Here is a 72,089-nt window from a genome sequence, read left to right as displayed (position 1 = left end):
AAGAGTAACAAACGCAGTTTTCCCAATAAGCAGCCATCTTGGTTTTTTCATTCGAGGATGTGGACTTATAGCTGAGTCTCAAACATTTTGCCAATGCTTGTGGGTTCTCTGTCTCTCTTCCACAGCATGTCTTTATCCTGTCTTCCTTCTCTCACCCCAACCAATCACAGCAGATGGCCCCGCCCCTCCCTGAGCCTGGTTCTGCCGGAGGTTTCTTCCTGTTAAAAGGGAGTTTTTCCTTCCCACTGTCACCAAAGTGCTGCTCATAGGGGGTCATATGATTGTTGGGTTTTTCTCTGTATCTATAAAGCGCCTTGAGGCGACTTTTGTGATTTGGCGCTATATAAATAAAATTGAATTGAATTGAATTGTAAACCCGACTGTGATTTTTTGTAGATGAACCAATGGTACACCCCCCCCACTCACTCAACCCACTTTTCGATTAACACCTGGACACTACAGCTTCCTGTAACATCCACTTCATTGTTGTTGGAGTGGAAAGTTCTTGGATCATTTTGACCCTCAAAGTTGTGTTTGTGAAGAAATGACAACTGTCATGAATACAAACAGGGACCGATCCCTGCGATCACAGGGCATACCTTCTTGTATTGATGGGGCGTGCAGCATTTGTTTATAGTAGGAGTAGTATAGTCCACACTCTGTCCGAAAGGAGATCTCCCTCTCCACTTCCTGAAAATAAAAAGAAGGATTTTAGTTTCATGAAAGCAAACGCTTCTGTTCTCTGTAATATGGAAAACAGATATCCTGGCAAGACATGACAGAAACATGGAGGATAAAGGCAAAGCAGCTAATACACTCATAATCCTCTCCAGTAATAATCAGACAGGTAACACCGTGTGTGAGTGCGTGCTTGGAGGATGTCTTCCCAAGAGACTTCCTGCTCGTCATGCGTGATTACTGCTCCTCGGGGGGTTAAGAGGAGAGAGCAAACAGCGAACAACCAGCTGTGGAATATTAAGCCAATCATTAATCTATCATATTTAGTCTGCAAATTGTTTTTGCAACTGTGCTTGACAAAAAGGAAACGCTTTGATTTTAGCTACTCGCTTCTTCTAAAACTCACTGAAAGTCTGTCAAATTGTTTCTCCAGATTTACTGCAGCCAAATCCGGTCCAAGCAATCTCCAAATCCTCCGCGTGTTAAAAACCAAAGCATGTTTCCCAGTATTGCTGCAAAGCATTTTATCTGATATTTTTCCAGTAATAACTAAAACCTCACAAAAAGACTATAAAATTAGAAATGCATATAACATCTGTCCATTAAAACCAATTGATCAATAGAAATGATTTTCCAATAACAACGTTCAATTTCTAACATTCATACAAACTTGTACATAAAACGTTCTGTATTCTGAACAGATTTCATGCATTTCAGAGGAGAATGATCCTAATTTAAACAGCCTAGCTCATTCTGCAGTTCTTATATCTGACAAATCATCATAACCAGTCTGTGGAAACCTGAGAGCAGTTATTTGTTCTGTAGCCGTCAGGGAGCGACAGGACAGGGGATCCCAATCAGATCGCCCACCGAGGCAGGGTTTCCCACCAGTTAATTAATGTCATTTACTTGGTTGAAACCATTAGCTGATTAACAGAGTGTAAATCAGCATGGGTCTGCCTCCTGAGGAGAACAGCAGAAAACCACTGGTTCATAACGCAGATATGATCAGCTGCAAAAAATTAAATACGCATTTGGACGAGCCTCTGGAAGAAAAGACGAGACCGATTCTACGAGCACAGGGACGGCCCGGAGCGCAAGAACGATGAGGAGGGCAGCGAGCGTTTTTAACCTCGGGCAGCCACAAGCGCTCGGTTATTGTGATCTTGTTGCTCCGTCAGAAAAACAAGACCACATCTGGAAAAACTATCAAAGTTACTGACATCATACAAAAACATGGCAGATTAAAATAAATATTTTGATCATGGTAAGAGCATTTTGATTAACAACGGGAAACCACGTTAGCTGCTCCACGTGTGAACTGATCCCGATCAGTCACAGACGTATCAGCTACGAGCCTCAAAAGGAGGTCATGTATATTACTGGCACCATCTATGAAGAAGCTGTTTCAACACACTCTGCAAATGAGTTCACCGCATCATCTTTGTATGATTTAGAAGCAAATAAACACCCGAAAATTGAAAGAATGAGTTCACAGCTCAAGAAATGGGACCATCCAGGAAGCACTTGGAGTCACAGATTTGACCTTTTGCAGGAAGATTAATGGCATCGACATCCTGTGTTTAAATGAAAGCTAACAGACTGTCTGAGAAGTTGATGGAGTGGCAGCCAGACGAGAGTGCGAGCCTCCCAGGACTCATCCATACACTGAATGGATGCACGGCATTTCCACAAATACATGTGGATTAATAGACATATATATAGAAACTGTGTTGTTTACCTGCAGTGGCAACAAACATAATGTTAAAAGTTGACAAATAGACACCTTCATAAAAACTTCCTACACATGAAGAGAAAAATTAGCAACATTTTCGTACCAGGGTCTAAATGTGACCGTCTGTGAAGTCAGACGTTTTAACATTGGAGTCTACAGAGGCTGACTCGCGTTTGGAGACGACCTCTAGTGGCCATTCCAGGAACTGCACTGATTTGGCATTGAGTTGCATCTTGGTTGAAGAGATATTTCTTGGTGTTTAAGATCATTTCTAACATTTCTAAATTATGCAACACTTTTCCAACTGAGCAGGCAAAACTTTATCTCTAACTTCAGAAAAGAAAAAAAAAACAACAGACAGAAAAAAATAAATCTATGCCACTTTAACTATAAAGGAGATAATAACAGCATCAGATGCCTGTTGCTTGCTGGATCTTTGTACCGTGATCTCACTGTTATTGGGGCCACTCTGTAACGACCTAAAACCACAGAAGGGGCGGGAGCTCTGACTGTGGTTGCAGATTGGACGACGGTGTGCTGTGATGGTTTTCATTAGCACCGTGCTGCAGACTGAACCCAGGAAGCAGACTGAACCTGCCCCCCGAGGCGGTCGAAGCAGAGCTCGTTTGTAATGTGTTTGGTTTATCAATCGCTCAAATTGAAACACTTTCTATAAACACGTAATAACTCCTACCGTGAGCTGTGAGAACCACAGCAGATTCTCATGTAAGCCGTTCACACACCAGGCCTGAGTCAGTGCCAGCAGCACAGCCGCTAACAGCCCTGCTGCCATGAAAACGCACTGTTGCCAAGGCCGCTGGAGTGAAACGCCTGAACCGGAACGGGAACCGGATCGCCCAAGCAGAGAAACCCCTCCTTCACCCCCCTCCTGCGTTCCCGACAGAGCGTTATGGTTACATCTGCCTTCAGACGGCGCATCTTGTGAAAGGCCATGTTTTGGCTTCACCCTCTTACGGAGCTCCATTGCCTGGGAACGCAGAGATTATCAATAAATTCTTGGATCCTTTGATGAGCTGAATCCAGGTAGATAAACAGGACGCTCCCGGGTTAAGGTACAGAACTGATCCAAATCCATTACGGAAAAAAATGTAAATGTGGTGTGTTTTTCTCTTCTTGAAGTCAATCCAAATAAATTCGCTTTTTAATCGCTTCAAGTTCCCTGCCAAAGGAAATATGCAAAAGCTTCCTCTGAGGGATGAGCAGCTACTTTCCTTCCCAATCCTCCTTTTGAGTTTTGCCCAAGGCAAAACAAGCCTTGGCTTTCCACCAAGAACTCTGATGAGATGGCTAATCCTCAATTTAAATTAAGGTCAAAGAGAATAGGCCTAGTTAACAAGTTCACACATTGCTCATTACGCTGGAAGCCAGTAGCACCGATCCTCTTCTCTCTGTGTGTCTGTGTTACCATTTCCTCCTTATGGGTCTCTGAATAACTCCCATCTCTGTTATGTGATGCACGAAAAATCCAAGCCAGGGTCCATCCAGCATTTCCTCTGCTCTATGTCTGCCAAAGCCTAAATACGAAGTGGCCTCTGCCTCCATCGAACGCAGCCGGCAACTTCAGAACAAAAAGCGAACAGAAAGACTAAACCCTGCGAACAACAGGACAGGCTGTGGATAACTGCAGCAGCCAGAGGGAGGGAGGGAGAAGCGAGTTGACTACTGGTGACCCCTCGTCTATAAAAGCACACGTGCTTACAGGAAAAGAATAAGAAGAGTAAGTGGGGGTGGGGAAACATGGGAACATTATTCGGAAAATGCAGGGAACAGTTGTCGGAAGGTTTGCGGATCTGTGCGCTCGTCTGAAATAAACCGAGGCGCTGCAGCCGGCACGGATGTGACCTCACACCTGATGAATTCAAGAGGCCAGATTAAGCCAGCTGTCTCGCTACATAAGAGGACAAGAGATAATAAGCGCTGTAAGGGTACGAGCGTGAACGAGAGAGAGAAAAAATCCTCCAGACCCTTTCACCTCAGGCTAACTCTGATAATACATTCCCTCAACAGCATGCTGGGTGAGGAAACCGCATATGAGATTATTAAAAGCAGTCCCCTTTCTGGGAAGCTTCTCCACAGGCCGCCGTGCTCCGATACCATCAGTCACGTAGGGTCAGGTCGGGTCAGGCAGCAGCACTGATCAGGCGGGACTCCCAAATCCACAAATTACTTTCCAGCACGTTTCACAGTTCTTTCCAGCCTACTTGACCTGAAGACACTTCAGACAACGTGTGTGTGTGTGTGAGTGTGTGTGTGTGTGAGTGAAACAGTAAATGGGAGAATAAAAGTGAGAGAGATGGGGGGGGGTCTGAAGGCAGGAAATTAAATATATCCATCCAGACGGCCCAGAGAGCAACAGGAAGCAGTTCAAGGTAAAACCAGGAGCCTGAATCATGCAAAGTGCACGAAACACAATTTTCTGTGCCTTGGAAACTTCTTTTGGATAATTCAGCATGTTCTTCTGTCCGCACAGCTAAATGTAAATTTTGAATTTGAAAGTCATTTCCCTCTGTTTGGGTCTCCACACAAACTGAGCTGGTAGTTTTTGTGGTTTTCTTTCATTTCACAACGACAATCAGGGTTCAACAAAACTAGTAGTAATGATTAAAAAGAACAAACGCTGGCCCGCTGATGGATCTTAGTTTTCATTTCTTTGCCATAATCTTTACATTTGGCAGATTTCTTTTAGCAGCAATACCTGCAGCGTGCACAGTGAGTTTTAGTCCACTTCACTTAAATGAAAGCCTCAGTTCCTAATTATCTTTCTGATAGAAGCAAAAATAAATCTACTAATCTTACTGGTACACATTAACATTAAAAGGCCAATCCTGCTGCATAACATGCAGTGCAATAGTGAGAAGACTACATGACTCCATGAATATGCGTGTGACTACACAGATATACAAAACACAATCAGCAAAAAGACATGTGATGCATAACGCCGTAAGGTCATAGGCTACCATCACCACCTGCAGCCTGAGACAGGTGAGTCTGAGTCTGTCAAACTTTGTCACAACATCAACCTGATCAGCCTACCGACACAGGACTATGGGAGGGACTGACTGAGGTCACAACTAAATTTCATTCCCTGAGACAGATTAAAAAATGTAAACAAAACAAAAATATATATCTGAACAAGTCACCCAACTAAAAAGCTCTGGAGATGAAAATTAAAGCCAAAGCAAAAGTTTTTAGAACAAAAAAAAAAAAAAAACAAGCTGCAGTTCCCCTGATGGCCACCTGAGGTTGGCTCCTACAGTGAGTCCATCCTCATGCACTCTCATTTTAAAATATCCAACTTTAGAGGATTGAAAGGTATATCTGCAGCATGGGACCAAAACAGTTTTGGACATAGTTGACAGCTTCCTATTTTATAACACCTCTGAATGGGGTGATTTTCAACTGGAAGAGGTAGTTAGGGGTGTGGCCACCAGAGATGGGCAGTAACGCGTTACTTGTTGTTTACCGTTACTTGTAAAAACGGTAATTAGATTACCGTTACTTTCCCGTAGGAACGCTGCGTTACTGCGTTACTAAAACCGTGATTTTTTTGCGAGAATGTCTCATGACAGTGACGTAAGCGAGTGCGATGTTCGTGACAACAGCTGTGTGCAGAGCAACAATGGATCATATATCAAGTGCAGAGAGAGTATGAGCGTGCAGCGTTTAAAGCGTGGAAGTACTGACCTTACTTTGAGTTTGATTCCATAAAAAGTGACAAAAACATTAGTGTCCGTTGTGCGTGGGAAGAAAACTTCTTTTTACAGCGAAAAAAACCCCTAAACTTCCAAGCAAGCACCGAGTAGCTACGACGTAATGGGAAACTCACAGAGAAACTCGCGGATTCTTCCACTGACCGCTGCACACCTGCACCAGGGTAAACCTCCACCTACCCCACTCCTGCTTTACAGGTGAAAATAGAGCAACAGGACCGCTAGTCTTTGACTTTATTTATTTTCTGCTGTGTTTTACTTGCATCTATTTGAAAGACTGAGTGTAAACACACAAAAAATTATTTTATGTGCTGGAATGTGCAGAAAATAGGTTTAAATGTTAAACTAATTTCTTCCAGTCAGAGAATGTTGCAGATAATTAAATTTTTGCTTGATGCATAAAGTTAAAAGATTAAAACTAATAAAACAAGTTTTAAAAAGAGACTTTTCCATTTGATTACATTTTGTATGATGGATTATGCAGAAAAAGTAGAATTGGGCTGAAAGATCTATCGCTTTATCACCTATTCAGGTTGTAAATCATGTTTTTAAAAAGTAACTAAGTAATTAATTACTTTTGAAAATAAGTAATCAGTAAAGTAACGGGATTACTTTTTTTGGGGAAGTTATCAGCAATTAGTTACTGATTACTTTTTTCAAGTAACTTGACCAACACTGGTGGCCACATTGATTTATAGGTGTCCCAGCACAGGAAGCTGTAACTGATCAGCGTCGACTAGGCCTCATTCACTAATTCTAGTGATTGAACCAGAACTCTTCACTGTGTTTCAGCTATTGGTATTTTTTAGCATGTTTGCTAATATATTTTTGATGAGATTCTAGTATTTTATTTATCAGTTAATTCATCCTTTAACTAATTCGCCAGTATGTGTGTGTACACATTCCATCAGTTTATGAACGTAGCCTGCAACAGCCCTAAACACCATAAACTGATACAGCCATCCATATTAGCAAATTAGCTGTTCTCATGAGCTCAGTGAACCGTGATAGGCCACCTGTGCAACAAGTCCAGGTATGAAATTCCTCGCCACTAAATGCTCCGCAATCAACTGTTAGTGGCCACGAAGGCAATGTAAACTCACAGCGCAGGGTCAGGGGATGCTGAGGCACATAGTGCGCAGAGGTCACCAACTTTCTGCAGTCAGTCACTGCAGACCTCCAAACGCCATGTGGCTCAAGAGCAGTGCATAGAGAGCTTCATGGAATGGGTTTCCATGGCCAAACACCTGCATACATCAGCAAGCACAATGCAAAGCATCAGGCGCAGTGGTGCACATAAACCCCTATGGAGTAAGAATGGGATGTCACTCAGCCTGATATATACGTGTGAAGGCAGATGAGCGAATCATTTTTTTAATATAGTGTATAAAGTACACCTGTTATCTTTACCGCACGTCTGTGGCGACTTTGTGAGATAGTTTTGCTGAAATAAAACGAAACACAAGCCTGTCTGTCTTCTGCGGTTCTTTGTTAAAGGTAATCACAGCATTTTCTTTCTCTAGAAATATATGCGTCATCGCAGCTCGTCTGCCTGACATCCAACTCTTTCACGGCAGTAATAAACTAATCATGCTTCACTTCACCCCTAGCATTAGATGTATAGGAGCTATTACTGTAGCTTAAAGTAAGCTACATCTAGGCACCAGTTGAGCTCGCAGGTGACCACATGCCGCAGGGCTAAATGCAGCAGCGCAGGTTCAACTCTCCATCTAATGTTCAATTTATTACATAATAAAGGCCAAAAATTAACTAATACATGGAGAAGCTTAGCATCTCCTCTATCATCTATTGATACTTTGTAGGCGTTACTTTCTCTGAGTGATTGCTGGATAACCTTTTAAGCTATATCTATAATTTTGTCAGATGTCCGTTATAAAATCTGCATCGCTCGGACTGAGTTAGAGATTTGAGATCTGTTAATGCTGGCTGTGAACACAGCCCGAGGGCATTTTTATACAAAAAAGAACACCAGAGATGAAAAGTGTTTATACCAGCGAGTCAATAGCCAGCAATCCTATTGAATGGAGATATTTAATATCATACATCATCATAAATACGAGGCCAACAGATTATCATTGATGGTCTCCTCTAAAAAAAAAAAAAAAGGCCTAAGTTGTTCAAAGTTTGTTGCAGAGACAGATGTGTAGAGTGTGAAGAGCAGAGCTTGAAAGAAAATATCCAGGGTAGGTTTTCACCTCCACACAAGCAAGAGATGATTCAGGTTTCTCACATAATGCTACGGACTAGCCGCTGTCCAAAACCATCCTGGCCAATGACCATAACCCCCGTACCTTATTTAAAATGTTTAACTCTGTGGTTAACCCTTCCCCAGACATACCTTTAATTTATTCTCAGGCTCTTTGTGAGCGATTTCAAATTCACTTTTTAGCTAAGATCCCATCTCTTAAGTCCTCCCTTCCCCCTGTTTTATATCCTCTCCCCATTCCTGAGTGCATTTCAACTTTCCACCAGTTTGAGCCTGTGTCACTTTTGACTCTTAAGCGGCTAGTTGTTCAAACGAATAACACCAATACTGTGCTCGACATTCTTCCATCTCGCTTAGCTAAGGACTGTTTTGATGTAATCGGACCTAGTATCCTATTTCTTATGAACTTTTCCTTGCTCTCAGGCTGTGTTCCTCTGGCCTTTAAGCATGCTGTAGTCCACCCGATTCTTAAAAAAAGAAACTCTGACTGTTATGACCTTTCAAACTACAGACCGATCTCTAAGCTTTCGTTCTTGTCCAACATCCTGGAGAGACTAGTTCTCTCCCAGCTCCAGGCGTACGTGGACACGAACAATATTGCTGAGAAATTTCAATCTGCCTTTAAGCCATTGCATAGCACTGAAACAGCGTTGGTTGGAGTTCTTAATGATATTCTTGTAATCACTAATACTGGACACTCTATGGTCCTAGTTTTACTGGACCTCTCTTCGGCCTTTGATATGGTGGACCCTAACATTTTATTACTAAGACTTGAGCACACTGTGGGTATTAAAGGCACTGCCCTCGACTGGTTTAAATCATATCTCGCTGATAGATCCTTATCAGTTAACTTAGGCACCTTCTCCTCTTCCTCCGCTCCGGTCTGTTGTGGTGTGCCTCAAGGATCAGTTTTAGGCCCTATTCTCTTCCCATTTTATTTGCTCCCTCTAGGCGCAATCTTTGAAAAATACAACATCGCCTTCCACTGTTACGCCGACGACATACAGATCTATTTTGAACTTGCTGACGACCTTGCTGTGTCCCTGCACTACTTTCAAGAATGCATGCGGGAGGTCAAAGAATGGTTCCTGAGTAATTCTCTTGTTTTAAACGATAAGAAGACTGAGATTGTGGTGTTCAACAGTAAAATCCCTCGTGCCCAACTCGGTGCTGCCCTGGGTTCCTTTGCTAGCTCTTCCTGTGACTATGTCAGTAACTTGGGTGTACTGCTGGATAGCTCGCTCAAACTCAAGTGTCTGCTGTAGTGAGATCTAGCTTCCACCAACTGCGCCTTATCTCTAAGGCTAGGCATTATGTTCCGCATGAGGACCTGGAGAAGCTTATTCACGCTTTTGTGACCTCCAGGTTGGATTATTGTAACTCTTTGTACTACGGTCTTCCCTCTTCTCTTCTTCTTAGACTGCAAACAGTCCAAAATGCAGCAGCCCGCCTCTTGACTGGTACCAGGAAATTTTGCCCTATTACTCCTGTTCTAGCTAGCTTGCATTGGCTAATAAGTACCGTATTCAATTTAAAATATGACTCCTTACATTCAAAACTATTAATAAATTAGCACCAAGTTATCTTAGTGAACTTCTCAAACCACATACTCCTGCTAGAACACTCAGATCTGCCACTCAACTACTTCTGACCCAACCCAGATCTCGGCTAAAGTCTCGGGGTGACCGTGCGTTTGCTCCCGCTGCCCCGGTACTGTGGAATAACCTTCCTCTCGACCTCCGCGGATCTGATTCCATTGCACTGTTCAAATCACGACTAAAAACCCACTTATTCAATCTTGCCTTTCCCTCTAGTTAATATTTCTTTTATGATTTTATATCATGCACTTTTATGCTCATTTAATTTCTTGTTTGCTCTGTACCTGTTGCTTTCCTATGTATCAGTGACAGCTACCTGCTTGCATACTTAGTACTTGCTTTGGTCCTATTTCTATTATCCTCCTCTTCTCTATGTTACTTGTTAAGCACCTTGGCATACCCTTGGTTTTTAAGTGTGCTTTATAAATAAAGTTTTTTATTATTATTATGATGATTGTGAATGTTAGACTGTTGGTTTCAGAAAGTTAGAGAAACTGTTGGACATCAGCAGCAGAGACTGCTTATGCATTTTCATGTTCCCAGACAGTCTCCCTAAAAAACACTGAATGTTTTAATGCTGAGCCACAGACACGTTTTTAATGTAACCGAGCAGATTCGCTGCTCTGTGCGAACATAGACTCAGGCGCAGGCTTTGATTGCATTAACAGAAGGAAACAGTTCACATATGCATGCAGTGTGCGATGATGTCAGCCCACTTACTTGTGGGAACATTTCAGGGAGATGTTCTCCAGGCCTGTAAAGTGACCTGCATTTATTATGAATGAACACATCTGTCTGCTCCCCTTCACACACACATAAACAGAAAAAAAGCCCACGCGGGACCGCAAACTGTGTCCACACGGATTCCGATCAATTAACTCAAAGTGCCGCTTTGTGTCCCTGTGACAGAAGCTCACAAATTACCGCGAGCACGGCGGCGCTATACGCGGGCAAGATGCATTTCACATTTGCATGAGAAACAGAATAAGCACCTGGCTGGCCGTGCAGGCAACCAACAGAGGAAGTAAACGGATGCTTTGTTTGAGTCGCAGTCTCGTCTGTTCTGCACAAAGAGATGAGTCGTCCTGTGATTGGGATAGAGCTTCAGAACCAGACGTGTCTCTGGTGTCAGGTTATGATTCAGTAGTCCCTGTGGGAAGCTCCCACTCTTAAGAGATTTACAGAAAACCAAACGGTGCTTTGCAAGCCTTCTCTTAATACCTTCCATATGCACATAACAGTCCGCTTTCATGCAAACCAACCTGCAACTTTAGTCAAAGGAAGGCAATAAATTCATGAAATAAACATTTATCTCCAATTTGTTTTCATGGGTAAGTATAAAGATATTTCTAACAATGTTTCAAAAACATTACTCTTTGCATTTTTGTCTTTAATGCTTAGTTATGAATAAAATGCATTTGGACATTTTTGCAGTTTACAAGTAGCATCATGACAGATTTTAATGTGGGAACCTTTATTATTGACAGTATTACACTGAGGGGACTCTGAACACTGAAGTCTGTCAGACACAGACAGCTGGAGGCACCGTGGACAATTACTGGTTTCCATTATACTTCTTTGAAGTCCACCTGAGAGGCACATGTGATGATACAGTGCTTAACAAATTTATTAGACCACCACCCAATGTAAGGTCTGTGCCACAGCTGCCCTAAATTACCAGTACTGGTAACTGGGTCAGCTCAAAACAACACGGGCCTTAAACCTCCAACTGTTATGGTCCAAAGACTGGACATTTATAATGACTGCTGCAAAATGTTGGCTTCATGTATCAAATAATTTACAAGATTTTTTTTAAAAGGTTTTTGACCCACTTTAAGGTCTTCAACATCTGGCAATGTATCAACATCTCAAAAACTCAAAAAAAGCCCCCCCTCCTTGAGCTTGGTTCTGTCTGAGGTTTCTTCCTGTTAAAAGGGAGTTTTTCTTTCCCACTTTCACCAAGTAATGCTCATAGGCGGCTGTTTGAATGTTGTCCCGTATTGAGCCTCTGGCTACGTCCACACGTACCCGGGTATTTTTGAAAACACAGATTTTTCTATGCGTTTGCACCTTTCGTCCACACGTAAACGGCGTTTTCGGTCACTGAAAACTGAGATTTTTTTAAAAATCCGGCCAGGGTGGATATTTTTGAAAACTCTGTTTTTGCGTTTACGTGTGGACGAGAAAAACGGAGAAAACTCAGAAAACGCAGCGTCAAAGATGTGCGCATTTTTTGACGTCACACTGTGCGCCACGTTATTGTTTCGGTGAAATGAATTTCTACAATACTGTTATTGTTAATTGTTCTCTCTGCAGTGTTTAAATGCTTACATATACACACACAGTTACTGTCCCTCCACACATACGACTCTGTTCTGCTTCTATGCCCCAGCTTTGTTTACTTTTTCCCACCGAGGCTTCTAGACTTCTGATTGGCCAACATTTCTGCACGGTTAGGAATATATCGCCACCTGCTACTTTGGCATGTTCCTAGCAGCGTTTTCCTTCATTTCTGCCTTTACGTGTGGACGGGATTATTTTTTAAAACGAAAACGGAAAATCTCCGTTTTCAAAAATACCCGTGTACGTGTGGACGTAGCCTCTGTATTAAGGTCTTTAACCTTGAGTATAAAGGACCTTGAAGGGACTGCTGTTGTCCCATCACTGTCCCGAATCTAATAGTGAAATTTAGATCACCTGGACTACAGCGAGCTCGCCCTGTGATCACTGAATAGATTCATTCTTGAGTCCAGATGCCAGATTTGCAGAGATTTCATCAGTGTGTTCAACATATTTTACCTTCATTTGTTTTTCTCCTCTGCTATGTCAAAAATGTATAATTACACACATAATGGCCTCGTTAATGTCACCAATTACTGCAATAATAGAATTTCCTACAAGTATCCTGTAGCTAACCACAAGCAGATGCTAACATCCAGTAATGAACACTCAAAGGTTACTTAGAAACAATGAGCTTGTTACAAGAACAACTTCAGAGCAATTTTCATGCAAAATATTAACCTGCAGTGTTTTAACTTCATATGTAAAAGTAGATTACAAAACCACAAAACACCAAAACAAACCACTCCAAAAAAAATATAATGTTCTTGCGTCAGTTGCTGTACAAAAACAAATGATTCATACTGCATCACTTAATGATGCAAAGACAACTTATGGCAGCAGCACTGATTCACACTTTGCCCCAGTTTTAGTACTAATGCAGACATCTTTTCTGCCATGTCACCCAGTTTGAAATCTGCTATGTATATCTCAGCCAGAACCAGAGTGCTGCTGACGCTCTAAAGGAGGGCAATTAGAAATGACATCACATTTGGCAGAGCACAATGTTCTGTTGCTGTACAACAATGAACAAACCCTGAAAGGCCTGAAACAACCGCGATGATTCAGGATCTCATGTGGTTCACATAACAGCCCTGAAAATTCATCCCATGAAGCGCGTGGAAAAGCAATCATCCCATTTTAGGATGATTGCTTTTATGACGTGTTTGAAGACCATTTTAGGAAGGAAACTGGACGAGAGGATGTCCCTGGCACTGATGTCGAAGCTACATTAGATAAGCGCAAAACGTGTGTGGAAACTTTTGGCTTAACGGTCACACCATGTGACACGTTTCCATCAGTTAATATCCACATCTGTGATGTGGTTAATGAATCGTGCACATGGATGTCAAATCCTCAGATAACTTTGTTAGACAAGTGCCAAATACATCAATCCAGGCAGCTTTACTGCTTTTTAACAAAAGCTTTATAAAATTTAAACAGCGCCACATTTTTCCAACTTTTCCAGCTCCTACTGACACAAACTCACTGGCACTACTTTAAGATAAGCTGTCACTAAGACATACAGCCACCCAGAGGCTAATTCTTATTGAGACATCTGCAATTCCCTATCTCTATAAAAAGTTCGGACATTGTATAAAACAGATGAAAACATAAAGAGGTGATCTGCAGAGCCTTTAAATTCCCACGCTCAACTTGAATCTGATTCCAGCAGCACATTTCAAAGAAGCAATGTTTACCACAGGGTTGCATCACCTCTTATTTTTAAAACTCTCGGTAAGTGTCTGGGAACTCAAACCAGAGGCTGAAAGTGAACTTCTTTCCTGCAGTTGCTAATAAACAGTATAAAAGATGGATGTAGTTTCCAGTGCAGCAAGGTCTAAACCCGTATTTTTTTTCAACGACCAGCAGGGGGCGACGATTGTAGCTGCAAAAAACAAATCTATGAGACAGGGTCCCTCAGTCCCCTCCTGCTGGGACCTCAGTAAACATTTCCCTGATTACTTTCTGCATAATGCATAAAACAGGAAGTGTATTCTGTAAATCACAGTCATTCTTTAGAAAGCATTTGCTCTTTCATTAATGGCTTGTTTCTTCTTCCCACTTCCACAGTGTCGGGTCTGTGACCGTAAACAGTCTTTACCTTTATGTTGGAAAACCACAGGTCGTTCTCATGTAGCGTCGCCACGTAGATGCAGCAAAGCAGGCCAAGACCAACAGAGACAGACCAACCAACTGAAGTCCAGATTATAGCTCCCCATGACCAATCACCTGCAAGAACATTGACATGTTAGTTTTCACTGTAGGGTAAAATGTAACGTGAAACAGTAACACTTTTCTTTTTTTACTGATGGCTGGATTTCATTTAGCTGCTTCAGCTTCAGGGTCATGTTGCTGTGCATGTTGGCCGATTCAGCTGCGTACAACCTTCTCAGAGAGCGTGTGTACCTGCTCCAGACACTTCACCGGGAAAGGCGAGAGGTTCAGTATTGTAAAATATGTTGAAAACAGCACACATTTTCAGACAGTCTCTTCTAAAAGGCACTTGTGGCGTTCTATTCAGACACCCGCGTGACAAAAATGAGTCAAGTATGAAAATAAAAAGAAGCTACAGCCCCTTTGCCACCTCTGCACAGCTGGCCAACCACTGTGTGAAGTGGGTGTGAATGCTAGATAGTTATAGAAACAGCTCTCTCTAATGTGACTTCAGAAAGGTGTGCAGGGAGTTGTTTCCTGTTTGACCCTCCAACATGCACTTCATGACTGCAGCTTACTGGGAAACTTGACTAGCACAGAGCTACTTTTAGTCTTTTAAAGGTTTTAATAACACCCACTGTGACGAGTGAAAATACGTGCTGTGTGTTCCTCATGCAGTTTCTGCAGAAACTGACTTTTTGCACAACATTGTAAATGTTTTGAATTGTCATAAAAGTGCACATCGTGATGCATGTAAGTGCGACACCTGCTAGTTTTCATTCAGTGGACACTTGTGAAATGAAGGTTACAAATATAATATGACACCAGAGTCATTTAAATGTTGAAATGAAGAAAAAAGCTTATCAAGCTTCAGTCTCCTTTAGGGATGAGACACAAGAAAACATGACTGTGCCTGCATAAATACAACAAAGGTGTACGATTGTAGGCTTGAACCAGCAGAGTGATTTATGAAGGCGTCAATAAGAAAAAACTCACACTGAGCAGACATGCAGTGGGTCAAAGTCGAGGCCAGATATTGACCACCATCTCCCAGGAGATGGCTCTGACCCAAAAAAAAGGCCTGCAGCAAAGAGCTTGGTTTCCAGCCAGTCTCCGCCCCCTTCCATCGCCACCTAATCTGCACAGGTACGGGTACTCAATCAAGAACTTGCATTTGAGAACCGGCCCACATGAGAAGCTAACATTTTGGGTGGCTTTAAAGTGTCCTTGAGCAAGACACTGAACGTCAAATTGCCTCCACTGATGTGTGAGTGTGAGACAGGTAACAAATAAATCACAATAAAGTCCTGTGTGAATGTGCACTGCAGGCTACGTGTGAGCAGAAAAGAGTGATCTAATTATCAGCCCAGGCATTCATGTGTTGTTTACGTGCATATTTGATGGCCGCAGCTGCAAATAATGATTTCAGCGTTTTTCATTTGACACAAAAGCATCGCACACATAACAATGTCTCTTCTTTGAATGCAGAAATGCACAAAAGGTGTAAGATATCAGGCTTTAACCAGCAGAGCAATTTATGAAAACATCAGTAAAGCCACACTGAGAACACCTGTAGCAGGTTAAAGTCAGGGTCAGATCCTGAACGCTATCCCTGGAGCTCGAGCTGAAAACCCCGCAGCAGGTGCTTGGCTTTTAGCCAGTCACAACCCGATGTGACTTTCTACCCAGTGCAACACCAGTGCCCGATCTGGAAATACTTCTACTCATTTCCACCACAAAAAAAAGTTTTAAACATGCCTGGATTCCACTGACGCAGTGCCAGCACTGCTGCAAAGCCAGTTCTGCTTTGGTGCCTTGAGAATCAGCTTTAAAGTCAACAGATTTGAGAACCAAACACTACAGGTGAAAACTGGGGATGCTTCATGTGGGAACAAAATAACAGCAGACTGCAAATCAAACCCACTGACAAGTCCTCAACTACTTTGGCAGAGGTAAAAAGCCTGGCTGCCAAAAAGCTGGCACCAGAACAGCACCAAGAACTTCACCGGTGATTTGGTGACCAAGTAATGATCGGCTCAAACCTGCTGAAATGTGTGGTAGAACTGGCGCTTGCAGCTTGTTGGTGGGAAACATCTATGTGTGGCTCGCAAAGCCTGAGATGGGAGTGCGGGGTGTCTCACTCACCATGCAGGATCTTCTCCGGATGGTGTTCAGAGCAACAGTTGTGCTGCTGGGACTGAAGCTCTGCAGCAGGAGAGGGCTCCTTCCCCTTGCTGCCCTTCCTCTGACGCAGGGTTGTCATGTTGAAATGCTGCCAGCAGAGCGCACACACAGGGGGAGGGGGTCTGATTATCCACACTGATACGCATGTACACACAGGCAAAGAGCAAACATGTGCCCTAACATTACTGCGCTCAGAGCCAAAGCAAACAGGTCTTTCATTCAGTTCACGATGGATGGATGGATGGATGGATGGATGGGGGGTGGACAGGCCCGCTTACAGCATTTCCTGGTCACGCTGACGCCAGAATAACGTGCAAATAAATAAATAAATAAATGAGATCAGCCTATCGACAACAGATTATCAGAGAGCTCTATTCATTCTACCGTTTTTAAACCGGACCAAATGTCGCGCCAAACATAACCGCAGATGCGCTCCAGCAGAGGATCATGAGGGATGTGGGGCGAACAGGGAGCCACATAAGACGGTAAAGTAGATGAGGCGGGTTTGAACCGCCACTGGGAAGCACGGACACGCAACCACAGCCTCGTTATGGTGAATGTGCGTTTCACAACACAGAGGCGCGCTCCCGCGGTGGACGAAGGACTTTGTTTCTGCCTTGACATCAACAAAAGACGAAATCGAGTCGAGCCAACGGAACATTTAGCGAAGCCTCACCCTCCTCCACAGCAGCGGCTGGCAGGATGCTCCGACAGCTCTCTCTCCCCCCTCTCTCTTTCTCTACGTCTCTCTACCTCCCTCGCTCTTTCATTTTTCTCTCATTCTTTTTTTCACCTGCTGTTAAAATTCAGCGGTCAGCCTCGTACCGCACGGGGTTTAACGGAGGGGACAGCACCGGAACACGAGAGGACCCGCCTTCAAAATAAAAGCGTGAGGTGAGGGGGGAGGTAGGCGTTTCGGAGATTAACTAAATAATTACAAAACTAAAAAAAAACGAAAATTAAAAAAATAAATATGGAACAAGGGCCGCCTAAGTTAGTGAATATTTTTACTAAAGAAAAACAAAAATCACTAAAATTATTCGGAGACAGTTTTTACAAACTAAGTGTAAAAGATTTGCAGACAGTCCATACACTCAAAAATGCCATCCATCCATCTTCATCCGCTTTATCCGGGGCCGGGTCGCGGGGGCAGCAGCCTAAGCAAAGAGGCCCAGACCTCCCTCTCCCCAGCCACCTCCTCCAGCTCATCCGGGGGAACACCAAGGCGTTCCCAGGCCAGCCGAGAGATATAATCTCTCCAGCGTGTCCTGGGTCTGCCCCGGGGCCTCCTCCCGGTGGGACATGCCTGGAACACCTCACCCATGCTCATTTTAATTTAATTTAATTTAATTTAATTTAATTTAATTACAAGTTTTTGGTGTAATTTTGCTACATAAGTAAAATGAAAAATGTCAACTTTAATGCAATTTTATTAAATAAAATTGGTATATATTCAGTTAATCCCAAGCACAATTTCCTTAAAAAAAATTAGCATAAATAATTATTTGATTTTATCAGTTTCATTTTACTCTGAATTACTGCTTCGTGTTCAATAAGAAGGAAAATCACTCATCTTAATGGCACCGAGTCTGTAGTTTGTTTGGCTGCCCTAATAATATAATTTCAAAGTTATTGTTGATGTTCTACTGTTTCTTATGAGATAATGATCCTAGGAGCTCAAATGAAGAACGTATTTGAATGAATGAACGCATGAATTCCTTGACTGAATTTTACTGCTGTTTTTTCTGTATTTTGTTCTGTTTCTCTCTGAATTTTCCAGTCTTTTCTTCTCACAAATTCGTGAGATATTTTTGCATTAAATTTGACAATGACAATTTGACAAATGCTCTCTTCACTATTTGTTACTTGAGTGGTTGTTCAGCCAAAAACAACCTGAACAAAGAAAAATATATCTTGAATTATTTTACAATAACTGTTTGTGTTTTACTGTATTATGCTGTTTTACTGTGTTAATGTGAGGAGGTGTGGTGAGCTTTATGTGCATGAACAACACAAATCCAGTATTACTAAGGTTTGGATAAAAAGAAACACCTTTCTCTGCCTATAGGGTGTCGTGCAAAAACAAGGTTATAGTCTTTAGCCTGAGAGGCTTTGACACTTTGACAGCACTGCTTCTGCAGGTTGATCTGTAACATCTCCACATAGCAGTAGCCCAATAGTCCAGAGGTTTCCACAGTATTTTGGACTCTATTGGTTGGATGCTTCTTTTCTCCACCAGCAGAAGCTGGAGAACCTTGTTGTTGTTTTAGTTGGAACCTATATCTACCAAACATTTAGGGTTATGCAAATGATTCTCATCCATGACAGGTGTTGACTGGTTGGCAGATTCTTCTTCATCCTGCTGGAGACTTTGACATTTTCCTGTCATATTGAAGGTTTTCCTTTGCCTTTCTCATGCACTCATGCACAGTTGCTACCGCTCTAATTATAGTGATGCTCCCAAATGCGTGCCACATTACCCAACCCGGTGGTTCTGTGGAATTATAATGAAGGCTGCTGCATCTGTTGGTCCTCAGGAGGTATTTGATTTCCTTCCTACCTCTCATATTTGAGAAGCATATTTGCCACCTGGGGATGCCTCCCTAAGGAGGGAGTCACAGGTTCCCCGGAGGGAGAAAAGTGTGAATGTGTGATGGCATTCAGGGCACTCTTCAGACTGAGGATGATAGGATTGAGAGTACCATCATATTTCTCGCACGAAGTCAGGTGTGACACTGAACAGGCTGGAGTTTCTTTCAGGAAAATGAGAAAAGTTCTGAGAGGAAGACACTTTAAGATCCCTGTTCAAATCACGCTGAGGCATGTACACTAACCAGTGCTCTGTGTAAGAGATTAGAGGAGTCTGAGATATGGGTGTACAGAGAGATACTTTAGATACCTTGTAGAGCCAAAGTTTTGTGTCATATGAGCAAAAAGACATTAATTCTCACTTCATCAAGAGAAGGAGGCTAGAATATTTTGCTTATATGATGCAAAACAACAAATACCGTCTACTGCACGTTATACCCAAAGAGACGACTGATGAGAGAAAAATGTCCTGACTCAAGAACTTTCACCAGCGGTTTAGACTAAACACACTGATATTGTTCAGAAACACTACAGATAATAAAGTTCACGGTGATTTGCTAGTTTGACAGAGATTAATGAGAAATCTGTCAGACTCAAGAGGAATGGATTTGAGATTAACATTTAAGGGCAGAAGGTTGAATCTGATGCTGAAAAATGTGTTTTTTTAAAGAATGGTCATAGTGACTTAAGTCATACACAACTGTGTGACTGAGACGTTTTCTAAACTGAAACCTTCTGCTTTAAAAGGTCAGTTCAGATGAGGCTGTGTCTATCTGCTGCTATCAGGCACATACGTTTTCTTTCCGTCCGTCATTGATATTTCTGCCCTCACCTCTGTCCACTGGAAGTGAGTGGAATCAGCTAAAGGACTTAAAACTGTGTGTTTCCATAACTATGTCCTTCTTTTCAGTTTTCTATGGTTCAAGTGGTCAAAGTGGTCAAACCAGAAGATTATTGATGTGGTAGCTCATCCAGCTCATGATCCGTCACAGTTCACAGATTATTAATAAGCTAATATGTTACTGTGGTCATGTGTGAAGTACAGAAAGAAAGATATACAGTAAGTATTGTTGTTACTTGCAACAAGCTTGCAAACAGTCACACCTCAGGCAAATGTATCTAATTTCACTCAAATCTGACTAAAAAGTACCAGTAAAACAACAAATATGACCTTGACATTGAGCAAAATTGAGTGAGGACCCATCACTGTGTGCAGGTTTCATTAAAGTTGGCGGGTTGTGGCTGGAGCCTCACTATTACATAATGAGGCCAACATGGAAATGCCATGAAGTTCAGTTTAGGGGTGCAACAATACACAAAATTCACGGTTCGGTTCGATACTTTGGTGTCACGGTTCGATCTTTTTTCGATACAAAATAATGTTCATGCCTTTTTAATTTGTCATTTATTAAAATTATAAATATATATTTTAACTCAAAAGTACAGTTTTTAAATTTAATGTTGCTGAAACAACAAAGGGATAAAATAATAAATCTATCTGATCGAGAAATCACTCATCTTTGGAAAAGAGAGTTTATTACAGAGAAATGTCTCTTTCCAAAATAAAAGCTATACTATACGCTTCTTCTGGGCTATATTCTCAGCAGCATATTAAACATATCAGGTCCCCATAAGGAGAATCATGTGCTAACGGCTGTCTAAATGACTCGGGTAAAGTTTGTAGCATGCGTGCTTGTTTTTGTCTGCTTCCACTTGTCTTTGCACTAGGATGATGTTGGAGTAAATGTGCAGTCATATTCGTTGTGTTCCCACTAGTGCTGTCAGCGTTAATCTCGTTGAAATGACGTTAACGCCACAACACGCAAATCTCCATTAACGAGCTACCGCGGATCGCCCCATGCGTGGGGCTGGACGGCCAACACGTTAACGAGCTAACTGCGCTAACACACTAGTTCCCACCAATATAATTGAGCATTGCGTGGCACATCCAACATACTGTTTTACTTTTGTCCATGACCCGCTTACCTTCAGGGTCATACGTCACATGAAAACCAAAATAGTTCCAAAGGCCAGATCTGAATGAGGGTGGGGGAGGTTCAATCTGCCATGTTGCAAGGAGAGCTTAGCTTCTGTCTGCTAGCTTGCCCTGCGCTCAGTGAATCTGCGTTCGACTACTCCGCCTAGGCTGCACTGTCGAGCGCAGATCCAGAGTGCTCAACACAGACAGCATCGTCAGAAGAAAAGTTGATCAAATAAATTAAAAATTTTGTATTGTTCATACATATGCGTACCGAACCGAAAGCACTGTATCGAACGGTTCAATATCGATATGAGTATTGTTGCACCCCTAGTTCAGTTACCTCCACTATCTTCACTTGAAACTCACTACAGAAAGGAAACACTTCTCCCAGACTCCCATTTTAATTAAACAGCATTAGAAAGCATCATGGGCGTAACTTTGGGCTGAACATTGGGGGGGTCGAGATCTCTCTCTAAATAAATAAATCTGGGTAAATTCCCAGATGATTAAACATGCAACTACTGTATTTAGCTGGTAATAACTGAAATGAGTAAAGAAAATCAACAGCCTATTTGTGCAAGATAATTCATCATTTTATTGGGGGGGTTATATTGGCTGGGTCTGATTAGCCCCCCTAACCCCCCTGGAAATTACGCCCCTGGAAAGCATGTTTGCAGCCTGGTTTGTCACTATGGATAGTTTTTTACATAATTTATCCCGGTGTTATTCTGGTAAGGGTTCGAGGTGCGGGTGTACCTGCTTGGCTACACAGGTGTGCTAACGCTGCACTTCAGCTAATATGAGTGAGTTAAATTGAACTGTTTGCCCCGCTGCGCAGAACAGGCTGTCTAAAAAGTGTGTGCTTCAGTTTTGGTGAGTGAAACTTGAGGATTTTATCTGTTTGTTAGGCCACATTAATTAGTAGGTGCATGTGTCCGTGCATAAGTACAAGTTATGAGTACAGCTCCGTAAAAAAGCTCGAGCGCTCCATTCTGTCATCAAAATATGGCCACTTTTAGCTCCATAAAAACAGCCTCCACATTGAGACTTTAAAATTGAGTTCAAAACTGATGGGTAACATCACTGGTGCCAAGGTCCGGACTCTAACTGTTTACATTGTGATGTGTGAGTTATCCTTTAAATGGCGCTTTTTATCTCCTACACAGCCATAAGAATGGAGGCTCACCTCGACACAAAGAAACCAAAAACATTCACAGACAGCGCTGCCAGGCGCTCCCTGAAGACAGCGGGCAGGTCTAGTGGGAGAGTGCTGAGGGCATTCAGATGGAAAGGAGAGTGTGTTTGTGCATGGGCTAACTTGAAAGACCTGAAGATTATCAAAGAGATTTAGGAAAATAAATTGGCTGGATTCTTATGGGTAAGGAGGATTATTGGAGAAGAAAACAGATTGTTTAATGACCACGCTCTCTGACTCTGGCCCTTTAGCTCCGGGATCATTTCCTTCCATGGGTACACATACACGAGTCCAAATTTGCCCTTTCCTCCCTCTCTGCTCCTTTCATTTCTCAAAGTCTGTCATCCAAAGCGAGGGAGTGCGACTGCAGGAAGATGGCCCATTAAAGATAACCCTCGTCTCTCTCCCACTGTGGCCAATCTGACTCTCTTTAGCCAGCTTGGGATTGAAAATCCTCTTCCTTTTTACTCACTGGAACACAAAACAAGGTTCATAGAGCAAGGAAATCTGAAAATGATCCATTAAACAAGTTGAAAAGCAGTGCGGTGCAAGAGTCTTTTCAACTGATTCCACAGTATCTCCGACTACTTGCTCCATCTTCACCCTTGTTTCTTTCTTTTGCCTCATTTCAATTCCTTTTTTTCTTTGCCTTGATCTCCACTTTCATGCTGGGCACTTAAAAGGTTTATGTAGAAAACTTGATCCAGTAAAGAAATGAATAGACTGGAAGGGTTTTTTTTCTCCATGTTTGTATGGTCAGACTTCCATGTTAAAGCCAAAGGGATTACAGAAATAGACTTTTTTTTCCCTTTAAAGTAGAAGAGGTCGATGTCTGCAATTCTGCAAAGTAATGAGAGACACTAGCAAAGCTCATCACTGCACTGTTGAACCTTGAGGTACTGTATTTCGCAGTGCATCTTGTACAGTATACATAAAAGCGAGCAAGAGTGATTTTGTTCATGGCTGGAATACGGCTCGGTCACACCGAGGTATGCAACCAGCTGCGTACCTCAGCTGACTTCTAAACTTGTTTTCGAGAAGGCTTGCAAAAGCTCTGCTTCAGCTGCTTTTGAATTTTTCTCCCATGTGTCCAACAGATTTAATTAAATGGTAACCTTTTGAACAGACTTGCATAACATTGTAATGAGGTGTCCTCTGGGTTACTTTAATACATTTTTTAAGCAAAATGCAAAACAAAAACGATGCTCATCTATAATGCTGTGCGAAGAAATGTTCATGGAAAAGACGCACACACACACCGTAGGAGAAAGTTTAAAAACACGATCCCGTGTGAGTGTTGTGCACATCTTTAACGTGTTATTCACACTTTATTAGGTACACCAGTTTGGCTGCACGTTAATGCAAGTGTCTAAACAGCCAATTACATGGCAGCAACATACATTTGGACACTGAGGTGTAGTCTAGACGACCTGCTCAAGTTCAGATGGAGCATCAAGATGGAGAAGAAAGGTGGTTTAAGTGATTTTGAGCTTGGCATGGTTGTTGGTTGAGGCTACAATTCACACAGGGTCACCAAAACTGTACAATAGAAGTTTTAGGAAATCGTTGTCATCCTGCCTTATATCAGTGGGAACCAGTGTTGGGAAGGTTATTTTTAAAATGTATTCCATTACAGAATACAGAATACATGTCCCAAAATGTATTCTGTAACGTATTCCGTTACGTTACTCAATGAGAGTAACGTATTCTGAATACTTTGGATTACTTAATATATTATCATGCTGTTTACAACTACATGAATGTACTATTGCTGTGATTTATTACTGTTACTGAAGGTCCGCGGCTCCAAACCGTAGTAAAGGGACCTCTGGCTAATACGCCGGGTTCCATGTCGGGCTCGTAGCCGAAAACTAGCTTTACTTTGTTGTCTGGGTCAACTTTGCTAGCGAGAGACAGAGAGAGGCGTTGAAAGGCTGCTCCAACAGAACTTATTGTTTTGGAGGAAAACACGAACACGGTGTACAGTCGAGTCTTAATAGCTTACTTACAACTGGGCTCGTCAGGCACTCTTCTTGGCTGCAGTGGTTATTATTATATTTACATGCTTCCAGCTCCCGTTTCTGCTCGATGACAGCTGTACTTTTCCTTTTTCTCCCTCCCTCGCTCACAGACACATAATGGGTATGGCAGTCCATTCTCCCTGCAGCACGGACTACACTGCCTATGATGCTACATTCTTTAAAGCTATACCTGTAGCATTCTGCCTATTAGCTTAGCACAACAACAACAAAAAGGCCTCTCTCACCCAGGAAACAGGCAGAGAGAGCGTCACCCTGTAACCATGGCAACCGTAACGCTGCCGCCTGGAACAACAGAACGTAGCTGTCAAACAAAACCCAAACAGTCCTGACCCGCCACAATATGAAACAGGGAAGTACCACCGTGTAATCCATTTATTTCAACAAAGTAACTGTATTCTAAATACCACCTTTTTAAACGGTAACTGTAACGGAATACAGTTACTCATATTTTGTATTTTAAATACTTAACGGCGGTACATGTATTCCGTTACTCCCCAACACTGGTGGGAACTATATGGCAATCACTGAGACCCTTAGTACCTAATCAGCATTTTTAAACCCCAAACCCCAAAGTGCTGTTGCTGACCATGTCCATCCCTTTATTACGGTGGCTGGGAAGTGCAAAGCGCAACAAATTAAAAAACGGCAACAAATTAAAAATCCACAACAAATTAAAAAACGGCAACAAATTAAAAATCCACAACAAATTAAAAAACCGCAACAAATTAAAAATCCACAACAAATTAAAAAACCGCAACAAATTAAAAATCCACAACAAATTAAAAAACCACAACAAATTAAAAAACCGCAACAAATTAAAAATCCTTGACGGAAAGGGATTGTCTGAAATACCGGAAGTGACACAACGATTAGCCTAATAGGGCTTTTGGAGACTGATGTCACGAGAGGGGCGTGGCCAGGATTTTTGGTTGAGGCGCCATGTTTCTGGGCCGAACAAAGCGCTAGCGAAAGAGGAGCGAAAGTACACGGATAGCACCAGCTATGGTTTGTACTTGCTGTGCGGTCGGTTGTAAAGTTAGATCGCACGACCGGCAAGGGAATAAGGTTGACATGGTTTATCTTTTCATTCTTTCCCCACCTGGAAGCAACATGAGGCAGCTCGTGTATCGGATGTTACCAAAGACGGCGTCTAGTCTGGATAGCAGCTGTGAGACGAGCTGATATCTCTTCTTTTCCATCTCCAAATATCTGTTGGTGCTCCAGACATTTTCATTCCGGTAAGTTATAGATATGTTCATATCACTCTTTATCCGGTCTTTTAAGTCTGACATCACTAGCCGTGTCTTGGCTCAAACTCTGCTACAGGTCCATAAATCACACGATCACTGTAGCATCACTGAGTGTTGAAAAACTAAAGTCTTTCATCTGTAATAAAATGATCAGCGTTCTGCTCTACCATGTGTAATAATTGAGTTTATCATCCAGGCATCCATGAAAACGAAATTAGCAGGTTAGCTCGCTAGATTCCATCTAAATACAATATAGTATGTCCTGACTGAGGGGTTTTGGAAACAAATTCAAACGTACATCTCTGCTATCACTTCCAACATAAATGAAGACAGAAAACTAAACAGCAGTGACGTTTGTAGGGTACTGTGAGTAAAATGCGTTTGATTTTCCCCCGAACATTCAAATTAGTGCAATCATAAATTCATTCACGAGGGACAAATTACAGGGAGAGCATGTGGAGGCTCTGGCTATGTTCACACTGCACGCGAAAGCGCATCAAATCGGACTTTTTTGACCGTATGCGACCCATATCCAATCATGGTATGACAGTGTAAAAACAGCACAAATCCGATCTGGGTCACTTTCGTATGTGGTACTGAATCCGATACATATCTGATGTTTTAGAAAGCAACTGCTGATTGAATGGTCCTGTGGCATTGAATCCGTCTTTTACGTCACTGACACGAAACATATGCCAATTATCAGCTCTGGAGAAGCGTCCGAGAAGACATTGAGAACACATGAGCGCTTCGTGTCCATCCCGTGTAGATGTTAGTGAAACTGTTGGGAAGACAACATGAACATTTTATTTATACTGTATAATCTGCAGATTCTGACAGAAATCTGCATATCCTTTGAAGCACCGCTCCTCTCTAAAATGGCAATAAGGATAATTATTGGGCCATATGTAAATAACAAAATAACTTAAAGCAAAGTCTGAAACAAGTCTTTATATTAAGGGCCATCAGTCAAACAATACTGATTGGTCTGGGTCTAAACAGAGCGTGTTGCGTGTGACATCAGCTTTTGCATATGTCACTTGCCACTTTGAGGGTTCACAAAGGAGCGCGTTTGCTGTCACATTTTATTTGTAGTGTGAACAAGCAGACAAAAAATCGGAATTGAGCATTAAGACCTGCAGTGTGAACATAGCCATAGTGAGTTCAGTGCATTGATGCACCATTGTCCTGAAGAATTTAGTTATTCTCAGTGGTTAAAGAAATTGCAATTATTTATTCATATTTATTAGAAATAATCCTAATTACATATCTTGCTTCCATGTTTGTGTCCTGTGTCACAAAAAATACATTTTTTACTATAATACATTGATTAATGACCTGCAGAATCTCCTTATCATGTTACGTGTCCATGATTGTCACCTAAAGTCAAACTTTATGCTTTCTCCATCTTGAAAGTGATTACATACTTTAGTTTCATTTTCTGAAGGCAGGTTTCTGAAAGAGAACAGGCAGATTTGGAATATAACATGCAGCGTTCTATAGATGGATACATAAAAAAAATGGAAAATTAAATGCATGTGCTAACTTTCTAAACACTTTCCAATCCATTTATCATAAATGTAACAAAGTAGATAAAAAACACATTTATGTCGGCCTTGGCTCATTAGAGTCTTTGTCTTTAAATTAACTTTGTGTGTTTCAGGTCCTGCACTCTCAAAGACTGAATGAACCAGCATTACAGCCATGGGTCATTGTGAGCATCACAGGGAAGGTTGAAGCCGCCCACTGCACCTGTATGGCCGGAGTCGTGGAGACCTGCAGCCATGTCGCTGTTCTTCTTTTTAAAGTAGAAGCAACAGTACGGATCTGTGGCACAAGGGCTGTTACAGATGAACCTGCATACTGGGTTTTGCCTGGTAATATGACCAAGATACAGCCAGAGGTTGGCCATAAGATGGACTTCTCCTCTTCAGCTGCCCAAAAACAGCTCTGGATCAAAACATAAACAGACCATCCATATTGAAAGGTAAAAGGAGCCGTCCTCAAAATAGAAAAATCCCACCTGCTACTGTGGAGGAGTTGTCACTGCTATAATGCCATAATGTTTTATCTAGGGGTCTAGATTTATGCCTGTAGTGCACTGCCATGTAAATAATTTGCATTTACTGAATATGTACTGACTGAGTACCACTGTTCAAAAGTTCAATAAAGAAACAAACTAATTTTTGCCTCTTTTTTATTATAGAACATCACATCAGTTACAATGTAGAATCCATGTCATTTATAGTTTATAAAAGACAAAATGTTTACACAAAATCATGACAGCATTTACACGATATCACCCACTATTATACTACTTAATTTACTATCAATTACTTCAATTTATCTTCTGAAAGATTACCGCTATCTATACAGCACAAGACTTAAGAATATTTAACAGGAGCAAGTTTCATTTTTCCCTGGTTTTACTACCACACTGTTCACCAAAACGGCAGCAAACCTTCACCATCTTATCCAGAAGGGTCACCTCTTCACCCTCACATGGAAGAAGTAATCTGATTGGCATGGTGGTTTGTTTGAAGCAGGTCCCTTGTGTAGCGCTGGAACCCAGTCACGATGTGTTTCATCCATTTCATAGGCTGGTTTGCTGCAATAATGCCAAATAATTAACAAGGCTATAAATAGAATGTAGTTCTGCAAAATCACTCATTAGGATGTTTTTTTTTTTCTAATTTGCTATGAGCTCAGAGTTCATCGAAAAGAAAACTAATAGGCTATCTGGTCTTTAAGTGATGGCGTGACAAATCCTGCTTCCAGGCCTAAAGTAGTCTGCGTTTAATATGGGTTTTGTGTTGTTAACATGTTTAATGTTTTGTATTGTCTTCTATTTAATCTCAAACTCCTAAAAACAGTAAGTGATCACTGTTGGCCTCCCTCGGCTTCTATCACCACTAATCATTTGAAAGCTCAGTTTTTAAAACCTTACGATGTAGCTACAGCCCAGCCCATGCAGCAGTATATGAATGACTAATCCTATTCATCCTTGTGGATCGATTATCTCGGTTCTCCTGGCTGAAGTTTGGTCCGTTTACAGCATCCTGCCATGAGATTACATTTGTTCCTGACCACCGAGAATCCTCACGATAACTTTTATCAAGTGGAAAAAGTTAGTGTTTATATTATGCTCACATAGCTGTGTCGCTAGCGGTCACGTAGCACATCGTTATACACCAGCTAGCCAAACTTCAGCAACCCTACAAACGTCACTGCTGTTTAGTTTTCTGTCTTCATTTATGTTGGAAGTGATAGCAGAGCTGTACGTTTGAATTTGTTTCCAAAACCCGGCAGTCAGGACATGCTATATTCTATTTAGATGGAATCTAGCGAGCTAACTTCCTGCTAATTTCGTTTTCATGGATGCCTGGATGATAAACTCAATTATTACACATGGTTGAGCAGAACGCTGATCATTTTATTACAGATGAAAGACTTTAGTTTTTCAACACTCAGTGATGCTACAGTGATGTGTGATTTATGGACCTGTAGCAGAGTTTGAGCCAAGACACGGCTAGTGATGTCAGACTTAAAAGACCGGATAAAGAGTGATATGAACATATCTATAACTTACCGGAATGAAAATGTCTGGAGCACCAACAGATATTTGGAGATGGAAAAGAAGAGATATCAGCTCGTCTCACAGCTGCTATCCAGACTAGACGCCGTCTTTGGTAACATCCGACACATGAGCTGCCTCATGTTGCTTCCAGGTGGGGAAAGAATGAAAAGATAAACCATTTCAACCTTATTCCCTTGCCAGTCGTGCGATCTAACTTTACAACCGACCGCACAGCAAGTACGAACCATAGCTGGTGCTATCCGTGTACTTTCGCTCCTCTTTCGCTAGCGCTTTGTTCGGCCCAGAAACATGGCGCCTCAACCAAAAATCCTGGCCACGCCCCTCTCGTGACATCAGTCTCCAAAAGCCCTATTAGGCTAATCGTTGTGTCACTTCCGGTATTTCAGACAATCCCTTTCCGTCAAGGATTTTTAATTTGTTGCGGTTTTTTAATTTGTTGTGGTTTTTTAATTTGTTGCGGATTTTTAATTTGTTGCGGTTTTTTAATTTGTTGTGGATTTTTAATTTGTTGCGGTTTTTTAATTTGTTGTGGATTTTTAATTTGTTGCGGATTTTTAATTTGTTGTGGATTTTTAATTTGTTGCGGTTTTTTAATTTGTTGTGGATTTTTAATTTGTTGTGGATTTTTAATTTGTTGCGGTTTTTTAATTTGTTGCGCTTTGCACTTCCCAGCCACCGTACTTTATGACCAAAGTGTACCCATTTCTGATGGCCGCTTCCAGCAGGATAACACTGGAATGATAACCATATTTTAAACCATTTAAAGTTCCCTCAAGCTGTCAGTAGGATGTGAAGAAGCAACTATTATGGCTCAGTGTTCAACACATTCATGTGCTGTGCCGATAAGATAAAACCGGTGAATGAAGACGGATTTATGCTTCTGCGCTAAATCTGCGCTGTAGGTATGTTTACTGTTAATTCTTCTTCTGCTATTTTTTCTGAGTGGAAGAGAGCGTTTCTACGTGAAACTCTACAGGCAACTAGATTTTTGCAGCAGAGCAACAGAAACACACCAGCACAGGTTTAAATGCTCGCAGAATTGGCCATTTGCATCGGCTTTGTCATTGGCTGCACGGGAACATCACACAAGTCAAAATTAAGCCACAGGACTAGGCTGTGTCTTTCTGCAATACTGATATGTACCACAAGATGGTGTAGTGAGTCAAGTTAACCTATTTTAACAATAAGAACATTTTCCTTTTTACACGGGTAGGCAGGGAAAAGGAAAAGCCTCGTGAGGAACCAGCGATAGAAGGAAAAGAAATCGAAAAACAAAAAAAAAGAGCAGTAAACACCTAAAAACATCTCTGTGGCCACCCACTGGTAACATGATGTCACCTGGTGGTGAACTTTAACTTTACATGGCTTTAAAATATATGAAACAAAGTTGCCTCCACATTGCAACATGTAGGATGGAACAGGTGAGGTTCAAACTCCACAACGGATCATGAAGCGATGGACTCTTGACTACTTGGATGTGGAAGTAAGGGTCCTTTTCACAAACACAACAAAAATCTTTTTTTTAAATTTTATTTCTGCTGTTTTTATTACCAAAAATACAAATTCAAGTTGACGCAATACTGCAGATGACGTCCTATAAAATAAATAAACGGCATGTTGATTCTTTTAAAATTACAAAGTTGAATATGAGCAAAAACATCCACCAGTCACAGCAGGCATCTGATATCTCCTCCTCCTCGGGTTAAACTGTATGCTGGTCGTTTTGCTGCGTTTAGATTAGAACAATCACTTCCCTTACACAGACTGTTAGTAAGTGAGAAGAGATATGACAATCAGTCTTGAAATTTTTTAAAAGTCATAAAAAAACGATTTTACCTTAAAAAAAAAAAAGTCAGAATCTGCAGTATGTGCACCCTTAGTAACCAAGAGTGCACATACTGCAGATAAAAGGACCTAAAAAAAGAACAAAGAACTATAAATACCTTGGAGTACACATTGACAATAAACTGGACTGGGCTAAAAACACCACAGCACTTTACAGGAAGGGCCAGAGTCGTCTCTATTTTTTGAGGCGACTGAGGTCCTTCCACATCTGCCAGAAAATGCTCAGGATTTTCTACGAGTCTGTTGTGGCCAGTGCGATCCTCTATGCTGTTGCATGCTGGGGGAGCAGGCTGAGGGTAGCAGATGCCAACAGACTCAATAAACTAATCCGTAAGGCCAGTAATGTTGTGGGGATGGAGCTGGACTCCCTCAAGGTGGTGTCGGAGAGGCGGATGTTGTCCAAAATAAAGACAATGTTGGATAACACCTCCCACCCACTCCAGGAGCACGTTCAGTGAGAGACTGAGAGTACCCATAATGCACCACTGAACGACACAGGAAATCTTTCCTGCCTGTGGCCATCTCCCTGTACAACACATCCAGTTAACACACTGGTTACTGCTACAACTACACGTTTCTTTTCCAGCTATTTATTAATAAGTGACTTATGTATATATATGTATTTATATATATATATATATATTGTGCTATTCTTAGTTAGCATATTGTCTGTCTTGTTAATGTTGGCTTATAATGGAGCACTGTAACAAAAAAATAATTTCCCCCAGGGATCAATAAAGTATTCTGATTCTGATTCTGATATAGAGCACAGACACATTTGGCTCCACTTCAGTGACATTAACTCACTTATTATGAACCTAAATCAAAGATGGATTAATTACAAGAAAAGTTTAATATTCAACTAAAGTTTTGGGAGCGAGGTCAGGATGTTAGGACGCCTTAAACCAAGAGTAAGTAAGTAAGTAAAATTTATTTATACAGCACATTTCACAGATAAAAATCACAAAGTGCTTTACAATAAGATCAGACATACAAGTTAAAATTAATTAAAAGCCCGTTTGTATAAAAATGTCTTCAGCTGCTTTTTAAAGGAGTCAGTAGAGTCTAGACAGCGTAAAGACAACAGCAGAGAGTTCCACAGCCTCGGTGCCAGTGCCTGAAAAGCCCGATCCCCACGTGTTTTAAACCCAGTACGTGGGACCACCAGTAGCCTCTGACCTGAAGACCTAAGTGCTCAGGATGAAGCATGAGGTTTCAACAGGTCAGAGATATACTGGGGAGCTTCACCGTGCAGAGCTCTAAAAGTTACAACTAAAATTTTAAAATGAACCCTAAAATTTACAGGCAATCAATGAAGAGAAGCCAAAACTGGAGTAATGTGTGACCTCTTATTTGTACTAGTTAAAAGCCTTGCCGCTGCATTCTGTACAGACTGAAGGCGATCCAGAGCTGATTTGTTGAGACACGTAAAAAGACGTGGCACAGAAAAATAAAACAAAGAAGAGTCTCTGCTTTGGAAATATGAACGTGGCACACGCAGACGAATGCATCTGTGGTGGAAATGTAACTGTAGTCAGGGCGAGATATTCTCAGTCAGGGATAACCACTCGCTTGCTTTTAAACTTGCAGTGTCTGCTGCCTGTGCTGACACACTTTTGCAATTTGTGACACCAAATGGGATCGACGACTGCCTGACAAAGTCCCACATGACCTACATGCATTACCACCCACAGGGAGTGACCTCAGATACATTTCTCAGCTGTTAGCTTTGCAGCTTTCAGACACAATTAATAAAGTTGGAGCAAAACAAAAAAAACTTCAAAAATGTCATCATGTGCAACTTTGCAGCTCTGTTACAAAACTGTCTAGCTGACACCACAGAGCTGTCTAGTGTCTATGGTGTGTCTAGTTGTGCTGTTGTTCACTCTGACGACAGATAAAAAGAAAACTTGCTAAGAGCCAGTGATTGAAATCAAGACCGCTATCATCAAAAGAAGATGAGGTTTTCCATCTAGACTAATTTATATTTAGTGGTTTATTAGGCGGACCCCACCACAGAACAGAGCAGGCGTCAGTGACAACAGGTAAGAGGCTGATTAAGCCACACAGCGTGAAAAGGAGGAAATGAAAGTGAGGTGGGTTGCAAAGCTGCTTGCAGTTGGAGAGGTTTTGGGCAGGCTAAAGCAACTTAAATAGTGCCAGTGTTGGGAAAGTTACTTTTAAAATGTATTCCATCCAACCTCCCTCGCTCACAGACACATAACGTGTATGGCAGTCCATTCTCCCTGCAGCACGGACTACACTGCCTATGATGCTACATTCTTTAGAGCTATGCCTGTAGCATTCTGCCTATTAGCTTAGCACAACAACAACAAAAAGGCCTCTCTCACCCAGGAAACACGCAGAGAGAGCGTCACCCTGTAACCATGGCAACCGTAACGCTGCCACCTGGAACAACAGAACGTAGCTGTCAAACAAAACCCAAACAGTCCTGACCCGCGACAATATGAAACAGGGAAGTACCGCCGTGTAATACATTTATTTCAACAAAGTAACTGTATTTTAAATACCACCTTTTGTAACGGAATACAGTTACTCATATTTTGTATTTTAAATACGTAACGGCGGTACATGTATTCCGTTACTCCCCAACACTGAATAGTGCACACTACACCTAAGATATGGTATTGGCTTCTACTGAGGTCAGCTGATCTGCCAGGTCAAATAGCGCAGTACACTATCTGCATGTTCCTTGATTAATATTGGCTGAGAAACAAAATTAGCTTTTGTTGCATTTTTAAAAATTGCACTTTTTTTCATTGTGGTATGCGTTAGCAGTAGCAGCTAGCATATTTGTGCTGCTGATAGAATAGGGAAGCTAGTAACAGTTGGCACATGGTTGCATTGATAGTTTTTTATGGGATGTGAAGGTGATCAGACAAATTCTGAACCCAAAGTATCGACGATCATCAGTTACACTGAAAAAGCAGAGCAGTTAAACCGAGTCAGGCCTGATGTTCACACTGCTGCTTTTCATGTCTGTTTTCACTTCCTGATCAATCTGTCCGACCAATAGGAAGCACTAATAGCTTGTACAGTAATATTGTTTTCTGTCCACAATATGGACATGCGCTGCAGGACACCAAAACCATCTGAGAAAAATGTCACAGGGAGAGTTTTTCAGATTTGACACTAATGGGAAGAAATAGTAAAAAGTAAGGCTTTATGAGAAAGTAATGGAAGGTGGTGACGTAATGTGGGCGTGATGACACAAATCAGCTTGACAGAATATTTTTACATGGGCTGTTTACATCTTTGCGATAAAGGATGTTAGGAGTTGGACTCTGTTCTGGATTCTGTTCATAACTTTTATGGACACCACTTGACACCAGTGTTGGTCAAGTTACTTGAAAAAAGTAATCAGTAACTAATTACTGATTTCTTTCCCAAAAAAGTAATCCCGTTACTTTACTGATTACTTATTTTCAAAAGTAATTAATTACTTAGTTACTTTTTAAAAACACTTTACAACCTGAATAGGTGATAAAGCGATAGATCTTTCAGCCCAATTCTACTTTTTCTACATAATCCATCATACAAAATGTAATCAAATGAAAAAAGTCTGTTTTTAAAATTTGTTTTATCAGTTTTAATCTTTTAACTTTATGCATCAAGCAAAAATTTAATTATCTGCAACATTCTCTGACTGGAAGAAATTAGTTTAACATTTAAACCTATTTTCTGCACATTCCAGCACATAAAATAAAATATGTTTTGTGTGTTTACACTCACTCTTTCAAATAGATGCAAGTAAAACACAGCAGAAAATAAATAAAGTCAAAGACTAGCGGTCCTGTTGCTCTATTTTCACCTGTAAAGCAGGAGTGGGGTAGGCGGAGGTTTACCCTGGTGCAGGTGTGCCGCAGCGGTCAGTGGAAGAATCCGCGAGTTTGTCTGTGAATTTCCCGTTACGTCGTAGCTACTCGGTGTTTGCTCGGAAGTTTAGGGTTTTTTTCGCTGTAACAAGAAGTTTTCTTCCCACGCACAACGGACACTAATGTTTTTGTCACTTTTTATGGAATCAAACTCAAAGTAAGGTCAGTACTTCCACGCTTTAAACGCTGCACGCTCATACTCTCTCCTGCACTCGATATATGATCCATTGTTGATCTGCACACAGCTGTTGCCACGAACGTGGCACTCGCTTACGTCACTGTCATGAGACATTCTCGCAAAAAAATCACGGTTTTAGTAACGCAGTAACGCAGCGTTCCTACGGGAAAGTAACGGTAATCTAATTACCGTTTTTGCAATAGTAATCCCTTACTTTACTCGTTACTTGAAAAAAGTAATCAGATTACAGTAATCTGATTACTTTGATTACTGTAAGGTGAGGTGGGGGGGTGAGAGGAAGTGAGTTACTTGTAATGCGTTACTGCCCATCTCTGCTTGACTCCGCCAAAGATTTTGAAGTTTCTGATTTAGTGGCGTAAGACTCAAGTCTTTGCTTTTTACGGCTCACAGTGGGATTTCATACAAAGTGCAGAGAGGGATAGGGCCTTGGAGCCAAGCTGGAAAAAGTGTGAGGCTGGGCAGCAATAGGGTTCAGTTATCTTGAAGTCTTGCTCACACATGGGGGCAGACTTGAGCAGGAGATTGAGTGATGCACCATGATGCCATACCGCTATAGTGAAGATAGAGCCGAGCATAAAGACTAAGAAGTCGCCTCTCACCTAAAGGCAAAGCTGTGAGTAATAACCAAATGAATAAGTTCATGCATACACGCTGCTTCCTCCAAAGAGTGTCCTCAATCCATCCCATCCCTTTGATCGAGGAGCCACGTGATCCGGGCAACTCTTCTTACATTGCTGCCCTACCGCCCCAGACCCAGATAAGTAGTAAAAAATGGATGGAAGAATCAATGGACCCAAGTCCTACCTAATTTCCTGCAGAGTAAACTGTTAGAGGTGCATGGGAAATGTAAGAAAAGCACCTGGAATGAGCCTTAACTAAAAACAGGCTGCTGAGAGCATGCAGTTGGTGCGGTCCTTTAAAGACACGAGACAGGAGTGAAATCCCACTTTTCCTTTTTGAATTGCCCATCAGTTTTAATCCTGCCACGTAAAAATGTAAATTAAAAGTCAGACAATAATTATCTCCTATCAGGTCTTTGAGATAGATTTAATTTTCTTTCATCCTCTGCGCTGCACACGCATGCCGACAGAATTTCAAGCTGTTCTGTAAGGTGAGGTGGGGGGGTGAGAGGAAGTGAGTTATGGATATGCCATTTTATCTTAATTTCCTCAGTCTTTGTGGATGCAAGAAATAAGGAGACATACTGAGGGATTAACAGGAGATCTTGTCACCGAGCTCCCGGTTACTAAGCATCATCTTCTTAATCACTCTTAATTTTCCGTTAACTTTTATTTTCCTGTAATCTTGATGTGTTTTCGGACGACTCCAGCAGGAATGGGGATGTTATCCCTCAAGGCTCTGAGGTGAGCAACGCAAGACAAATAAGCTGTGAAATGCTGGGTGTCAAATAAATGAACCAAAATCACTGCAGTCACAGCCAATCAGACTAGAAAACACCAATCTGCACACTGCTCATCCTTGATCACTCCAACCTCACTCACCACTCAGGATCTGTCCCCTCGACTGAACTCCACCAAAGTGAACTGCTTGTGCATCTGTGCCGTGGATCTTCTCCAGAGTGAATCATTTTTAGAAAGAGGAGGAACAGGGAGCCAAATTTGCAGAGTGGAGTGACCGGCGTGGTCATGCGTTGATGATTGCTCCTTACTTGAACCTCCTGAATGGACAGCGAGGGTCAGTGAGTGACACCCGGGTAAATATCATCTCCTCCAGATGTTTCTTGCACACTCTGAGCAACATTTAAAATACCGGGTTTCAATTTTTTATGCTCAAAAGACATCAGTGATTACTATCGCTGCCATTCGTCGTTTGAAAGAGCTGGGCTGAGGTCTGCAATGTTTGCCCTCCTGCCAGTGAGTTTCACCAGAAACACCCCGAAACACGTTGACTTAAAAACTTTATTTTCACATCCACGTCTTCTCATTTCAGGCATGTTCAAGCTGGGACAGCGGCCGCTTCAAGCCGATACTAGAAAGTTTATATTTTTAAAAACACTGACAAAAAGTGGAAATGTCCTTATAAAAATGTTATTATATACATCATAAACAGCATGAGCTATAAAAATACCTTCATGGACAAGTCTTAAAGTGAACCTAGCACCATAATCACAATCGAGTGATAATTGTGTCGCATTCGATATGACATAAACCGCCTTTCAAATATCGTCGTGTTACAACACGAGCCCCGCCGATCCCAGCTTCCCTTTTTGTTATTCCTTTTGCCGACATGCTTTTACACCAACTGAACACTGGTGACGATCCAAAGGCCAGTTCCTGCTTTGCTCCAGTCAACTTACGCTCCACCTTTGAGAACTATCTCTGCTAAAGAAGCTACTTAACAAACAGCAAAACTACAATAAGAGCCACAAAAAGAAGAAAGAAAATATAACAAACGTAGTCGTTTAAATTGGCATAACGGAACTTAACATGCATTAAAATAAACAGATAAATATTGAAAGGTTTTTTTAAGCTGTGGTAAATGCCTTTGTAGGCATCGGTGAGTCTGCACCTCCACTACTTGGCTAGAGCTTCAACTCTGTCAGATTAAATACATTAAATACACTAGCAATAAAAGAGCTGCCTTAGAATCAAAAATATATGGATTAGACTTGAAAATATGGAAATCTTTTCTGGTTGAGGGATCGCGTGGTTTTGTGAGGTATGAACACGTCCCTGTAGAGTGAAAAAAAACGGACTTGAGTCGAGAGCTCGGGCTCCTCCCTTGAAAGCAAAATCGCTTGCCTACAGACACATTTTGCGTCATTTAGTGTGTAATTATTTGACACAAATATTAACGGCTTATAGCCCTGTCAATCGCTTTTTAAACATTCCTTTCGAAAGAACGTCGTCAATAAAACATTTCATCGTTTGTTCTGAAATGTGTGGACACGAGTCATCGCAGCCTTACAAACGTAACCTTTTGATGCAACAACCGAACCAATCGGAGTACCGCCGCTGAAACGACTGGACTACTGCGATGCAGTAGATTGTTTCCTCCGCCGCCTCGCTGACGGACAGAAACCTCATGAAAAGCTTGTGAAAGCACAGGGTGGGGGTCAAAGTCAGGACGGGGAGGGGGGAAAGTGCATGCGTCACTCTGCTGTTTGGAGGCTTGCTTGTGCTTCTGACTGCTGCTGCTCTTTGTTCAGGATGATGCTGATGATGTCGCCCTCGTGCTCCTTCATGTGCTCCATCAGTCGCTCTTTGCTGGTGGACTCGAAGCCGCAGATGCAGCAGCAGAACAGGAGCACACAGTACTCCATGCCGGGGCCTGGCGGGGGGAGCTGGCCCGTGCGTGGGTGGCTCTGGGACTGAAGCTGCGCGGGGTCCTTCCCCTGGGGGCTTACGGACTCGGGGGACCACTTTGAAGGATCTGTGGGAGGTGTGGAGAAGCCCACTGGGCTGTCAGCTGACAGAGCAGCTTTAGTTGCTGATGTGGGTGTTAGCGGTGGATCCGCTGTGCTCTTTGTTTTGTCCTTTGAGTGCGGGGACACTGCCGCAGACTCTACCACTGCAGATAACTTCTGAGGAGCTCTGAAAGAAGCAGAGGGTAAAATCATGAGAAGAAAAATGTCACCCTCAGCGTTTGTACGGGACTCGCACTTTACAGGCTTTCTTTTCCTCCCCCCACTGGCAGGACGGTCAGGTCGCTGTACCGGCCGTCCTCGTAGTAAAAAGTAAAAATAAGTGCAGACTAACACAGTTGTTTCACTTTGTGGGTGTAGAACATGTGTAGAGGTCAGAGGTCAAATGTGACATGATATGCTAAATCTTTATATGGTACTTAAACAGCACATTTGTAAGACTCACAGTTTCCAAGTTAAAAGGCTTTTTGCCAATTTTCCACCAATCATCATCAGTCACTGAGCAAATTTTAAATGGGACTCAGAGGTATACAATATTTACAAATTAAAAATAATTATGTTAAAATGGCTCATAATACTGTAAACAATCCAGCAACGTTTATACATATATAAAGTATATACTTCTGCCTACTCCTTTTCAAACAACTGCATGGAATGATTTTATGAAACGTTGGTGAATGTATATGTTTGAAATAAAAAAGAACTGAACTGAACTATAGAAGCAGTAAGGACTGCATAAAAGTTCAGGAAACGTTTCCTCAGTGCAGTGCTTGCATGTGCATGCATTGCCAGAGCTGCATATTCAGCATGTTTTGCACGAAACCCTGCAGACTACATCCTTATAACATGAAACTACAAATGATGAAGTAGCAGAAAGTCATATATTCTTAACAAAAACACAAATATAAGCGAGATATATCATTATTATTACTATTATGAGTTTTTCTGCAGCCAAATGTTCACAGAAAAACTTGTGACAGCTACCTGCTTCAGAAACAAACCAGAAACATTAAATAAAATGTTTTTCTTCGTTTACATGATCACTACCTTTAAAACCATTATAACTAGGGATGCATCGGTACTGCGATATAATAATAAATAATAATAATACATTTTATTTGAAGGAACAGTAGTCATAAAATACATAAAATAAGTTAAAATTACAAAACAGAGCGTGACAACAGATAAAATCAGCATTAAAGCGAATAAGCCAGTCTAAACAGGTGTGTTTTGAGCTGTGTCTTAAATACGGAAAGGGTGTCAATATTTCTTAGTGCAGGAGGAAGAGAGTTCCAGAGCGACTGAAAGAATATAGATATTTCATATCTTTATTCTTTATGAAAGAATAAAGATATGAAATTCGCAGCCACCCACACATCAGGGAGATAATGGTGCCAAAACTTTCTGAAGAGGAAAAGACAAGCAGTGTGTGCGCGATGTCAGTCCTCGGTTTAACGGCGCAGTGGACTGATGATCCACGGGCAGATGGGGAGTTCGTTCGTCAATGCCAAATACTTTTGTTATTTTGTTTGTTTGTTTACAATATGGACACTCTGCAACAATTTAAAAGTTTATTTTATTCCAAACAGAAGTGTTTATTTATTATTCTGAAAGCTCGAGACAGTGCCAATAGTTCAGTGATATTTTGTTAAATTACAACTGCAATAATTTAACAGAAGTGCTTATTTTTCACTTGAAATTTTTTTGTGGTCATTTTTATTAAGATTTTATTTTTTATCGGCAGAGAATAAAATAAAACCTGTCTTCCAATTCATTGCATTTGTGTGTGTGTGTGTGTGTGTGTGGTAGAAGTATCGTTTTTTGTACTCTGTATCGGCAAGTACTCAGATCCAAGTGTCGGTATCGTATCGGTTTGAAAAAATTGGTATCGTTGCATCCCTAATTATAACCTGTATAATCCCAGGACATGAAGAGCACTGCCAGTTGATTTAAGCTGACATTTACAAACACTGAGATAAAACTTGAACGAAGGCTGAAGGACCGAGACTGCAGTTTATGTGCTCACCGGCTGCTCTGGGAGATCGCCTCGTTAATGGCTTTGTTAACCTGCTCGTAGTTGTAGTTCTGGTCTCCGGCGTGCTTCCACATGTGGGATTTGAGCGATGGCGGGTGACTGCACACATAGCCGCACAGAGAGCACCTGAAAGAGAGGAGGAGGAAAAAAATAAGTAAATAAATAAATAACGGAGGGAATATGGGAAAGGAGTGAGAGGGGCTCAAGCTGAAGATGATTTAATGTGTGTACTGAGGTTTTACTAATCCTCCTACTTTCTATCAAGAGGAATCATCCTGACTGAACACTCCACGGGGGACGACGAGCTTGAGAGACAGAGACAAAGAGGGGAGAGAGGAAATCGGATTTGCGGCACGCTGCTGGACTCATTTGTCAAAATTAAAAGAATTCTGGAGTTTTAGATCCATTCAAACGCTTTCACTTGCAAATATCATTAAGGATAAAGACATCATGCACCCCCCCCCTCCCCCCGAACAGCTGACTGAACACGCTCAGAACATGTTATTTATAAAACAAGCCACGATGTCGTTAAAATGAAATCACATCGCAGTAGACTAGCGTGTGATAATGGCCCGTTTTTCTCCCAGTTACTGACTCGCTTTAGAAAATGTATACATCGTCTCCATCGTCGTCTTGAAGACGCGATCGGGGCCAGTTTGTTCTGGAAGCAGCAGATGCTTTTTGACATCACCAAGAAAAAAACTCCCACAATCTTTTTGGAGCTGACAGATGGTTTTGATGGTGCATTTAAAAATTCTCTCTTCTGCTCCATTTCACAGCGTTGTGCTTTTGTGTTGCTTCGCCTCACGCTTGACGCCTCGAGGCCTCAAAGAGTAATGAGAAATTTAAAACTAAATAAAATAACAATCTCCACAAAAGGATCGGGGAAAATCTATAGCCAATTAATCCAGCCCGTCAGCGTCCCGCAAAGACTGAACCAACGGCCGTCAAACGGCTGCCTCTGACAGGCGAAGTCAATCAAACTCTGCCGTGTTCGTTTGTTTGCTTTGCTTCCTTTCTGCTGCTGAGAAAACTGACAGCACGGAGCCAACGACTGGAACCAGATCCACCTTCTACAGGTGAAAAGGAATTTTAAATAGAAATGGAGTAATGTGACACACACACGTGCACACACAGGTCACCAGCAAAGGTACCGTCACACCAAGTCTACCTCACAACTCTGTAAATGTGACAGTACTTTCTTTTTCTGCGGTGCCGTAAAAATCACAGATTTAGTTTCAAGTCTTGAGTCACTCGTGGTTTCTTTATACTTTGTTTTCAAGGAGTCACACTTTCTTTTATTTGTATAGCGACCAAATCACACCAGCAGTCGCCTCAAAGTGCTTTATACTGTAAGGTAGAGACTCTACAGTAACACAGAGAAAACCCGAACAAGGCGACCCGCCGCATGAACAAGCGCTCGGTGACAGTGGGAAGGAAGAAACCTCCGGCAGCACCAGGCTCAGGGAGGGGCAGCCATCTGCTGCGACCGGTTGGGGGTGAGGAGAGGAAGCCGAGACAAAGACACACTGGGGCAGTGATTAATAATAATGTCTAAATGCAGAGTGGAGTATGAACTCATGATGTCATGAGACGTCGTTTTGGTTTGTTTTTGAAGGTGCAACCCTAGAATAAGTGTGTCCCCCGAGGGGGGAGTGGTGACTGGAGCAGACTTCACTCGACATGTAGTGAAGGAAACAGAGGTGATGAGGAGGTGCCGTGTAGAAATGCAGATGCAGATGGAGCAGTTTTTGCAAACAGGACAGAAAAGGCTGCGGGGAACGAAGAGGGAGGGAGGAGCATAGATTCACAGGGTGGAGGAAGGTGCACACAGGTGGACTACAACAGGTTGTGTGTGCCCAGCTCCATTCATGATGTAAACAGGCTCTTGATACCGCAAAATCTAATAATGCATCACTTTTGCTGCTTGTACAAACCTGGGACAATTTATTTGTTAATGCTCCATCCTCCCTCCACGTTGGGCGCGGCTCCCTGTGATTGGCCCTCTGCTCTCGACAGTGAGCCAGCATTTAAGTCTGTGCAGCGTCACGAGAGATTTGCTCCAGTGTGATAATCCCTGAAACCCGTTAACTGTTTCTGCCTCACACCTGGAGACAAAAGGCGATCGAGGGCTTTGTGTTTGGGCTCCTCGGTGTGGAATGACCTGCCCGAGGACATCCAGTGTCTTCCTTTTAAATCACTGCTAAAGACTCATATCCTCCGTTTTTGGTCATTTTTAGTATAGATTTTTTATTTTAACATTAATTTTAAGGTGGAATCACATTATTATCTTATTTTGATGCTGCACTTCAGTCATTTATGACAAATATGTAAATTTCTTTGGTAATTTCTCCCAGTTTGTTCTTTTATTCTCTGTTACTGGGAAGCACTCTGTTACCCTGCTATACAAATTATTATTATTATAAATCGAAACTGAAAATTCAGACTGTGTCTTGTTAGTTTTAATTGAGTATTTGCAAAAAGGACACTGTAAGTAACGAGCACCAGCAGTCGCAGCATGTTATGTCTAGGGTTCTCCAAGACTCGCAGCGACGCCTCGCTTCAGACCAAACAAAAGGTGTGAAAGTCACCCGAAAAGTCAAGATATCTCATCCTCTGCTACTTTACTTTTAAAGCAGTCCGTCTCCCTCGAGTCCCTCCTCGTTATGAAAGTGCTGCGCTAAAGCGAAAGAAGGCAGCGTCTGTGCCATTTTGAATGTATGGAAACGAGCGTTGAAGCCTCGCAGGTACCGAGGACAAGTGCTCAGTGAAGTGGAAATCAGCAATCAGAGTCTCGCTCGGGGTTGAGCATTTAACATTTTAAGGAGAGTCGAGTGTTGACTGCCATTCACTTTCTCCACCCGCCATCCACTAAACTTGCAATCAGAAGCCCACTTCTTAAATCTCTGGACTGAGAGTGCACGCACGTGGTCACAAACAGGTTCTGACCCACACAGGTAACCTACAGGCCTTTCAAATAACACTTTAAAGAAAATCTAAGGTCATATGTTCCCAAGTGAACACAATGCTGATTCAAAATCAACACTAGTGTAAAAGTCTGAATGTGTTTATTAAACCTTTAAAACCGGTCAGAGCAGCACGCTCCGTTTTGCGTAACTATTTTAAAATCCCGGTAGCTCTGCAACCACGTGAGCTAGAGCAATAATTCTTTTTGCATATGAAACCGGAGGAGTTGTACTTACATCTTATGCCATCAGCTTGTCCTCGGTCACAGTTTCCTTCCACATATAGCTTTGCAAAAACTGCATAAAAAGCACTTGCAGCAACAAAAACATAATATTCCAGAAACACGCTTTGCCGATCCGATCAGCTGTTTGTAACACTTCCTACGTCCATCAGCACGAACTATCGCATGTCCGCCATGACCTGCCCGAAACCGGAAGTGACGTCATTTTGCGGAAATGTAGTTTTTTACCATCAAGGCCTCATGAGCCTATACTGGTGTTTTTAAAAGTAAAATTTTATGACTTTCTGTGTGGTTTCTGGGATGCTTAGGACTCATATTGCACTGCTGGAAATAGTTTATTTTGATGCATATGCTGCTTTTTTGCAAATTTGCATTATAATATTTATTTTCGTTTTTCCTGCAGTATATAAAAATTGGTGTATTTCAAAAATAAAACTATGAAGACACTCAAAATAAATTTCCTGTGGTGGGAAACTATTTTGTGCAACTTTTTTGTATTTACAGTTTTGAGGGATAAGCCTCTTAAATTTCTCTAACTAGAAATATATGTTAAAAAACAAAAACGATTTTAAATTTTTTTGTAGTTTTTTGCACTTTTTTGCAATTTATGTAATTACTATGCACTTAATGCAGACATATTATTACAATTTGGACTATAATGGTTGTATTGATGTATAGCAACTTGAAATGCTCCCAAAAATGGCTCCACAGCATGTAAAAATATGATATAAGCTCTGGCGGACTTGGTTCTATGGTAGGTTTTAAAGGGTTAATGTGCAAAGGACACAAAACATTCAACTTTGTCTATAGCAGCAGGCTTCTTTAGGGTTTCCTGCTGGAGTCAACTGATTAATCTCATCCTACTAACATATTTAAAAAAATAAAGGCTGAAAGGGCTGAACGTGGGTGATGACACATTTTAAACTGATCCAAACTAAATTTAAGACAATTTCACCAGTGAAACTCTGGGCAGACCGATCAGATGAGCTGGACAACGATTGGTGATAAGGAGCATCAGTCCTCCTGACCACAGACTGGATTTTCAGGCTGGAGAGTGATCGCTAACAACTGAGCAGCTGGCTGCATAAATTTTATGTTTTCACCCACCTACAGACTGCCGTCTTTGTCTCTGGGAATTTCGCCTCGACACTGGTTGAAACTACAGACTGTGGCGTTTGGAGGGAATTCGATCAGAACACGTGTTCGTAACACAGCACGCAGCTTCTCCTGGACACACACAGCTCTTCCGTCTCACCTCAGAAGTCCAGCGGTCATTGTTATCGTGTTTGAAGTTTCTCACCTGTACTGCTCCAGCAGCTGCACGGCCTGGTGCTCCTGAGGGTGCCTCCTCATGTGGCTCTTTAAACTGTTCATGTTGGTGGTGGCGAAATCGCAGCTGCAGCACCTGCCGGGAAAAGAAGAAAGAGAGATAGAGACAGAGCAGCTTATTTAACTGGGAAATGCAGTTACAGAAGCAGCGTTTTGATGTCAGTGTGTTGAGATAAAGGACTTGGAGCAAAGCAGGCAGGACATTCCTACTTTAACAAAAGAAATAAATCAGTGTTTTCCACTTTCTTACACTTGCACTGTGGCTGAGCGATGAAACTGGCACTTCCAGTAGCTTAGAGGCAGATAGGGCACTGTACAAGGGTTGCAGGAAGAGGATACACTCGACTCGCTGCCATAAGCTGCACAGCATTAAAGTCACTCACACACACAAACACACACTTTAAAATTGATTTCACCACAGTGGAAATGTTTGGATTCATTTTTAGGTTAATTTGGCTCAAGCTACAAACTGCTTTCTCCTGTAACTACAACAACTGCAACATGTGGGCTGGATTAATTGCACATATTAATATTCCAGCAACTGTAATTCAAGGAGAGAACAAACTGTGAGTTTATCATAAATTATTTATGGAGCTTTGGTTTATTGTGTGCTACATGGAAATGAATGTGGCCTTGCCCCGAGAAACTTAAACGTGTAGAAAGGTATCGCTTCCCAGTTTGGAGCTTTTGAGAAAGCAGCAGGGTAACTGTAAATTCAAATTAAAGCAGCTTTGAGAGTATTTTTGTTTCCTTTTCCTACCAAACTTATTTAAACATCTTTTTTTAAACAAATTATTTAACTTTACAGATGCTGAGAGGCAGGTTTTGTCACATTAGGTCAGAGTCTAGAAAACTGCTTCCCCTGTCTTCTGACTTTATGCTAAACTAGGCTAAGCTACGCTATGGTTGCTAACACCCAGGTGTTGACAGTATGCGGGTCACCTAGCATATAAAAGGGTAGTTATATTGCTGGGTAATGATTTGTGCAACTAGTTACATGAGAAATGAGAACAGAAAAGTACTTATTGGCTGCTAACGCTACTGGAAATAAGAGCATTTAGGAACCGAATAAATGATTATAAGCTTACAGCAGAATATCAGAAGGTTTTCAGTCAAACCATTTCTTCCCCATAAACAGATAAGTACATTACATTTCCAGCTGTTTAATAATGGTAATATTATGGGCAGACCCCTGAACGACCAGCAGGGCTCTGCAACAGATCTAACAGGGATCCTAATAAACTACAGCATGTAGTGGGCTCTATGTTTCCATACTCGTGTTGAACAGTTTGACGAATGAATACTAATAAGAGTTTCAGGCATGATAATGGGCATCTTTGCACTCTGCTGTTTCCCTTCTGTAATGCCATCAGATGATAGCAGCGATGGTATTACTGTCAGTGTTACTGTATAACGTTCAGACCTCATACTCAATTCCAATTATGTATTCCAACTCCTGACTGCACGGATTTCCTCTAACAGCTGACGGCCTGCTCGGGCAGAGAACAGCAGGTGAGTTAGAGGAGACCCATCGTGCTCGTTTGTAGATTCATAGTTTTATTCTTGGACTCCATGAAAGTATTTTCTCAGAATTTAAAGTTCAAATGAATTCCTTTTTATTTTTTTACTAGGCCTTTGTGCAGGTAGATGTTTATCTCCCTTTGCACTACCCTAATGCAACTTTCTCTTGATTTGATACCACAAAATGTTTAAGTGGTTGGATCTTCTGGGGCAGGGGTGTTGAACTCCAGGCCTCGAGGGCCGGTGTCCCTGCAGGTTTTAGATGTTTCCTTGATCCAACACAGCTGATTTAAATGGCTAAATTACCTCCTCAACATGTCCTGAGGTTCTCCAAAGGCCTGATAATGAACTGATCACTTGATTCAGCTGTGTTGACCCAGGGTGAGATCTAAAACCTGCAGGACACCGGCCCTCGAGGCCTGGAGTTCGACACCCCTGTTCTGGGGGATGAGATGAACAGATGCCGACTTTCAATCAAGTCAAGGGTTAGAAAAGACAAAACTGCCAGAACCTGAGAGCCTACGTGGCCCAAACGTAACATTTCCTTCATACTGACCACATTATTTGAAACATTGTATTCATATTAATTAAACATGGTCAATGTATTGTCATGTAAATAAAGGTTTTCCCTGGACTCTATTAAGTCATGTGAAAAAACGACGTGCACCCTTTGATTCAGAAGGCTGTGGAAGCAGGAATAACTGAAGTATGGCTGTAACAGTTCTCACATCACTGTGGAGGAACGTTTCCTCACACTTTCTGTTTCAAAACAACATTCCTCGTGTCCAAATTCATGGGCTGCATCCTCCTGAGGCCGCATTTGTAGACCGATTACGTCACAGCGACGCGCCGAAGGCTGTCCAAATTCGTAGGCTCCTCCGAATGCAGCCGACAAATGCGTCCTCCTTTTCCCCGAATTTGAAGGATGGGTCGGGTGTGTCCTTCGTGGCCTACCATATCCCAGAATTCATAGCGCGGCCCAGCCAAACTCCAGTTTCCAATAATGGCGTCCGCTACTAAGTTTTAAAATTACTCTTACTAATCTTTCTGGGTCACAAAATAAACTTTTAACATATTTTCAGGCGAGAAAGTAGCTGTGTAAACATCAAATATCTGCTCGGTTTATCAAGATATCGCATATTTGCAAAAGTGCTTCGACGTTTTCGGAGCATCTGCTACCCACCAGCTCGACAGCTCGCCGGGAGCTCGAGGGTCACTGATGCGGCCGAGAACGGCACAACTCCCGGCACATCATTTTCAGATCACCGCGGAGTTTCGCTGCTCGGGTTAAACGTAATATATAAGTCACTTAGACAACCTAAAAATGTTATTGTTGGGCTTTTTTCAGTGTTTTGTTTGTTCGTGAGTAAATCGGTTTGGCTGAGATTAAAGTTATTAGATTAGATAAAATAAAACTTTATTAATCCCCCGGGTGGGTTCCTCCTTGATTTTCACACAGCTGAATAAACGTCAAACAGAAAACTGATTAAACAGAAGTGTGAGACAGTCGAGAATTTACGCCAGTGTCCTGTTATATTTTAGATAGCAAGGAGCAGACGGCCGAGTTCATTAAATTCCACCGAGACAGCGGTGACGCTAATCAGAAGGCTAGACCGTCCAATTTCCCCAGCCGTTTACTTCCGGCCTACCCGACCTTCTGAGGACCCGGCCCACGTAGACCGCGAAGGCCGGGTCCTCAGGAGGACGCAGCCCATGAATTTGGACACGACCATTGCTTCAATTAATTAAAGGTCTGCAGGTATTTGTTTATCCACAGCTCTCCTGAGGTCCTGCCACAGCATTTTAATGAGGTTGAGTCTGAAATTTGACTGGGTCACTGTAATTCTTATGTTTTCCAGTCATTCTGTTATAGATTTGCTGGTGAGTTTGGGATCGTTGTCCTGTTGCATCACTATTTCGGCCAAGTTCTACCCGACTGACCTGTAGCGTATACTTTGGTACGCTGAGAGTTCATGTTTGACTCAGTGACTGGAAGGTGCTCAGGTCCATGGTATGCAAAACAAGCCCAAACCATCACTCCTCCGAAAACTGTGATTGGACGTTTGCACGAGTCGTGTCTGCAAACCTGAGCCGTGCTGCCATGTTTAAAGAAAAGAGGCTTTCTCCTGGGAGTCCTTCTAAACAAGCCATACTTGCTCCACTTATTCCTACTGTGCTGCAATAAACCTGAAAATTCAACATGCCAACTGAGGCTTGTAGAGTCTGGGATGGAGCTCTGGGGTTTTCTGCAGCTTCTCTGACCTTGTGTCTGACCTTGGGTTCATTTGCTGGGACGTCCACTCCTGCCAAGAGTGCAGCTATGTATTAACACGCGTCAGAGTGCTTCAGACCAGCAAACTGGTGAAACATCTGCTTTTATAGGAGGTGCTGATGATTAACCAAGCACATCTGATTAGCAGCACCTGGCTGCTACTTGCCTTTACAATCCTATGGAGGGAGTAAACAGTTACTTCACTTTCACATGACTGTATGCAGCAGAAAATAAAAATAGGCAGACCGAGCCTGCTTTAACGGTGATGTAATCCCCAAAAACAAAGGAGCAAATTTAAACCAGTGTATGATATTTTGGTGAAACACTGCATACATCAGAGCGCGCAGCGGCCGTGCACAGTGTTTGATTACGTGTAAAAACATCGCAGCCTGTGCATATTTTTACAGTGACAGTCTTCTGTGTGACTGATGTGCTGACTTTCAGCTTTTATTGGAGGATGTTTACTTCCAGCTTGGGTGTTGAACAGCACAGAACTGTAGCCCTGTCATTATCCTTCTGCACTGCACTCGAAGCTGAAAGTCAGCACTTCAACCTCCAGTGTGCTGGAGCACAGAGCCAAAGCCACAGAAAACGTGGCAGCCCACACTGCACTGCTCTGACACGACACGCGTTCAGATGTAGGCATTTCTTTCTGATATTACACACTTTAAATGCGCAATATGTGCACGTGAGCAGGCAAAAATGTGAGTTTTGCCACTTTAAGTGTAAAAGTAAAGGGTTGACCTTTACGTGTTGACATTTAATTTAGGCCTTTAATTAACAGTATTCTCATTAGGGATTAATCTGCCCATTGGCTTCTTGTCTAATCGAGGATTTGCTTTGGTTATCAAATGTCATAAAAAAGTGAAAAAGTCAGGGTACAGTTTTCTATCGCACATCTGAAAGAGAAAAGTGGAAGCCTGACATTTGAGAAGCTGGAAACATTTAAAAAATAAAAAAAAGGAAGTCCAAATTGATTTCTGTGGACTGACTAGTAACTGCAGGTTCACTTTCATTTCAGGTGTAACTTGATCTGTCCTCATGAAAGCACGAGGATACGGGCATAACAAGCATGCAGGGACCTGCTTCATCCAGCCACTCGTTTTCCTCACTGCCAAAATATTAAAAAATCTCCTGTTTCCACCTGTTTACACGTGCTTTCCTCAATATTCACACCTGCATGAGCCAGCAACACCCGACTCTGCATTCTCACACAAATACTCACAGGATTTTTGATCACACTGACTCTAAACTAAATTGGAAGCTGCCTGACCTTTACACGAAAAGAAATCAGGCGAATATAATTCTGACTTTAGAGCACAAACGTCAGCGCTCCACCTAAAGTTTGTGCTTTGAGTTAAATCTGTGCTAACACAGAGACAAAGTGAGGGCACCGTGTGACAGAGTGCGCCTGTGCCCACACTGAGATCGCTGTGCTGCTGGGAGCATTTCTAGGTGATTACTGCCCTCTAAAGGACCAATTTAAAATGACATGCAGAGCTCAAGTATCTCTTAAAGTAATAGGACATGAATGAGAATTAGCAAATAGAATTTAAATAGCTCAGCGTGCCTTAAAGGGGAACTCAAACCTAAAAAAAAAAGGCTGTCGCCATGCAGAAGTCACAGTGAGCTCTAAAAGTCCTCTTTTCACTTAAAGTGGACACCAACAAACCCTTCACTATACACTCATGCAGAGTTTTATTTCTGACATGCAGGAAGCGCCAATTTTATGGAACTTGCATCAAACGAGACATGCAATGAACCTGAGAACTGGAGAGCTTTCAGTCTACTTCCTGATGTATCAGCGTCTTGCTAAAGGTCATATTCCTGCAACCAGCATTATTCTGTACATTCAAATAAACAAACACAGCATGACGGCAAACACGAAGAAATGGAAAACTTTCCAAGCATGAAGAGCAGAACGTGAACAGTTTCGATGAAAAAGCCGCTGCATTTGTTCCCCACCGAACCTGCTGTCTCAACACGGGGGGTCAATTTTAACCCAACACACCCCCTACAAACACACAATTAATCAACGATATCTGCAAAAGATCTTAGGTGGTTTTAGGAACTTTAATATTCATTATGAAGATCAACTAGAAATGGCTGGTTTTCAGTTTCACATCACTACGAAGGATCCTCACTGAACAGAGGGCGTGGCTTATGACGCCTAGAGTCAACAATGCAGCTTTTAGAAACCTTCCGAGGCACCTCAACGCCCACTTACATCTTACTTCTGGTTACTACAATAAGTCACATGATAGGGTGAGGCAAGGTCTCACAGTAGTTCCTCCCAAAACCTCTGATGGTATTGGCCCAAGCCTTTTTTCACACCATGTGAGGCTCATGATTAATAGTAGGTCAATGACCCTCTTAAGGGAAACCCTCCACTAGGGTTTAAATACCTGATTTTAGAGCTGAAGAAGCTACTTGGATGAGAGGTGAATGTCTTCACCAAACTTTCTGTCCAAGCTCCTTACACTACCATGATGTGGACACCTACGTGAAACACAGAAAATGTGTTTTGCTTTACTCAGAGACAAAATATTTGACCCTGAGGGGAAAACGCCACTAAGGCCACGTCCACACTAATGCGTTTTCTCTCCGTTTTGGCCTCCCGTCCACACTGAGACGGCGTTCTGGCTCAAGGAAAACGCCTACATTGGAAAACGGTGCTTTCATGGAGCAGTGTGGACAGCGAACCCAGAGCCTTTTCAAAAACGATGACACATTTTAGTCATGTAGTACCAACTGGTACCAAACGGAGAGCGCATATAACCCCAGTTTTAGCTTCTTTACACTGGCTTCCTGTCTCCTGCAGGATCCAATTTAAACTTCTACTTTTTGTTTTTAAGTCACTTAATGCCCCTCCTTACCTGTCTGAGCTCCTCTCTGCTCCAGGAAAAACCACGAGGTCCAGCTCAAAACTAATGCTGTCCATCCCACGGACTAACCTCAAATCCCGTGGTGATAGATCCTTCTCTGTGGCAGGTCCCAGACTTTGGAATAGTCTCCCCTTAAATATTAGATCTGCACAAACACTTGAGCAATTTAAATCATTACTAAAGACACATTTCTATGCCCCGGCTTTTAACACACTATGACCCAAGCATTTTGGTCTTATTTGAATTAGTTTAGTTATTGTTTTAATTCTTTTACTGTCCTATTATTGTTTTTTATTGTTATTATTGTATTACATTGTTGCTTTTTAATACCATTTTTATATTGTTAAGCACTTTGTGCAGCATCGGCTGTTTGAAATGTGCTATATAAATAAATTTGACCTTGACCTTGACGCAGTCATGTGACCAATTAAACTAAGACAGCAGAGGGCATTATACAGCAGTTGTTTTGTTTGCCCTCAATTTTGACTATTAAAGATTAATATCAGTTTGTAGCTGCTCCAGAGAGCTTTTCTTCAAATTCTTTAATTCTCACTCGCTTTTGTAACTTTGTACTTTTGTGTTACTCGCAGCAACAACTCCACCTCATTGTTAGTCCACTGAAAAAACTCGGTGCTTTTAACATTCTGCTGCGACGTCTCAAAGAGCCTGAAACTAAACAAACGGCAGACAGAAATGAGGCAGGTCGTATCGTCTTGCGTTTCGCGCATGAGCGGGACTGGAACCTAAGTGTTTTCGGCCGTTTCAAAGTGGACGCACAACTCTGTGAAAACGACTGAAAACACTACTGCCTGTAGGCTGCCTTCGCGCTACCACCACTAAAGTATAAAACAGGCATAAAACATTAAACAATGTATGAAATATGGGCACTTTTATAAGATAATTTGATAATTTACTGCTTTAATTCTCCTGGAGAAAAGCAGAATCTTTGCTGTTCTCTGGTAGAGGGATGCATCTTCAGCTAAGACGACAGCGTTCAGATTTGTTCGGCTTTCACATTTGGTGAAGTTTTGCTGTTTCCACTCTTTTCTCCATCACTACATTAATCTCTATAAACACTTATCAGCTGGCGCTGAACTGTGAGAACAGAAAGCATTACACTGGTGCTAGCTTCCTTAAATCCAAAAATTATTTTAGGATCCACAGACTTACAGTGGGGCAAAAAAGTATTTAGTCAGCCACCGATTGTGCAAGTTCCCCCACTTAAAATGATGACAGAGGTCAGTAATTTGCACCAGAGGTACACTTCAACTGTGAGAGACAGAATGTGAAAAAAAAATCCATGAATTCACATGGTAGGATTTGTAAAGAATTTATTCGTAAATCAGGGTGGAAAATAAGTATTTGGTCAATAACAAAAATACAACTCAATACTTTGTAACATAACCTTTGTTGGCAATAACAGAGGTCAAACGTTTACTATAGGTCTTTACCAGGTTTGCACACACAGTAGCTGGTATTTTGGCCCATTCCTCCATGCAGATCTTCTCAAGAGCAGTGATGTTTTGGGGCTGTCGCCGAGCAACACGGACTTTCAACTCCCGCCACAGATTTTCTATGGGGTTGAGGTCTGGAGACTGGCTAGGCCACTCCAGGACTTTCAAATGCTTCTTACGGAGCCACTCCTTTGTTGCCCGGGCGGTGTGTTTTGGATCATTGTCATGTTGGAAGACCCAGCCTCGTTTCATCTTCAAAGTTCTCACTGATGGAAGGAGGTTTTGGCTCAAAATCTCACGATACTTGGCCCCATTCATTCTGTCCTTAACACGGATCAGTCGTCCTGTCCCCTTGGCAGAAAAACAGCCCCATAGCATGATGTTTCCACCCCCATGCTTCACAGTAGGTATGGTGTTCTTGGGATGCAACTCAGTATTCTTCTTCCTCCAAACACGACGAGTTGAGTTTATACCAAAAAGTTCTACTTTGGTTTCATCTGACCACATGACATTCTCCCAATCCTCTGCTGTATCATCCATGTGCTCTCTGGCAAACTTCAGATGGGCCTGGACATGCACCGGCTTCAGCAGCGGAACACGTCTGGCACTGCGGGATTTGATTCCCTGCCGTTGTAGTGTGTTACTGATGGTGACCTTTGTTACTTTGGTCCCAGCTCTCTGCAGGTCATTCACCAGGTCCCCCCGTGTGGTTCTGGGATCTTTGCTCACCGTTCTCATGATCATTTTGAGCCCACGGGATGAGATCTTGCGTGGAGCCCCAGATCGAGGGAGATTATCAGTGGTCTTGTATGTCTTCCATTTTCTGATGATTGCTCCCACAGTTGATTTTTTCACACCAAGCTGCTTGCCTATTGTAGATTCACTCTTCCCAGTCTGGTGCAGGTCTACAATTCTTTTCCTGGTGTCCTTCGAAAGCTCTTTGGTCTTGGCCATGGCGGAGTTTGGAGTCTGACTGGTTGAGGCTGTGGACAGGTGTCTTTTATACAGATGATCAGGTCAAACAGGTGCCATTCATACAGGTAACGAGTGGGGGACAGAAAAGCTTCTTACAGAAGACGTTACAGGTCTGTGAGAGCCAGGGATTTTCCTTGTTTGAGGTGACCAAATACTTATTTTCCACCCTGATTTACGAATAAATTCTTTACAAATCCTACCATGTGAATTCATGGATTTTTTTTTCACATTCTGTCTCTCACAGTTGAAGTGTACCTCTGGTGCAAATTACTGACCTCTGTCATCATTTTAAGTGGGGGAACTTGCACAATCGGTGGCTGACTAAATACTTTTTTGCCCCACTGTATGTGTTCTCAGTTTCTCTGCCCTAATGTACTGCTCGACTTTAATGTCTTCACATCGGCTGTTTCTGTCCCACGAGGTCAGTGGAGGTTAATAAAGAAGATCGTGCCGTTGCTCCAAAAATCCAGAAAAACCTTCCTCACGCGATCAAATGTTCAGCTTCCACTGACAGATGGAAATGTCTTCAAGCACTTGCTACTTATTTTAACAATTTTTATTTTAATAATTAATCCCTATCATTTTTAAAAAGAATCCTGTTGACTTGAGATTTTTGTGTATATCATGCTTATCTTAATAATCTTATGCGTATCCATCTGCACACACGCAATGAAGCAAGTCTGAAACAGGAAACAGAATAAATGTATCCAACTTTGCTTATTTTCTATTAATTTTTAAGCTGAAAATGTCAAACTGTGCGCGTTCTTTGAATTATTGTAGCTTAGTAATGTTTCAAATGAATACTCACTTCACTGCGCTCATAAATGATTAAACATCTAATAAAAACTCCTCTAGGTTTACAAGAAACCATCAATCACAATTCACCCAGCGTTACCGCCACAGGCTAAAGGCATCGCAGGCATCACTAAGGGGCTACGTTTCACTGGGAATGGGTCACACCCCCCGGGAAGCTAAGATGAGAATTGGGAGCAACAATCTTATGCTATTTTTTTGTTTGCACTCTATGCATCAGAATTCATTCAGATAATTCAGATAAACAGTGGAGATATTGGAAGGTCTGTTGGTTTTTGCTTGCATTAATGCTTGCATGACGTTCTGAGCAAGATCTTACTGGAGCCTGAATTTCAAACAGGACACGTATGAATCAAAGGCAGGACCACAGCCGCTGTAGGAGCTTTATGACGCTTGGAAAAGGTGTGGTATTGCTCTATATCGCTTTATTACTTATTTACTATCTTTTTCTCACTCACTATCACTCATTCTCATACATGTTCTGCTGTTAGACTTGGGGTTGTGCAACAGCTCGCTCAAAGTTCAGTTTGCACAGACTGACATGAACAGGAACCTTTACGATCAATATTTTGTAAAACTAAAAATGATCAATTTCAAGGTCATTCTGAAGAAGCTGCTCTGATCCTTCTCTAGCTCTCACACACACACACAAAAAAATAATAAAAATCATTAAATACACTCACAGACAGATCACTGTCAAAAACCAAAGGGGAAAAAAAGGCAACTGTGTTTTACCACTTAAACAATGTGTCACACTGCAGGAAACCTCAAACAGATAACAGAAAAGCGATCATTCAGCTCTGCGGGCCGTTTGCAGCTGTTGATTCACCGTCGTACCCTTTAGTAACGATTTGTTGTTATCATCAATCACTCGCAGATATTTCCCAAGACTGTCTGTTTCAAATTCACTGCCGACGACGTGGCCGACGTTCTGATTTGTTTTTTCACACCCGGCGGCTCCAATTCCCATAGAAATGTTAGATTTCTGGGGAAATTGGAGAATCTGTAGCGATTTGCTGAGAAAACTCTTCAAATCTACAATCTACATACACATAAGACCTCAGCATTAATGCTGGTAGCCGAATGGCCACGATCATTAGTCATGTAGACCAACTGTATTGTACAGTGTACTGTTTCACCCTTACAACAGCCAGTCACACATTTATTTCTTCTAAACTATCCATTTAGTTCAACATTTAGTAAAAAAGGTGAAATTTTATGAAAAGAATCTTTTTAAATGTTCCCAGTAACATTAAGTGCTGCACAGAGTGCATCATAGCGAAGCTGCTCCAAGCGCGCTGTAGTTAGTGACTGTGCAAAAGACCTTTTAGGTCCTTTAAAATAACCCTCAGCAATCCAAGTCCTCATCAATGGTAACTCTAAACGAACACAATATGCATTTATTCATCTATACGCATATCCCATTTATTCATTTGTATCCATCCCTCCCTCCCTGGAGTTACCTAAGGTGTCATGGGGCAAGAGGCGGGGCATTTTTTGTCCTTTTGTTAACCCTTTAAGACCTACCATAGAACCAAGTCCGCCAGAGCTTATATTATATTTTTACATGCTGTGGAGCCATTTTTGGGAGCATTTCAAGTTGATATACATCAATACAACCATTATAGCCCAAATTTTAATAATATGTATGCATTAAGTGCATAGTAGTTACATAAATTGCAAAAAAGTGCAATAAACTACAAAAAATTTGAAAATCGTTTTTGGTTTTTTAACATATATTTCTAGTTAGAGAAATTTAAGAGGCTTATCCCTCAAAACTGTAAATACAAAAAAGTTGCACAAAATAGTTTCCCACCACAGGAAATTTATTTTGAGTGTCTTCATAGTTTTATTTTTGAAATACACCAATTTTTATATACTGCAGGAAAAACGAAAATAAATATTATAATGCAAATTTGCAAAAAAGCAGCATATGCATCAAAATAAACTATTTCAAGCAGTGCAATATGAGTCCTAAGCATCCCAGAAACCACACAGAAAGTCATAAAGTCAAAGATAACTTTTAAAAACACCAGTATGGGCTCATGAGGCCCTGATGGTAAAAAACTACATTTCCGTAAAATGACGTCACTTCCGGTTTCGGGCAGGTCATGGCGGACATGTGATAGTTCACGCTGATGGACGTAGGAAGTGTTACAAACAGCTGATCGGATCGGCAAAGCGTGTTTCTGGAATATTATGTTTTTGTTGCTGCAAGTGCTTTTTATGCAGTTTTTAAAAAGCTTTATGTGGAAGGAAACTGTGACCGAGGACAAGCTGATGGCATAAGATGTAAGTACAACTCCTCCGGTTTCATATGCAAAAAAAATTATTGCGCTAGCTTACGTGGTTGCAGTGCTACCAGGATTTTAAAAAAGTTATGCAAAACAGAGCGTGCTGCTCTGACCGGCTTTAAAGGGTTAAAAAAAAACTAAAATCTCGGCAATCAGGCGACAAAGAAAGTAAACTGCACGACCGGCCGAAGCACCACAAAGACTGTGGGTGTTAGATTAGCGGGTGTTAACACAAGGCCACTAATTTTACTGTTACTAACATTACATAAAAGGTTTTTTCTTACCACAATGATTAACTTCATTTTGTAGACAAAGTGCAATTTAAAAACTGCTAAAACTTGGCTAGTGGGAGGTGAAATGAGCAGATGTCGCAGGTTTTCTTCCACAACTCACCGATAAGGTTTGTCAGAGTTGTGAATGCGCCGGTGGTTCCTCACCCCGACGTACGTAGAGCTGGTGTAGTTGCACACGTCGCACTTAAACATCTTCTGTGGACTACCTTCTGTAAGAGAAGGCAACGCAAACAGACCTTTACAACTTGTTGAGAACAACACCGAGCCGTCTGCCAAATATCATAACAATTAACGGTGCCATAAAAACATAAACCACGTCTTACCTTCATCTGTGACCCGCTCCGTTTCCTCCATCGCGGCCGCCGTCTCAGCGACTGGTGTGAGCATTTCCACGTCACCGCTGAAGCTGTGGTGCTCTCTTTCATGGTTTCTTAACTGGCTCTAAAAATGAATAGAAACAGCGATACTGTGAGATTTCTAAATAAAGTAATTATGAAACACTGAATGGATTAAAAACAGCTGGCAGATTTCGCCAATGATGCACTTTGTGGTCTTTATTAGGCATTTTACCTCACACCTCAGGCACAGATATGAGAATAGGGGGCCTGCTTTCACACCTCCCAATTAGCAACTCTTAGCGTAACTCCCAGATCTGCTGGAAAATATGATGAACTTAATAATCTCTGCTGCAGAGAGGCAGCGGAGCCCGATGATACCAGTGGAATCAATACTTTTATCCTTTGCCTGCATCCGACTGCTGCGAACTTTCCGTGCTAATTTATCAACTCGAGCTTTAATCTATTATTACCGTTTGATGACCGACGAGAAGAGATGCTGACAACAGCGACTCGGTGAATGTTGCAGTGTTGGGTGAAGATAAAACCAGAGGCATTATGAGCAGGAGGAACACTCAACAAGTCTTGAATAAAACAGACAGCTGACCCAGCTCTGCCAGCACTGAACTAATCAACAAACTTAGAAACATGTCAGCTAAATATGAGCAGCCTGACACTATTCTAGCTAACTACTGGATGTTCAGTACCCTCAATTCCTCCTGTGCATTTTTAGGATGCTTTTAAGCTGCAGTTGTTTTTTTAAATCAGTGAAATAACAACAATATTTATCTCAATATAAGGAATAAAAATGACAGCATCAACATACGGACTTGAAAGTTCATAAGGAAGATGAATGAAACAAGTGGAGCGGACATGAGGGATTGTACAAATATTGGGAAAAACTAGAAGGACAAATGTGTTTGTCCCGGCAAAACAAAACTGACCAAGACAAAGAACCAGGACCCAGGAGGGAAGAAGTACCAGCCTCTTATTTGTTTCTACCTGCTGACACCGCATATAAAACACAGGGACACGACCACGAGGTAATAAACACACGATGCACCAGCACAAGCATAAATGCTGGCAACGACGGCGGCCACTCGTGAAGGTTACGTCGTACAAAGATTATCTGAGTCTAAATCAGGCCTTACCTCCAGAAGACTCGATAAAACACACCCAGTACACACAACTGTTTGTGTTGGTGGCAACAAAGTATCAAGGTGACAAGCCGAACATCAATAAATGCTGGCTATGATTATCACAGTGCCATGATACAGCTATCGTGTGATAGCCAATACTAGACAATTATTATTGATTATCTGTGTAACTGTGTTCCCCTGCTGTCCAGAATTTCCCTTTAAGGAGTCATAAAATAGTAACTCTGACAAAACATGACAGTAAAATCATTTGGAGTCTCTCAATACAAATATATATGTATTGTATTTATACCTGAATACGTCTTTATAACTGCCTCACTACGAGAACAAAAGCAAAAGACAAACACATGCATGCTTTCTAGGGGTGGGGGAAAAAATCGATACTGTGTAGCATGGTGATATTTTGTTTGCTAATAATGTATCGATACAGGGACAGCAGAAATCGATATTTTGTTACAAAAAAGGTTTTTGTGCTCTGACTTCAGAGCATGTTGATCCTTTTTCTGAGCAAGAATCCTGACATTCCTTCACTGTCCAAATGTGTTTAACTTGTTTTTGCCAGCAATAAACATGACAGTTTACTTATTTTAATTTAAGACATGTTTTATTTTAATTAAGATTAAAACTTTTATTTAATGTAAAATTATATTTTGTTTTAATTTACTTTCAAATTCTTCAGTAGCTGAAGGGGCTGCATAGTTTTCATAAACTGCATAGTTCAGAATAGCTATAATTGTACCAGATGGTTGATTCAGTTAAGTTGGACTAGACTGTAATACAAACCGTTCAGTTTGTCAACAATCAAACTGAAATGAGAGAAAGACTGAGTGTGAGAATTTGATATTAGAGAAAATGAATATTGATAAAGTTTACCTTTATGTACAGAATCTGAATATCGCAAAATATTTTAAAAAATTGCAATGATATCGTATCGTGGGATGTATGGTGATTCCCACCTCCAATGCTTTCAGTCAGTCACATGGAGAAGATCGCCCACCATGCCAAGTATGTGCGACACATTCAACTGTCGCGCTGTGTAGTTCATCATTTATATAAGTCAGTGGTACCCAACCCCCGGGCCTCGGACCAGTACCGGTCCGTGAGTCGTTTGGTACCGGGCCACGAGAGTTGAGGCTCAGGTGTGAAATGTATAGTTTTCAGGGTTTTTATCGGTTTTCAGTAGAGCTGGGCGATAGAACGATAACGATATGTATTGCGAAATAACTTTTTCTCGATAGAAAAATTAAACTATTGCGATAGACCTCGCCGCTCTTGTCCTCTTACAAAAAAATAAACAAAGAACAGCCAATCCAAATTAAGTAGTGCAGAGCCGAACCAATCACAGCCGCAGCGTCACGTCACGTGACTTGTTACGTACAGCACAAGTGCCAAGCCGCACGTGTGTATTTGTTTGGGAAGCAGCCAGCCGCCGTGCCGCCCGGGTAATGGAGGAAATGAGTGTGCCGACTACAGAAAAATCAACCGAGCGTGACCGAAGAGAAAACAGATGATGGTGATGATGCCGGAGAGATTGTCGAACGGAAGAGCCACAGAAGTTCTGTAGTGTGAAGGTATTTCAGCTATTTCAAGTCTGATAAAAACAGAGTAGCGTGCACTGTAAATGTGCCGAAAGCAAGTCTGGAAATACAATAAAGAGGTGCATGCTCAATCTCTGACTGGAAGCGCTAATTCGTCATTCGGCTTTTGTCAGACTAAACTGTTAAAACTGTTTGAAAAGCTCAGCTATACAACAAGGAGAGATTGAGAATTTCCTTTTAGTTCTCAGTTTATTTGATATTGACAAAAGTTAGTCAATTTTGTCTGTTCTTCTGTAAAACAAACTAAGATTTATTTTTAGAATTAATATTTTGTTTCTAAGTGGAATTGACAATTTAGTCTGTTTTGTTTGTTCTGTTTTGAAACTTAAACGCTTTAGCGGCTGCCTTTTATGTAGTTTGCAATATTTGCCTTTATTTATCTGAAAAAGTCTCATGTTGAACTTATTATGGGAAATAAATATTTAAATCAAAACAAGCTGCTGATTATTTCACATTTTACTTGTGAGCAACGGCACATTTAAATCTTACAAATGTAGTTATTTGGCTTATATCGTGATATATATCGTTATCGCCTGAAATGGAAAAAACATATCGTGATATGAAAAAATCTTATATCGCCCAGCTCTAGTTTTCAGCGTTATTTTGTTATCGTTTTTATCGTTAACTCTGTTTTCCTGGGTCTTTTCACATGTGTTATGAATAAATCTGCGGGTACTACTAATACCAGTACTAGTTTTATTTTGTTGTATTTATCCGCGACACCTTAACCCTTTAAGACCTACCATAGAACCAAGTCCGCCAGAGCTTATATTATATTTTTACATGTTGTGGAGCCATTTCTGGGAGCATTTCAAGTTGATATACATCAATACAACCATTATAGCCCAAATTGTAATAATATGTATGAATTAAGTGCATAGTAATTACATAAATTGCAAAAAAGTGCAATAAACTACAAAATAATTGAAAATCGTTTTTGTTTTTTTAACATATATTTCTAGCTAGAGAAATTTAAGAGGCTTATCCCTCAAAACTGTAAATACAAAAAAGTTGCACAAAATAGTTTCCCACCACAGGAAATTAATTTCGAGTGTCTTCATAGTTTTATTTTTGAAATACACCAATTTTTATATACTGCAGGAAAAACGAAAATAAATATTATAATGCAAATTTGCAAAAAAGCAGCATATGCATCAAAATAAACTATTTCCAGCAGTGCAATATGAGTCCTAAGCATCCCAGAAACAACACAGAAAGTCATAAAGTCAAACATAACTTTTAAAAACACCAGTATAGGCTCATTGAGGCCCGGACGGTAAAAAACTACATTTCCGCGAAAATGACGTCACTTCCGGTTTCGGGCAGGTCATGGCGGACATGCGAAAGTTCGCTCTGATGTTTATTCCAACATAGGAAGTGTTATGAACAGCTGATCGGATGGGCAAAGCCTGTTTCTGGAATATTATGTTTTTGTTGCTGCAAGTGCTTTTTATGCAGTTTTTGCAAAACTATATGTGGAAGGAAACTGTGACCGAGGACAAGCTGATGGCATAAGATGTAAGTACAACTCCTCCGGTTTCATATGCAAAAAAAAATATTGCGCTAGCTCACGTGGTTGCAGAGCTACCGGGATTTAAAAATAGTTACGCAAAACAGAGCGTGCCCGCTCCGACCGGTTTTAAAGGGTTAAAGGCCGGTCCGTGGCGCAAAAAAGGTTGGAGACCGCTGATATAAGTGATTATTGTGCTCCATTTGTTCAACACTGATGCTCTTGATACCCCTTTTACACCCTGTTCTTTGTGATAGCTTTAGTTCACATTTCATCCCTTCTGAATAAAGTAAGATAAACTCACTCCTACAACTACAACATCAGAAAATCCTCACATGTGAGATGTTGGAAAGAAGGAGGTTAGATTAAAACATGTTTCAAATGAAAGGACCGCACTCACCTTGTAGTGGAAGGCATCTGGACACTGCTTGCACTGGTACATCCGGCTCTTGCAGTGGTGGATCATGTGGTTTTCCAGGTCTTTGCTGTCTGAGGCGATGTGCTCACAGATGGGACACTGATACGGCTCCCTCTGCCTGTGCACCCGCAGGTGCTGTTTAATGTAGCCCTTGTTGCCACTGCTGTAGCGACACAGGCGGCAGCGATACGGCCTATCGCTGCCGGGGATGTAATCCACCAGACCGCTGTCAGGAGAGCCGACCAACCCGTCCATCCCTGGAACGCTGGAGCACACGTAACTGCCCGCTCCGTTCGCCGCGACCACTCCAGCTCCACTTTGGAACTGTGCGTTGTCTTGAAGCTCTTTCAAGATGTCTTCGTCCGAGGTGTTCTGGTCTGAGCGCTCCCTCAGTCTTTCAATGACCGTGAGCAGGGAAAGGCTGATCCCGCCATTAGCTGCAGGCCCGTCGTCGTCTCCTTTGCCCAGGCCCAGAGATCCTAGAGTTTCCTCTCTGCCCTCATTACAGTTCAGCATAGCTGCTGCCGTTCCCACGTCAGAGGCCTTCTGTCCGGCTGCAGCCCCCTCTGTGGGTTTCTGGCCTGCTTGCGGGCTCTGCGCCTGTGCCGCAACGGTCTTCAGAGCTACCTTGGCGCCAGAGTTGGGCAGCTCGAGCGTCCTCATAGGCATAGCCACGAGGACCTCGGCAGCCAGTGAGTGGAGGCGGAGAGACTCCGAGTGCGTCCTCTTGCGACCAGCTGGGGGGACGTTTTCATCCCGTGGAAGGTCGTTACTTTTAGCGATGGAGGGTTTGATATCGGCTCCTAAATGCTGGCTTTTGTTAGCGTTCCCCGGACTGTAGCAGAGGACCACCTCATCTTTCACACCTTCCACATGCTCCTGCTCTTCTGCTTTTTTCTCCAGTAAGCTCTTATCCCCGTCCACATCTGGGCTGAGAAGAAGCGGGTTAGAGGCCATGACCGAGTCCTCAGCTGAAGGAAGGCGCTCTACGATCACATTGATATGGCCAGCGCTGTTGGGGCTTCTGTTGATGATCTTCTGAGCCGACGACAGCAAGCTGTCGGTCGCAGAGGTGCTTTCATGGTGACCGCCTAGCTCCACCTCCGTCTCTGCCTCAGTGGTCACCTGCACCTCCACCGCGGGCTCCTCAGACGTCATGTCTTTGATGGGGTACTCGTCCTCTTCTTCTGTTTTTGGACTTTCACTGAGATGAGAGCCTTGAAGATTCACCACTTCCTGTTTGTCCTCGACAGCCACGGGCATGCAGAGCTGCAGCTTGAAGCCGGTAGGGAGCTTTTGCAGGCTTTTATCTTGAAGAACAACTATTTCCTCTCGGGCTGACGCATTGTTAGGAGCAGCTTGCACCTCTCTCTTTGCAGAACCTCCGTCTTCATCCTCAAAGATTGGATAGGAGCAGTCGACGAGGCCGGCGTGCTTCCAGGCGTGGGTTTTGAGCATTCGCTGCTGACTGCAAACATAGCTGCAGATCAGGCAGCGGTACAGGCCATACTCCTCGTAGCTGTACCACTTCTTCTTCTGTGGTAACTCCTTAGCACTGCTCACCGAGCTTTTCTTCACTTCGGTTCCTGCGCTGCAGTTGTCACCCGTTAGATCCACATCCTGGTTTTTTAAAACCTCTTCCTTCGCCTCGCTCACCGGGTACTTTCTCTTCTGGTTGTCTCCATTGTCAAAGTGCATCCTGACGTGCGCCTCCAGCTGCTCGTGGTCTCTGGAGGTAAAGTGACACTCGGAGCACATGAGGATGAGGTCGCTGTGCTGCTCGTTGTGCTGCTTCAGGTGTTCTTTCAGCAGGGGCAGCGTTTGGGAGAGATGGGGGCACAGGCTGCACTGATAGCACGTCACCGTCCGCTTGAGGTCGCTGCTGTTGGGGTTGGCAGCTACCTCTGCCACCGCGGTGGTCACGTTGTTGTTATCGTCACCTGACCAAGGTGAGGGAAGACTGCTGTCATCTGTGCTGCGCTCTACTCCCACCTCATCCTTTAAGTTCCTTTTAATTTTCTTACATATAGAGCCGCCCCCCTGCTCGGCTCCCCTTTCCCCCACTTGGAGCGCTCTTTTCTGTCCCCCTGATGCGCAGCGACGCTGGGGCCGCTTCTCCACAATCTTGCTGAGCTTCTTTATGACCTGGATGAGAGAATCATCTGCCGTTTTCTGCTGAAAACCCTGAGAGGGTTGCTTCTCTTTGGTTTGCCGTGTGTGGGAGCCCGATGTGGAGGAGGAAGACGAGGCAGCGGATGAGTGTGTGATGACATTAGTGATCTCCTCCATGACCTGGAAGACAGCAGAGAACAAAGTAATGAGTGAGGAATCTGATTGGTGTTACACAGTAAACTTTTTAAGTAGATGACCTCATTTATACACTCAAAAAAATGAAATTGGGTGGTTGTTAAATTTTCTTTCTGTGTTTCTGTGGTGAACGTAATGAAATCATGTAGGATCTGCATGAAATCCAGCAACTTGATTTATTCTTGTTGAGATGACCTGATACAATCTAGTAAGAGTGATTAGTTGCCTGGATTCACAAAATTCACAAGATCACACAAGAGTTCAAACCACAGGAAAATCACTGGAGTTAGAAGAGACAGACAACCATACATACACTACGTATATGCCTCAGCTATTTATTGTGGTTTTTAAAATTCTATTTAAGCCTTGTAATCATAGTTTCCCTATTTGAAGACTAGATTGACAGCTCGGTGGCACAGTGGTTAGCACTGTTGCCTCGCAGCAATAAGATCTTGGGTTCAAATCTGCAATCTGGCCAAGTTTGCAGAGGGTTCTCTCTGGTTTCCTGCCACAGTTAAAGTCATGCAGTAATTAGGGTTAGGTTAATTGGTGTTTCTAAAATATCTGTGAACATGAGGGCAAATGGTTGTCTGTCTCTCTGTGATAGACTGGTGACCTGTCCAGTATTCTGACTCCCACCCTATCACATCTGGAATAGGGCCCAGGCTCACTGCAACCCTGGTAAAGATAAGAGGATGGATGGAGTGCAAGTTATTATAAATCCATTAACATTTTATGTTAACCAGACTCTAGACTTTGTTGAACACTCCAAAAAAAATAACTCTTTAAATTAACTTAAAATAAGTGGATTAATAAATGGATTTCTATTACGAATAAGCATGTTTTGTTGCACTAACGTAATTTGCATGGGTTGGATCAAATCAATTAAAATAAGTTGGACTTTACTGTAGTAAAACAGTTGATTCGTCATTAATTAATCAAGTTAGTCCAACTCAAGTACATTAAGTTGGAATAACAGAATTGCATAATGCTAAAATAAAGCAATTTAATTACGTGGAAATTCTTTCCATGATTTTTTTATGTTCATTCAAAGAGTTATTTTTTTGAGTGTAATATAAATACTTTTTTTTTTTTTTTTAAATTAGAGCAAAGAAGTGTGGTCAAAAATGTTAGACATAAAAGATGGAAATAGCTTCAACATCTGAAAAGTGAAACCAATGTGCAAGAACATCCAAAGTGCATTATTTTTAGTGGTAGACAGAATTAGCAGGACAGCTACTATTCAAGGCCGCTGCTGGTTATTAGACGTAGGAATCCCCAGATATGAAACTGCTATAGTTTGAACTGGAGAAAGACATGGTGCTGGTCAAGGCTCCACATCCATCATCTGCCCTCTCACTCTGCAATGCAGTGTTTCTCTAACTGTGGGGCACAGACTCAGTGCAGGTCAATGCAAGATAGGATCTCTGACCTCCTGCTACCCATAAGACCCTCGGGCAGGGGTCTTTTGTCTGTTCCAGGGACCGCGCCGAAAACAGTGCAGAGTGTTTGAAGTTGAGGCCTGGAGGATGTGGAACAGCCTGCCCGGGGAAATCCAGATCTTCAAGTCGTGTCTTAAAACATACTTTTACAAGAAGGCCTTTCCTTTGCATTCTCACAGTTATTTTTGGTTTATTCTGATACTCATGTAAAGCACTTAGTAACATGACATTTGAAAAGTTGTACATGAATACAGTTATCATGTAACATAGTTAAAAAAGAGTCATACGTTCAGTTTAAGAGATCTAAGACAAGAAGACACGACCAGCAGTTCTTTCCACACGATGATCTTATTTTATTTTATTGCGCTTTCACGAAGCCTTTTTTGTCCTTTTCCCTTGTTTCATTGTTGCGAAGTTTTTCTGTAACGAACAGAAACTGGCTCATTCAAATTCTTACTAACAGGCCACAGCTAAACGTACGCCAGGCAGTCACGCCGGTTGACTGGTTCGATTTTACTCGACTTGCAGCTGTTGCAAAGTGAGTTTCACTTTCTTCTTCTGGACAAAGTCCCAACGTGCAGAAAAACATTCATTCCAGCACCAATCGCTCAGAGGATCAAATCATAGCTCGACCATTAGTTTTTCCTTCATTATGTTTTGCAATGCTTACCCGTTCTTAGCGTTTCCTCTGCAGAGTGTACATATGATGACTTACCTTCCTCAGACCAAATCTACCTACAAGTACTAACAAAGCAAATGAAGCTGTGTTTGGAAAGAAGAAACAGGTTTGCGGTGCTGCGTGTCTTTGATGGCAGAGTTTGCAAAGAGTAAACAGTTAAAACGATCTCCGAGCTACTGAAGATGATGTCATTCTTCGTTTCTGTCTTAATAATGTTCAGGAGCTTGATGAACATTATGTAGCAGGTGTAGTGAAACGCTGTGGACAACAGTGGACCATAACTTCAGGACTTTTTAGGTGGACGATGATGAAAATCTGACACGTATCTACTAGAGGTGGGAATCACCATACCTCCGACGATACGATATTATCACAATACTTAACGCACGATACGATATTATTGCAATTTTTTAAAATATTTTGCGATATTCAGATTCTGTACCTAAAGGTAAACTTTATCAATATTCATTTTATCTAATATCAAAGTCTCACACTCAGTCTTTCTCTCATTTCAGTTTTATTGTTGACAAACTGAACGGTTTGTATTACAGTCTAGTCCAACTTAACTGAACGCAACCATCTGGTACAATTATAGCTATTCTGAACTACAGATGGCACGATACCACTTTATGTCCGATACCGATACCGATATCATAAATTTGGATATCTGCCGATACCGATATGAATCCGATATAGTGTGTTTTTTAATCAATAAAAGTTTTTTTAATATCTTGCTGCATTTTGTATAAGTTTATACTCAAGTTTAAATAAATAACAACACTAAAGCTATTCTGTTATACCTGTATGTAAAAAATACACTGCGCCCAAAATATTTCATAGTTCAGCAAAACTGATCAATCTAATAAAGTTAAACCTGCTCCATTCTCCCTATTCTGGTGTTTTAAAGAGTACTTAGCAGAAATATTAAGCAACCTAACTAATAGGGTTGCAAACTCCCAGCAAAAGAAAATAGGGAACCACCCTCCACCTCATGATGCTTAATTGATGTAATCAAATTTAATTTGATGCAGGGGGAAAATGCACAGAAATAAATTATTTTTCAAGAATAATTAAATAGATTCAACATCTTTCTTCTACAGAATTGCAGAATTCACAGATGGTATCTTCCCAAAGGAAAAAGTACTACAGCTTACTAGGGTATATTAGACTTAACAGTTACTATATACAGTAATGGACTTCTATATATTTTACATCAGATTAAAACTTTGGGTGTAAGAGTCAGATAATTATTTATTAAAAGCTCGACATTTTAAATAAAAATAAGAAAGAAAAGTATGTCTTTGTGCCCCCTTTTCCCTGTTAATGCCCTATCGGCCCCCCTGGCTAAACTTTGCTAGATCCGCCCCTGCACAGTTACAGCCGTCAGCTGGGTAGAAAAAGATCCTGGTGTAGAAAGTAATATTAAATAAATTCTAACAACAGCTTATCAAGCTTAAACGTGCTGCTGTTGTTCAGCCGCTGGTTTCCTCTTTCTGGTGAGAAGTGGGCCAAAAACTAAGAAGAGAGACAGACTCGCGACAGAAAAGCCGATCAGCTGATCATTGATCAGTTTCACGGTTGAAGTAGCAGCAGTAGAGAGAGAGAGAGAGAGAGAGAGGCAGTCGCTCCATATATCTGTTGTTAAGCTTAACGTGGGAATGCTTTACATTCAGAGATGAACTTACACACTTGCTTTACTTCTCTCTGGGAAAACTTCCGCGGAGATGAAATGCTGGTTTGGTAGCTAGGCTACAAATACACACAGCTGCTCTATCACGTGATGCATATGCACAGCAATGCTGTGACATGCTATGGTTATGAGCCGAGTTACGCCATGTCGCAAGTTTTGTGAGGTGCTTTTTTGATATTTAATGGATCGGATTACATTTGTTATTTCTCGCCGATATTTGATCCAGTAATTTGGGTCAGTATCGGACCGATACCGATACTTAATATCGGATCGGTCCATCTCTATTCTGAACTATGCAGTTTATGAAAACTATGCAGCCCCTTCAGCAACTGAAGAATTTGAAAGTAAATGAAAACAAAATATAATTTTACATTAAATAAAAAAGTTTTAAACTTAATTAAAATAAAACATGTCTTAAATTAAAATAAGTAAACTGTCACATTTGGACAGTGAAGGAATGTCAGGATTCGTGCTCAGAAAAAGGATCAACATGCTCTGAAGTCAGAGCACAAAAACCTTTTTTGTAACAAAATATCGATTTCTGCTGTCCCTGTATCGATACATTATTAGCAAACAAAATATCACGATACTACACAGTATCGATTTTTTCCCCCACCCCTAGTATCTACAAAACAATGTTTCTGTGGCCTGAATGTTGAACTGCTCGCTGTTGCGAAGCGTCCATGTTGCTCGCTACAGCTCTCCCTCATCGCTTCTGCTGTATGAAATCAGTTTGAATCAACGCACTGTTTGGATTCCTCCATCAGCTGACTGTGGCTGTGGTGAATGGCTATGGATAATTAATGGACTGTGACCACACGCTGCGACACTGGCTTCACTGCCAAGAAGACAGACACAGAAGATCTGTATCTTCTGGGGGACTTTTGCCTTTACTGGAAAAGAGAGCAGCCTTTTGGCACGTGGGTCACCTGATCAGCACCTGAGACACTCAGAGGGTCAATCATCATTTATATATTCTACATATAGTAACTTGTTATCCATCCCTTATTTCATAATTTACTCCAACATCTTCACACTCTTCACAACAAACATGCTGTGTTGTTGTCAGCACTGTCTGTTGTCTATCTACACTCTCACTTCCTCATATGTGTACACATACTTACTCAATAAAGCTGATTCTGATCCCACATTTCAGGCTTAAGCTCCATATTGGATCACATCTACATTTTTATTTATTGAATCACTTTTTTTAAACATTCAGTTTAACTGACCTCCTTCTTTAACATCAATACTTTTGTATAGTATTTATTTTATTGAACAAAAGCATTTTTTGTGTTGTTGGATCCTACATATCCTGTTGATTCATCATATAAATGCAAATTTTATGCTTTTTATTAGGATTAAATTGTATGATGCATTCCTAGCTAGCTATAAATTGGATGATCTTGCAATTAAAAAAAGGTGTTAACTATTAAAAAAACCTCTTGTGTGGCACACTTTGAGAATCACAGCCACACAGACTGCAAAATCATTTTGATTTTTCTCTGTCTTTTAAAATAAATCTGTACTAATGACATTTATCACTTGAGTATTTACCAAGAAGTTAGTGAGAGGAAATCAGTCAATCGACTAATGGGATAAGTGTGACAGCTTAACTCATTCCTGATAAGTCCTGTCCCTGCACAGTCAATACAGACCTTGTGCACCATGTGCATTTGTTTACATGGGAAGCTCCTGTGGCTGAATTCCTTCCATCTCCACATGACATCACACTGCCCTCCTTCTCACTTTCTGACCACAAGCTTCCTCTTTCTCCTACTTCTGCTTCTGTGTGAAAACATCAAAACATGTGGAACAGTCACATGTTTTGATGTTTTGATTTCGCCGTGGTTTTCCATGGGAAGGAAAACCACGGCGGGATGTTGTAGTGTATTCATCCATCCAGCTGAATTTTGAATTCTGTGATGAGGAGGGATTCAAAATAAGCTGCATCCGACTCCTTTTTATGCGCCTGCGATCAGTCAGCTTCTCTCTGGACTCCATCATGTGCTTTAACCCGTCTCAGATGAGCACCTGTTATGTCAGGATCTAAAAATATTCCATCCACTTTCACTCCCCTGTAGGACGAAGTTGCACACAGCCTCTCAGTGTGAGCTCTCACACAAAAAGCAGCCTTTTACCCGCTGATGTGAGCCAACACACTGCTGCTGCCTTCATGCTACAAAAACACTTTCACGTTTAAAAAAAATGGGAAAAGTCAAAAGGATCCTGGCACACGCTGTTAGCTCCGCTGCTAGCCTCACAGCCTGCTAGTCAAACACACACACACGAGTCTCACACACTGCTAGCAGAGAAACACATGAATGTACAAGGACGCGTCCGTGCTGCTTGTGGTTAATGGGTAACGGAGGAGCGCGAAGGTGTGTGGAAATAAAAATATACTCACGGACACGGAGAAGTTTGGCGCTCTTTGTCCTCAGCACATAAACCGCTTTCTTTTATTCGTTAGCCATAAAAAGTGGCCCCTCTCTCTCTCTCTCCCACATTGCAAAATGGCGAGGATGGAATAACAGTCACGTGACTCGGAGTTTGAGTCAGGTGACCGACGCCGACCGACGATTGACAGAATGTCTTGCTGTTGCCTTCAGGTGCCCCTCGTAAAAAGCAACACTTTTATCCTTTCTTACAACCTAACCAACCAGTGCGGTAATTTCCACAATAAAGAGCATTATATTTTTAACTTCTTAAATTAAGACGGTAACCAGAGGCGTTGCTTAAGGCCCAGGCCAGTGGGGGGCCCCTAAAAGCTAACAAACTTTATATTTTTACCACCCTAAGGGGCCCCTAGCCACCTTTAATCAATCTAGTTGTCAGGGGTGTGCATAAAATAAATGCTGTCTGTCTGAACTGTGGAAAACTAGCATCACATTATTTATTTTATTTACTGTGATATTTAATATTAAAGCCACATTTTTGGTTTAATTCATGTCAGATTATGGTAACAAATGTAAGGCCCTTGGGGCCACAACCGTCGGCAAAGACTTATATCCGGCCCACTGCATAGGTTTGGAAAAGAAGAAAACTCTTCTTTCTTACCCAGCAGATTAACTCAACATCAGCCACTTAATTGAAGTGTTGTTCGTAAGTCCAAACAGCTCTGAATTGAGCATAATCTCCTCACTTCCTCTGTCAATCTGGTTGGGTCTAAGTTTAGATTAATATCTGCCACATTTTTAAAAATTGTCACCTATTTGGTACACCGGGGCCAAATTACATATGTGCA

At 41.8% G+C, this 72,089-nt stretch overlaps 2 protein-coding genes across 5 annotated transcripts in view; both read right to left on the bottom strand.

Annotated features, from left to right (window-relative positions):
- Window positions 1-17,516, bottom strand: part of dpy19l3 (dpy-19 like C-mannosyltransferase 3) — an 85,723-nt gene extending 68,207 nt beyond the window's left edge. The window contains exons 1-4 of one of the 4 annotated variants that reach the window (XM_087841762.1): window positions 17,035-17,516; window positions 16,612-16,738; window positions 14,414-14,541; window positions 600-690 (exon numbers count right to left, since the gene is read on the bottom strand). In XM_087841762.1, coding sequence (XP_087697888.1) covers window positions 600-690; window positions 14,414-14,541; window positions 16,612-16,738; window positions 17,035-17,274 — 586 coding nt within the window. In that variant the 5' untranslated portion in view covers window positions 17,275-17,516. Of the gene's footprint in view, window positions 1-599; window positions 691-3,107; window positions 3,921-14,413; window positions 14,542-16,611; window positions 16,739-16,928; window positions 16,948-17,034 lie in introns of those variants that run through there. The other 3 variants (XM_006779691.3, XM_035906364.2, XM_087841788.1) reach the window with 3 other exon arrangements.
- Window positions 17,517-37,180: 19,664 nt separating this feature from the next.
- On the bottom strand, window positions 37,181-71,378 carry znf507 (zinc finger protein 507). The gene is made up of 7 exons (XM_087841679.1): window positions 71,253-71,378; window positions 62,710-65,019; window positions 58,033-58,150; window positions 57,810-57,918; window positions 45,174-45,278; window positions 40,657-40,791; window positions 37,181-38,799 (listed from the first exon to the last, which is right to left on the bottom strand). The coding sequence occupies exons 2-7, from the start codon at window positions 65,014-65,016 to the stop codon at window positions 38,358-38,360; spliced, it is 3,216 nt and encodes a 1,071-aa protein (XP_087697805.1). The 5' UTR covers window positions 65,017-65,019; window positions 71,253-71,378; the 3' UTR covers window positions 37,181-38,357.
- Between the last annotated feature and the right edge of the window lie 711 nt (window positions 71,379-72,089).

This window comes from Neolamprologus brichardi, chromosome 1 (assembly GCF_056152115.1).
Source record: "Neolamprologus brichardi isolate AB-2024 chromosome 1, ASM5615211v1, whole genome shotgun sequence".
Classification (NCBI taxonomy): domain Eukaryota; kingdom Metazoa; phylum Chordata; class Actinopteri; order Cichliformes; family Cichlidae; genus Neolamprologus; species Neolamprologus brichardi.
Note: the sequence above shows the minus strand (reverse complement) of the source record. Positions and strands in the feature narration are given on the sequence as shown.

Bases quoted from the DNA above. Each gene is read 5' to 3' on its own strand.
- znf507 (XM_087841679.1), bottom strand. From the start codon at position 65,016: ATGGAGGAGATCACTAATGTCATCACACACTCATCCGCTGCCTCGTCT. The intron at 45,279-57,809 runs GTGAGTTGTGGA...TTTTCCCGGCAG, and splicing joins AACTCTGACAAACCTTATCG to GTGCTGCAGCTGCGATTTCG. The intron at 40,792-45,173 runs GTGAGAAACTTC...CCTCTCTTTCAG, and splicing joins CAGCTGCTGGAGCAGTACAG to GTGCTCTCTGTGCGGCTATG.